Source organism: Camelus bactrianus, chromosome 17 (assembly GCF_048773025.1).
Source record: "Camelus bactrianus isolate YW-2024 breed Bactrian camel chromosome 17, ASM4877302v1, whole genome shotgun sequence".
NCBI classification, from domain to species: domain Eukaryota; kingdom Metazoa; phylum Chordata; class Mammalia; order Artiodactyla; family Camelidae; genus Camelus; species Camelus bactrianus.
In genome coordinates this window covers 16391072-16454278 of record NC_133555.1, presented here as the reverse complement: position 1 = coordinate 16454278, position 63207 = coordinate 16391072, and the positions used below count along the sequence as shown (strand labels likewise).

At 41.6% G+C, this 63207-nt stretch overlaps 2 protein-coding genes across 2 annotated transcripts; one reads left to right on the top strand and one right to left on the bottom strand.

Annotated features, from left to right (window-relative positions):
* Nucleotides 1-13343: 13343 nt before the first annotated feature.
* GPR27 (G protein-coupled receptor 27) lies at nucleotides 13344-17187 on the top strand. The gene has a single exon (XM_010970596.3). The coding sequence runs from the start codon at nucleotides 13470-13472 to the stop codon at nucleotides 14607-14609; it is 1140 nt and encodes a 379-aa protein (XP_010968898.2). The 5' UTR covers nucleotides 13344-13469; the 3' UTR covers nucleotides 14610-17187.
* A 7829-nt stretch (nucleotides 17188-25016) lies between these two features.
* Nucleotides 25017-38594, bottom strand: PROK2 (prokineticin 2). Its single transcript, XM_045507079.2, has 3 exons — nucleotides 38368-38594; nucleotides 34907-35032; nucleotides 25017-26760 (listed from the first exon to the last, which is right to left on the bottom strand). Exons 1-3 carry the CDS (start codon nucleotides 38461-38463, stop codon nucleotides 26656-26658), a joined length of 327 nt encoding a protein of 108 aa, XP_045363035.2. The 5' UTR covers nucleotides 38464-38594; the 3' UTR covers nucleotides 25017-26655.
* Nucleotides 38595-63207: the final 24613 nt, after the last annotated feature.

Here is a 63207-nt window from a genome sequence, read left to right as displayed (position 1 = left end):
GCTTCTACCTTCACCAGGTAGAGTGGATTAAACAAAAAGCAAATAGTGACAAGAGCAAACCCCCCTGATCCCACAACATGCTATCTACAAACAATTCACTTCAAATACAACATGGTTAAACTGAAAGGAAAAGGATGGGGAACGATAAATCATGTAAACATTAATCTAAAAATATAAGAGTGGCTATATTAATATCAGATAAAATAGACTTCAGAGCAAAGTTTACTAGAGACAAAGGACATTACATAATGATGAAAGGATCAACCCACCAGGAAGACATAATGATTCCAAATACGTGTGCACCAAACAACAGAGCCTCAAAATATACAAAGCAAACTCTGAAAGAGTAGAGAAGAGATAGGCAATCCACAATTACAGCTGCAAACTTCAACACTCCACTCTGAGTAATTGATAGAACTATGAGACAGAAAATCAGCAAGGGATGGAAGAAATGAACGGCAAAATCAGTCAGCAATATCTAACTGAGATACATAGCACTTTAGCAGAATACACATTTTTTTTAATGCACTGGAATGTTTACTAATATAGGTTACATCCTGGACATAAAACAAATCTTAATAAATTTAAAAAAATAACAGAAAGGCAACAGGAAAATTTCCAAACACTTGAAAATTGAACAGTACACATATAATAATCTGTGGGCTATTACATGTTAAGAGGGGTCTCAAAGAAAATTTAAATATGCATACAACTGAATGAAAATGAAAATACAACACATTAAAATATGTCAGATGCAACCAATGCACTGCTGAGAGGGAAAATTTATAGCACTAAATGCTTACATTAGGAAGGAAGACAGGTCTCAAATCAGTAATATAAATTCCTACATTAATGAACTAAAAAGAGAAGAGCAAAGTAAACTGAAAGCAAGAGAAGGAAGTGGAAAAAGCAAAGATAAGAGTAGAAGTCAATGAAATAGAAAACAAAAAAAAATACTGAAAATTAATAAAATAAAAAATAGGAGAAATAAAGATGCTTTCAACATGTAAAAGCTAATGTTGTCACTATCAGACTCATGCTACAAGAAATGTCACATAAAGTTCTTCAGTAAGAAGGAAAATTATACCAGAAGGGAATTTAGATCTACAGAAAGGAGTGAAGGGTACTGGAAATGGTAATCACATGGGTCAATATATGAGGATATTATTTTATGTTATAATTTAAGTATGATATATTTAAGTAAAAACAATGTAGTGTGAGGTTAATAACATAAGTAAAAGAAAAATGTGACAAGCATAACACAAAGGTTGGGAGGAAGAAATGAAAAGTATGCTATTATAAGTTTTTATACTATATATGAAGAAGCATAGTATCCCTTGGAGGTAGATGGCAGTAAGTTAAAGATTATGCTATATACCCTGAATAAAGCACTGAAATAATACAGCAAACAATTACAGCAAATAATCAAATCAAAGAGATAAGAAATTCTAAGAAACATTTAATCCAAAAGAAGGCACAAAAACTGGGGGAGGGCACAAAGGGCAGATAGGACAAATAGCGAGATGATAAGACTTAAATCTTATCCTATCAGTATTCACATTAAATGTGGAAGGTATAAATACTCTCATTGAAAGTTAGGGATTGTCAGACTGGATAAAAGAACGATACCCAATAAAAATGCTCCCAACAAGAAATATGCTTTAAATATGAAGACAGAAACAGGTTAAAAGTAAAATGATAGAAAGTCTATTTTTCTTTCTGAAAGTAATGTACAAAACCTTTCAATTTAACAAATATTTACTTAGCACCTCCTATGAACCAGGAATATACGAGAAAACACTCTTACAAGAACAAAAGAATTTTAAGAATTCATTCAAAAACACACACAAGCAGACACCCTGAAACGCCAGGCATAGGCTGTATGCAAAATTACACGTTACTTTGATGTTTAGCTTGATTTTATGAGCATATTTTACTATAAAATAATTTTTTAAGTAAAGAACTAAGAGTAGATAAAAGATAAACTAAGATTCTAATCAAAAGAAAACTGGAGTAGTTACATTATTATCATACCAATTAAACTTCAGAGAAAGGATATTACCAGGAATGACAAAGGTCAATTAATAACATAAAGGAGTAACTTCACCAGGAGGACACAGCAATTCTCAACATGTTACTCCTGATAACAACAGATCGCCAAAATACATGAAGAAAAACTTAGAAGTGCAAGGAGAAATATACAAATCCGTAATTACAGTCTGAGATTTCAACACTCCTCTCTCAGTAATTGACAGAACAAGTAGACAGAAAATCGATAAGAGTATAAAATATTCCGACAACATTATCGACTGACTTGACCTGATTGACATTTATAGAACATTCTATTTAACAAGCACATAATACACATTCTTTTCAAGCAAACATGGAGCGTTTAAGCAAGACAGCCCATATTCTGGGCCATAAAACAACTCTCAATAAATTTAACAGAATTCAAGTCATACAAGTATGTTCTCTGGTACAATGGAATTAAATTAAAAATTAGTAACAGCAATATCTCTGGGAACCTCCATGTATTTATAAGGACACACTTCTATATAACCCATGGGTCAAAAAGCAATCAAAAAGGAAATTAGAAAGTATTTTGAAATGAATAAATATGAAAACACACACATCAAATTTGTGGGAGTCTGCTTAAATAGTACCAAGGGAAAATTTTATACAAGATTGCTCGAATAATGGTCTGAAATCAATGAACTCAGCCTCATGTTAAGAAACTGGAAAGAGCAAATTGGACTCAAGTAGAAGAAAGGAAATAATACATCAGAGCAGAAACTAATGAAGTAGAAAATTTTAAAAAAATACAGAAAATCAACAAAATAAAAATATAATTCTTTGAGATTAAAAAAAAATTATTAATCTCAAGCCAGACTGTCCAGGAAAAAACTAAGAAGAAACAAATTACCCAGAATCAGGGATGAGATGAATGATATCTACACAGATTTTATAGATAGCAAGGAACTTCTAAAGATAACACAGGATTGATTAATAAGTTTATGAGAATGAATTAATAACATTGATGAGATGGAAAAGTTCCTTGAAAGACACAAACCACCAAAGTTTACTCAAGAAGCAGATAATAACCTGAGCAGCCATATATCTATAAAAGAAATGGGTTATATAGTTAAATACCTTCCCACAAAGAAATCTCAAGGCTTAAATGGCTTCACTGGTGAATTCTACCAAACACTTAAGGAAAGAATAATAGCAATTACACAAATTCTTCTACACAACTACACAAAAATACTGAAAAAGAGAGAATATTTTTTAACTCATTCTATTAGGCCAGCCTCACTATAAAACAAAACCAGCACAAGAAAACTAGAGATCAACAACTTCCATGAATATAGATGCAAAAATCCCAAAGAAAATTTTAGCACGTAGAATATAAGAATATATAAAAAAAAGGATGATTCATCATGACCAACTGGGGTTTCTCTCAGGAATGCAGGTTGGTTTAACATCTGAAAGTCAATTAATATAATTTATCATTTAACAAACTAAAATAGCAAATCATCTCAATAGAGACAGAAAAAGCATTTGCCAAAATCCAACATTCATTCCTGATTAAAAAAAAAAAAACTCTCAGCAAAGTAGGGATAGAAGGGAATTTCTTCATCTACAGGCATCTCCAAAAACCTACAGCTAATAATATCCTTAATGAAACATTGAGTGCTTCCCGTTTAACATGAAGGGAGAGACTAACGAGGTCCACTCTCATCACTTTTATTTAACATTCTACTGAGGTTCTAGCCAGTGCTATAAAGCAAGAAAAAGAAACAACAAGCATCCAGATTGGTAGAGAGAAAGTAAAACTGTCCTTAATCACAGACAGTACAATCATCTATGTAAAAAACCTGACAGAACTTACCCCCAAAAGCTACTAGAACTAATAAATGAGTTTGGCAGAATCTCAGGATACAAGATCAATACAAATATCAATTATCTGTTTATACACTGGCATTGAACAATTATAAATGGAAATTTTAAAAAATGTCATTCATAATAATATAAAAATATGAAATACTTATGGGTAAATCTGATGAAATGTACAAGAACTGTACGCTAATAACTACAAAAGACTGATGAAAGAAATTAAAGATCTAAGTAAATGGAGAGATATACCTTGTTCATATGTAGGAAAATGGAGTATTGTTAAGATTTCACTTCTCCCCAAATTGATCTATACACAATTCCAATTAAAAATCATAATAGGCTTTTTTGTAGAATCTGACAAGCTGATTCTAAGATCTATATGTAAATCCTAATGATTGAGAACACTCAAAACATTCTGAAAAAGAAGAACAAATGTGGAGAAGTAACATTCCCGGATTTTAAAAGCTTATTAAAACGCCACAATAATGAATGCAGTGTGGTATGGGTGTCAAGACAGATACAGATAAACTGACCAGAACAGAGTTCAGAAATAGACACACATATATATGAACAACTGATTGTTGACAAAAAATGCAAAGGCAATTAAATGAACAATAACACTTTTTCAACAAAGTGTTGGAACAGCTGGATATTTATATGCAAAAAAAAAAAGAAGTTCAATCTATACCTCCCATACCTCATATCATTTTCAAGAATTAGCTTAATACAGAGCTTAAAACTAAACAGAAAACTTAAAAATATGTAACTTCTACAAGAAAACATAGAAGAAAATCATTGTGACCCTAGTTTAGGAAAGGACTTCTCAGATAATGACACCAAAATCAGATTCATAAAATAATCCAAATTGACAAACTGGACTTGGTGAAAATTAAAATCTTGTGCTTGTCAAAGTACACTATTAAAAGAATAAAAATACAAGCCACAGACCAAGAGAAAATATTTGTGAATCATATATCTGAAAAAAGAACTTGACTCTAGAATATATTTTTATAGATTACAAAATTCAGTAATAAAAAATAAATGATGCAATAAAAAAGGGCAAAAGTTGAACAGATTTATCAGCATTGAAGATATATGGGGGGGCAGATAAGCACATGAGAAGATGCTCAACATCATTAGTCATTATTTGCAACCTAGGGGAATTCTATTCCCAGCCAAACTATCAATCAAGTATGAAAGTAAAGGCAGTGTATTTTTAAATACGTAAAATCTTACTGACACATACACAGCACCTAAAAAGAAATGAAAGAACAAAGAAAGAGAAAGAAATAACATGGAAGAGAAAGATGTGGACTGCAGGAAACAAGACATCTGATTTAGGAAGGGCTGGCACGATGTTGAAGGGAAGTGCCAGGGCAACAGCTATGCAGATTCTTCAACAAACTAAAAAGGATGAAGGTCCTGAAGAGATGTCTCCAAGGACAAAAATGTAACAACCAGGTTGGATGATGATTTTGGCTGTACTGAGTGAAACTGTAGGCACATATCACTTTAAAAGGGGGGAAAGAAATCCCACAATCATTAGCTCTAAGGAAAACAAGAGTTACACAATTTACAAAATGCACGTATAATATAGGATTCAGCTGTGAATTCTCCTGCGCAGTGCAGAACTTTACAATCCCACACCTCACTGATGCCAAGCAGACTCGAAACGACTTTTATTCATTAAACGAGTTCCACTCCTGTTAGAAAGTGGTGGAAGGGTGGCAGCAGGGGGCTTCTGAGAAATGTAGCTACTTAATCAAAATGTCTGCAACACTGGAATCAGACCTTCTTAAAGTCATATGGAAATCTAAGGAGAAATGTGCCAAAGACATGCCTTTTACATGACTTGTTTCACCATCAAAATCTGTCTGCCATGCCTCTAAGGTAAGACCACATTTTATTTTTGCAGATACTGTCCCAAACAAGGGTAATAATTCAGGCCAGCTAAAGATTTTCTATCTAAATCAAAGCCCAGCGCAAAGCTTGGGGGCGGCGAGAAGAGGAAGAAGTCATACCTGTGTGGATGCTTACCTGTATAGAGGGTAGGTATTTAAAAGAGTTAAACTTTCATTTTTCAGTATGAGAAAGTTATTGGAAAACTGGTAAAACAGAAAGTGAAGTAATAGTAGGTACATCCCTAAAGGTGTGTCTTGTAGGCTTCAGCTCCGTAGCTCAGAGCATTTTATAAAGATGTATCTCCAAAATCTGTATCTTAGAAATTACAGCCTCTGTAATTCTCTAGAATGGAAAATAACAATAATCAACACACTGTTTGACTTTTGAGGAAACAGAAGAGGAAGGAGGGGGGGAGAGGCTTACAGAAGCAGCATCTTCCATACGTACTATTTATACCATGATTCCACACACAGGAAAAGAACATTAAAGGAACCGGTTTGATCCTATCATCCTTGGCACTCCGGTAGCACCCTTGTCCTGCTGGTTACATTCAATCCTTCAAAAGCAAAATTTAGGATCACAGCATAACTTAACCACTAGAGGGAGTTTAAACAGCTATTAAATACAGTGGAAAAGAGGGGCCACCAAAAAAAAAAAGGCTTTTTTCTCACTAGAAGACATGGCTGTACCTCTTTGAACAGAACAGATTAGAGAAAAATAAAAAATGAGATTTTTAAGTGGTGACAAGGGTAGAATTTTGTTTCTTCTAAATGTTGGAAGTGCTCATTTTCAAGCGATTAAAATACTACCCACAGCATAACCGTTTTTCTCATTTCTCTACCAGGCAATACAACCTCCTCCTTGGTATTTATCACGGATAGGTTTCCCCTCAATTATATGTTAGTCAACACAGCCCTATATGTGTATCTATACCACACTATTAGGAATTCAGGCTTTCAAGCCAGACAGACCAGATTTTAACCTTGCTTTGCCACCTTGTGATATGTGACCACAGACTATGTAATTAGCTGCTCTAATTAACATGAGGCTCAAAGTGCCTCATCTATAAAATGGGCGTACAGGATTTTGTAGAAGTAAATTAGTTAATGTATGCAAAACACCTTGGTACACTACCAGATCCAAAAAAAAAAAAACCTTTTCCAATGGGTATATAGCTTCTGCATTATAAAGCTGCTGACAATAAGAATTTCTTTATCTCTCCTCCCAAGTTCATCTCAGCATCAAAGCATGTAAATGCTGAAGCAAACCAAAGATGCAACCGTTGTACATGTGACCAGGAGGCAAGACATACTGATTTCTGTGGCCAACCCCAGGGAAGGGCCCAAGAATGCACACCTGAGAGGCCCACATTCACTCAAAAAGCAAGAATGAGGAGTCCATGTCACTTGCCAGGCCCCTAGCCACCTTTCAATAAGGATACTTCCATGGCTACAGAGATGACTTGACTTTACTATGAATTGTTTTCTTTTTGCAGTTATGTATCATCTTAGAACATTCAGAGTTGTGCAACCGTCACTGCTACCTAATTTAGACTATTTTCATCACCACCAAAACAGGCACCCCAATGCCCACTGGCAGCCACTCTCCCACTCTCTCTACCCCAGGTCCCTGGCTACTAATCTCCTTTCTGTCTCCATGGATGTGCCTACTCTGGCCGCATTATATAAATGGACAACTGGATTGCTTCTCCTCCTTGGCTGTTTCGAAAAGTGCTGCTATGAACATGTGTGTACAAATTTTGCATGGATATGGTTCCATTTTTCTTGGGTGTGTATACCTAGGAGTGGAAATGCTGCATTATTAGTAACATAATTGAACTTCTTGAGGATCTGCCAAAATATTTTCCAAAACAGCTACACCATTTTAATATTTATACACCAGCACTGGATGAGGGTTCCAATTTCTCCACGCCATCGTCAAAACTTGTTACCGTCCATCTTTTTGACAACAGACATCCCACTAGGTGTGAAGTGGTTTTACCACTATGGTTTCTGATTTGCGTTTTCGTAACGACTGACGATGTTAAGCATCCTTTCATATATTTACTGGCCATTTGCGTATCTTTTTGGAAAAATGCCTATTCAAATCCTTTGCTCATTTTAAAATTGGGTTGTTTGACTTTTTTTTTGTTGTTGACTTATAGGCACTCTTTATTTATTCTGGGTACAATTCACTCATCAGATATATAATTTAAAAGTATCTTCTCCCATTCTGTAGACTGTCTTTTCACTTTCTTAAAAGTGTTCTTTGAAGCACAAACTTTTAAAATTTAATAAAATGCAATTTATCTATTTTTTCCTTTGTTCCTTATCCTTTTGGTGCCACATCTAAGAAAACTGCCTCATCTAAAGCCATCAAAATTTATTCCTATGTTTTCTCCTAAAAGTTTTATAGTTTTAGTTCTTACATTTATGTCTATGATCCATTTTGAGTTAACTTTTGTACACAGGGGTCCAACTTCACTCTTTTGCATGTGGAGAGACTTAATAGTTAAGGGTTTTCACTAAACCATATTGTGCTCTAAGAAGGCTGACAATACATCATGTATACACACTTAAATGACATAGTCATTCATTCAACAAAAATATGCAGCAAGAACCATATTCTGAGATAGGACCTATAATTTTTCTTCCTCTGTTTTGCCCTTTCCTTTCCAACACTGAAGCAGAGAGCGGGCTCCAGCCTTCCTTGCCAAGGAGAGATTTAGGGAAGGTAGCTTCTGGGCTTTTGTTTTCCCAAATACCTAAATTCTGGGACCACAGATTCCCAGGGGAGCTGACCAATTACATCGTCCAGAAGACCAAGAAAGAACTGGTCCACCCCTAGGCCAGAGCAGACAGGGATTCCACAGAGAAGGCAGAAGGGAGGAGAGAAGAGGGTTCTGAGAGACAGGGGAGCTGCACCCGGCTTCCCAGACATACTGCTGAGAGGCATGGCTGTGGGTGCATGTAAAGGACATGCATTCTCAGCCCGGATGCTCACACCCAAGTCTGGCATGAGGCAGCTAAGAATCCCCATCACAACGGCTTATAAGGACAGAAACAACACGGTAACAACTGGCCCACATCAGACGGGACACCCCCATACCCGTGCACACACTATTCCGAACGACCGTGTGCTGTGCAGTCTGGGCAATGGCCTGGAACTACGGCACATCCTGAGGAAGCAAGAGTCTATGATGAAACCCAAGAGGCACCAAGGTTACACCTTCTTCTCCACCAGTGAGGCAAAATGGCAACTCAGCCAGAAAGGAAGTTTCTAGAAAGCAGTTATATTTCCGGCCCCTTTGATTTTATGGACTGACATTCACACCTGCCACAGAATTACTGAGAACCCATTACATACAGGGTGTCCTCCTAGGCCAGGCTGAAGTGGAGAATATAAAAGTCAGTCGGGCCACGTGAGCCAGGGCATTTACAGTCAGATAAGAGCAAACACGAGTAACTCTAGTTGTTCTTTATGACACACTGCCTGTGTGCACACCTTGTGTTACACTCTTTGCAAATGGATCGAATTTAATGGAATCTTCCTCACAAAAGGACTGTGAGGCTTAGAGGTTCAGAGAAGGCAAAGGCTTGGCTAAGAATACGTGCTAGTAATTGGTAAAAACTCCAGTCCATTTTCATTCCTGAAGCTCAGACCGCCTCCCACGGAGAGGCCAGTGTGAGCGCTCTCCTTTGATGACTCAACATGCATGGGACATAGACTTTGGCTCATGATTTCTAAGAGGTGGGATGAGACTAAGTCAAACCAACCTTCTCTAGCTTGATGTGCAATGCACCCACTGGCAGATGGCTAGCCGGAAGCCTGAGGCTGGCTGCACGGGAGACATCAGCCAAATGGGCTCCCGTGATCATGGGAACCGTGGCCTTGACTGAACCTCTCAAGGTCTGTCAATCAGTCTTCCAAATAGCAGATTTCCATTCTCATTCACATCATCTATGTGTGCAGCAAAGAAGTTACATAGCTAATTTTGGGGAGAAATTTCCAACTTTTCTATTTACGTGCAAAAGGAAGAATTTGGTTATAAACAAAAGGGAAATTTTTCTTGTAGGGGAAAATCCCACAGAGCTGCTTTGCTTTGAGATACTGGCACTCAACTCGGTGCCTCAGAACCTATTTTAAATTCTTGTGTGGAGCTTCCTAGAAACAATAAAAGGAAAATAAAGTTGATTCTGGCAATGAAATGTTCATAGTTTTTCCTTAAATATTAATCTTCTGAACAAAATGGTGACAGTGAGTGAAGCAGGCCTATCAATGCTGTGAGAGGCATGATTTATGTATTTCGTATTGCTGCTTCTGTTGTGTGATTCTGGGCAGATGACTAAACCAAATCTCAAATCCCAAAGAGAAGTATATTGAGCTGTAGAGAGAAGTTTAAAAACAAAAAACAAAAAACACAGAGAAAGCTAAGTTATAAGGAACTAATATCTCTTCTTTGGGGTCTTTATCTGAAGAATCAATCTCTCTTCATTCAAGATTATACAGCCATTTAACTTTCATTTTCTCATATACAAACTGAACTTCAGAGGTGAGGACCCTGGGAAATTATCTGGTCCAATTTCTCATTCTGAAAATGGGAACATTTGAGATTCCAAGAGGTAAAGTGATTTGTGTGAAGTCATCTGTTCATTAGAACAAATAATATTAAGATTTCAACCAAGTGAGAAGGGCACTGACCTAGGGGTGAGATGACCTGGAGTCCACTGCCCACTCAGCCACGTATGAGTTTATAAAATGAAAGTGTTGGATTACATGGTTTTAAAAATCTCTCCCCTCTTTGAAAGGGCTATCCTTCTGTGAACGTGAGCTTTCATTTCTTTTTAGAAACTTAATAGCTTTCTTTGCAGTTACTATGAAGAGGCAACACGTATAAGTGGTTATGTGCGTGGGCTCCAGAATCAGACGTTCTCCCTTGCGAGCCCACCTTTCACACCTACTTATGGCAAAGGCCTGAACAAATTACTTGACCGCACCGTCTCATCTGCAAAATGGAGATGGTAACCGCACCCACCACATGTGGCTCTCAGAGTGATTAAACGAGGTAACATGTCAAGTATTCTGCACAGGGCATGGAACACAGCAAGTGCTCAGTATACGCAGGCTGCCTGCCATTCATGTTATCATAAAGGAACTACAGCTGGTGTCTGTGTGTGCGTTAAAAGATGGCATCCCTTCCTCTGGGCAGATGCAGCCCAAATGCTAAAGTCCACATCAAGGCAGGATCTCATTCTCCATGGCTACGTGCTTGGCTCTAAAAAATTAAGGAAAGAAACCATTTCCCAATATCCTTTGCTGACAGTGGTAGCCAATGACATGTGTTTGTAACAATGTCAGCCTTCTAGAAAACTCTTCAGAGGTGGCCTACTTAGAGGGCAGCAACACTGCTTTTTTGTTTTTCTTCTTTTTGCCTGGAATGCAGAAAGAATGGCTGGGGTGTCAGCAGCCTCCTGATCACGAGAGGAGGGCTAAATGACTTTCAGAGACTCAGTCCTTCAACCAATAATTCAATGCCAAAACCACTGATCCCCAGACTGCTTGTTTCATGGAGAAAATAAGCTGATGTCCATCTTTTTAGCTACTGTTATCAAAACCCAATTCCTAATCCAAAAAACCCTCCAAAATCTACTTCTCTTTTCTGTCAACAAATATATGTAGACCTGCCTGGTCAGTCAATTGTCCCTGGCCACGTAGCAGTCCTAAGTCAGGCCCTCGTTGGCCCTTACTTAGAGTTTAACAAAATGTAAAAACTGCCCCGAAGGTTCTTGCTACTGCAAGTGTGGTCTGCAGACCAGAGGAACTAGTGTCACCGAGGAACTTTTTAGAAAGGCAGCGTCTTCAGCCTCTTCCAAACTACTGAATCAGGACTCCAGTGATTTCTGTGCAGTGTAGACTAAGGCTCTGGACTAGACTTCCGGACTCTGTCATTCTTCTTAAACACTACTGCCAAAATACTTTTCCTGAAACACATTAGTAGTTTTTTTAATCATGTCACTTTCCTCCAAAACCTTCAAGGGCTCCTTACTGCCTACAGACTAAAATCCAGACTCCTTAGCCTGACAAGGCTTTCTGTGATCTTGAGTTCTCCTGGAAATGTCCATCAAAGTGCCTGCGATGCACATATTAGTCAGACAATAAACAATATTCTATATAAGTCTAAGCAAAACAGTGAGTGTACCTGAGAAAGAATATATTCCTTAATTCTGGCTTTTCCATGCCAGGCATTGGGGATATGGTGGGACAAAAAACCAGATATGGTCCCTTGCCTTCATGGAGCTTAGAGATAGTTGAAAGGACAGGATCTTAAACAGAAATAAAGTAAAATAAATACATTCACTGATAGATTTTAACTGCTAAGAAGGAAACGAATGGACAGTGATACAGAGTAAGCTAGACTGATCAGAATAATGGCCCAGAGGGTGTGGAGCCTGCAGAGGGGCTGGTCCAGGCACAGGGAACAGCCCGTTCAAAGCCCAGAGAGAATCTGGTGTGCCTCAGGATCAGAACAGGGGCTGCCCTTTCAGGCTGACTCAGAAAACTGACAGCCTGGGAGGAAGGTGGCATAGGATTCACCTTCCAAAGTACCAAAGAGATAATGCTGAATTTCTTTTCCCTAACAGATGTCTTCACTGGGACCACGAATGAAGCAGAGAGCAGGGTATGCTTCAGAGTCGCTGTGCGTCCAGCCCTGGAAATCCCACCGAGCGAAATTGGAATCTCAGCTCTACCACTTATCGGCTCTCAACTCCCTTGACCTCCAAGCCTCTGGTCCCTCAGATATAAAGTGGGTTTAAGATAGGACCAACTTTGTCGTTACTGTGAACACTGAGAGAGATTATGCTGGTAAAGCTCCCCAGAACACTGCCACCCACATCGGCGCTGACCTGAATACTGGAGGTTACAAGATTGTGATGATGATGACGACTGTTATTATTAGCTTCTGGGCAGAGACTCGTCTCAGATTCTCCTGTCCCCCCCACCCTCCGAGGCCTCCCGACCTGCCATCCCAGGCCACCTCCTCCCGCGCACGGCCACCATGATGACCCCAGGGCGGGCGCCAGGCGCCGCCGCCGGACCCCTGTTACCTGGGGCCAAACGCGACCTGTCGCCACCACGCGTCCTGGGCCCTGCCTCCCTCCCGGCCGCCTGCTGGCCCCGCAGCTGCGGCGGCGGCGCCCCCAGCCCAGCCCGACCCGGGCGGCGCGGGATGCCTCGGCGGGGCTGGCGGCGGCGGCCACGCGGCGCGCTCCGGCGGAGGGGAGGGGGCTCCGCGGCGGCGGCGGCGGCGGCGGCGGCGACGGGGGGCAGAGCCCAGAGGCGCGGCGGCGGCGGCGGCGGCGGCGGCGGCGGCAGCGGAGGAAGAGGAGACGGAGGAGGATGCACCGGGCTGCGGGCGGCCCGGCCCGCAGTGCCTGAGGCGCAGGGAGTGGCCGTCGCCTCCTGCGCGCACCATTCCTGAGATGGCGGCGCGGCGGCTGCTCGGGGAGCCGAGGAGGGGTCAGCCGGGCGCAGGCTGAGCCCCGCCGGGCCGGGGGCTCGCCGGGGACCCGCGCGCTCGGGGGAGCTGTGGCCCGCTGGCCGGCAGGCCTGCGGAGCGGTGAGGCCGGGGCGGCCCCGAAGCGGAGCGTGACGCCGGGCCTGGGGAGGCCGCGATGGCGAACGCCAGCGAGCCGGGCGGCGGCGGCGGCGGCGGCGGCGGCGAGGCGGCAGCCCTGGGACTCAAGCTGGCCACGCTCAGCCTACTACTGTGCGTGAGCCTGGCGGGCAACGTGCTGTTCGCGCTGCTCATCGTGCGGGAGCGCAGCCTGCACCGCGCCCCGTACTACCTGCTGCTCGACCTGTGCCTGGCCGACGGGCTGCGCGCGCTCGCCTGCCTCCCGGCCGTCATGCTGGCGGCGCGGCGGGCCGCGGCCGCCGCGGGGGCGCCGCCGGGCGCGCTGGGCTGCAAGCTGCTCGCCTTCCTGGCCGCGCTCTTCTGCTTCCACGCCGCCTTCCTGCTGCTCGGCGTGGGCGTCACCCGCTACCTGGCCATCGCGCACCACCGCTTCTACGCCGAGCGCCTGGCCGGCTGGCCGTGCGCCGCCATGCTGGTGTGCGCCGCCTGGGCGCTGGCGCTGGCCGCGGCCTTCCCGCCCGTGCTGGACGGCGGCGGCGGCGACGACGAGGACGCGCCGTGCGCCCTGGAGCAGCGGCCCGACGGCGCCCCCGGCGCGCTCGGCTTCCTGCTGCTGCTGGCCGTGGTGGTGGGCGCCACGCACCTCGTCTACCTCCGCCTGCTCTTCTTCATCCACGACCGCCGCAAGATGCGGCCCGCGCGCCTCGTGCCCGCCGTCAGCCACGACTGGACCTTCCACGGCCCCGGCGCCACCGGCCAGGCGGCCGCCAATTGGACGGCTGGCTTCGGCCGCGGGCCCACGCCGCCCGCGCTCGTGGGCATCCGGCCGGCAGGGGCGGGCCGCGGCGCGCGCCGCCTCCTCGTGCTCGAGGAGTTCAAGACGGAGAAGAGGCTGTGCAAGATGTTCTACGCCGTCACCCTGCTCTTCCTGCTCCTCTGGGGGCCCTACGTCGTGGCCAGCTACCTGCGGGTCCTGGTGCGGCCCGGCGCAGTCCCCCAGGCCTACCTGACGGCCTCCGTGTGGCTGACCTTCGCGCAGGCCGGCATCAATCCCGTCGTGTGCTTCCTCTTCAACAGGGAGCTCAGGGACTGCTTCCGGGCCCAGTTCCCCTGCTGCCAGAGCCCCCAGGCCACCCAGTCCACCCTGCCCTGCGACCTGAAAGGCATCGGTTTATAAGGGGCTCTTCCCCCGCCATGCGCACTTCAACCCGGCCTTTTCCTTTGGCTTGGACGGTGACGTCGTTCCTCCCCCTTCTGCCCCTTTTTTCATTTTCTAAGCTGCCTTCAAAACGACTCTCTAAGTGGATAAACACTTGGATTGTACAGACTTCTTCGTGGGGAGAGGGTTTCGAAGTTCCAGCCCCACCCCAGCTCCGCGTGTTCATCCTCTTTAATGTATTTTCATCTTAACAGTAGGCCCTGCAGTCTTTGTGCTGGTACTGATGTCTTACTCCATGTGTTACTCCTATGGGTTTTTTTTTGTTTGTTTGTTTTTTGTTTTTTTTTTTTAAATGAAGGCTAAACTAATTTTCTTCATGCAACCTTTCCTAAAGACCATGGCCAGTTTTCTACAGAAGCTATTTTTGACAACCTCAAGTGGCATTACATTTTGCGGTGAAGTAGAGGAACCCAGGGGGACTTCACAAGTTCGATTTCTTGAGGGTCTTCTGTTGGAAGCAGGAGAAAGAGGGAAAGTTGTCTCACGTTCCCTCTGAAATGCGGGCCGTGCGGTCAGTGGGACTGCTCTCGTTCTTTGAAGGTATTGAGAACTCTGTTCAGTATTGATACTGAGTTTAAAGAGCAGAAATGGGAGTGAGCAGCAAGGCAGCCATTTTTGATCAGGGACAAGTAAGATTTGTTCCCCACCTTGCTTTATGCCACTAGAAAATGCCCTTTGTACTTTACCAATCTTGAGTGGGAACATTTCTGTAAAATTGCAACTTTTCAAAAGAGTAAAGAGTGTTTTGGTTAGTAATGGTGCGGAGAAAATACAGTATTGCATGTTTTCGTGAGTACTGATTGTGGTTCAGGGACTGGGAGGGCTCTGAGACGAGCAAATCAAAAGTGTTTGGGTATTTTTTGCCAATAAAAATTAAAATAATTTTTTGGAAACAGTTTGTGCTTCAAGGAGCCCAGTTTTATTGTCTTACAAAACTCATTTCCACTTTGAAAATTGTTCTTTTGTTCAAGGTATAGATGGACTATAATGATACTTGACTTCTTTGAGACAAAACATTTCCTTAAAATGTTTGTTAGGTCGAGCTGTGCTGTTCTGCTGGTGGTTGTTTTAAATTAATAATGAGAACTGTAATTTAAAATAATTATTTCTTTGTTAGACACATTGTCATTAAATTCAAAGACTAAATTCTGCAAGTACTGTATAAATTTTTTTTTTTGCTTCTAATGCTACATTTTTTATTAACGTAGCTTCCGTTTTGAGGATTTATATCTGTATTTCTCTTTGCATTATATAAATATACCAGTATTTTCATTCTGGAGTGGGTTTTTGTTGCCTTGGTTTGAGGCTATGACAGGTAGTAATATATGTGTAAGCAAGGTAGTCATGTTCTGTTATCCTTTCAGTGCATGCTGTTTAGTTGACCATCAGAATTTCTAAGACATTTGAGGCTTGTTAATCTAAAGTGCAAGATAAAAATCTGCAAATCTTTTTAAAGGGAAAAAGTGGTAGATATATATACTGCTTTAAAACTTTTTTTATGAACATAAAACATGAGTGTGAGCAAAGTAATCATTTTGATAAAATAATCATTAAAAATGGGTGCAATAAATATACTGAAATTTGAGTTGGGCATAATATAAAGTATTTAATGTTCAGTCCAAGATGGGTAAGTCATAATAAGAGGGGGTGGCTAAATTATCTCAGGTGAAATGGCCAGCATCATTTTATTTTGTCTGTAAAAGTCATTCAGTGTATGCAGACAGTCTCAAATTTGGAAAATATGAGTAACTCTTAGCCTGTTTCTCCCCAGGTTGTAAGACCAGGTAGACATCCATTATCCAAGGGCCATTTATCAGAAATCTCAGCTAATCTAAAGACAAAGAGGCCCAGGAAGTAAATCTCTCTTCCTCTAACCTCTCATCCACCCAAGTGATCCAAGTGCAAAAAACAGAAGTCACTGAGCCCGTATGATCTTCAGAATTCTGAGCACCTGCCATGACACAGGAACCAAGGCATCAGGGCTAACTCCTGTGCAACCTCAGCCTTAGGCAGTAGGTCAAGGGCACAGAGATAGCCTCTGGGCTCTATGTGGCCTTGAGTTCACAGATGCTTTTCCATAGGAGAATCCATAAGCCAGGGATTCTCGAATGTTAACATTCATAACAACAATCACCTTAAGTACTTGCAGGGTCCAGAGGTTCTTATTAGAAGGAGTTGGGGCGGGACCCAGGAAAAAGCATCTTCAACAAGATGCCCCAGAAGTTGGAGGCACACTCCAGGCCTTTGCTCAAACCCGATTTACTCAGACACCACGTGTACACACTTGGTGATCTGGGTTTGTCTTGCTTTGTTCTGATTGGATGGGAGGTTTCTAATGAGAATTCAGGCGATGAGTAATGAGAAATGACAGGCAACTGTAAAGGAAAAAGAAAAGAACCAAGAGAGGCAGGGAAACAAGCTGTCCGGGGGAATTCTGTGTAGGAGCAAAATCCCCTCACACCTCAATAGTTTTTTGCCCAATGAATGTATTAACCTGTACTTTGTTAACTATATTAATAAAAAAAATCAAGAAAAAGTTAGCTGTGTTGCAGAGTACTCTAGTTGTTGTACCAGGACAGGTACAATGTATTTGGGGAAGACTTCCATTAAAATTGCTCATTTTGTTTATTTGGGAAACTATTTTAGCACAATTTCTCCTCCTCCTCCCCAAGTGAGATAAATGAATTGTGTCTATACCTGAAGCAACAGAAAATAGATTGCTTGTCTATAAATCTTTGTCTGCATGTCTTAGCATGGGATTACTGGGTCTCAAATGAACATTTTTAAGTCTTTTGATACTGTATGTCAAATTGCTTTGCAGAAAGACTTATATCTGCTTGCTTTTCCACCTGGCCATGCTTTTTTTTTTTTTTTTAAATGAAGTAAGTGGGGAAGCAAATAACAAATCAATAACCACAACGATAAATAATAATCTCCATATCCACTGTTCAGCCTTGCCAAGTCTTGTCAGTCTTGCCATATTGGTCTCTACCTTTCTTTCCTTTTCTCATCTTTTCTTTCCTTCTCCTTTCTTCCCCATTTCCTTTCCTTTCTTTCCATTTTCCCTCTCTTCTTTCTTCCCTTCCTAATTTCCCACCCTCCCTTTCCTTCCCTTTTCCTTCCTTCCTTTCTTTCTCTCTCTTTTTAAAAGAAAGAAAACAGGACACAGTGATTTCTGCCAAGTCTCTGGTTTCACCATCAGCCATCTGTGTTCTCAAATGCCCTGCCCCAAAGGACAGGGTCCTGGGGCTGAGTCAGGATGGATCACGGGGGCGGTGAGACTGGCTCTACCCTTCACTGTCTTTCCAAGGCCCGTAGGCTCAAGTGCAAATTTCTGGTCTGTCACAGAAGCCTTTCGTGGTCCAGCCCCTCCACCAGCCTGGCTTCATCCTCCCCTAGGATTTCCATCTCCCCCTGCTCTGATTACCTTTGTATAAGCTCTCCCAGGAAAGCCCATCCCCCTTCTCTGCCTGGGAATCCCTCACCAATTCCTCTAGAGCAGAGGCAACATTCACAATATTTAATAACTGGGGTGGAATGGGCGTAACTAACCTGTACAGCCCTATGCCTTGGTTTTGGTTGGACTAAGATCCCAGACTTCTGGAACCCTTCTTGGCCCAGTCACCCCCTCCTCTGGTGCATTGTGTTTATCTTCATGAATCCTAGTGCCTGCCTGGGCTCCTGGCTCCCTCACGGGTCTCACCTCCTCCCACTTACTTCTCTGGTCTTGTACTCCAGCCACTCCAAGTCACTGGCAGGGCCCTGAACAGATCATACTGGGTCACACCAACATGCTTTTGCATGTATTGTTCCTTGTGTCCAAAGTCCCTCACTCCCTCTTTCCCCAACTCAACTACGGGTAAGCTTGCAGACATGTGGGGTGAACTCTTAGACATAAAGGGTAAACTAGCCTCTACACAGACGGGGCGACTGTCCTAGTGCAGGTCCTGCAATATTTTCAAGTCTCCAAACACAGTCATTAGAGCTGATTACTATGGTGAGCTGAGTAGCAGGCTTACTGTCTTACTGGCATTTCAGGTTGTCTGTGAATGGAGGTGCCTGGGGTTATAAAACTCAGCAGACCCAAAATACTGTTCTCCATTCACGTGGTAGACTTGTCACTCTGTGGGACCCTCCAAGACCACTGAACTTCAGGATCTGCCTCTGTGGTGGGCAAAAAAACATAATGGGAAACTCTCTCCACCCATCCACATTCTAAACCCGTATCAGTATCCTTGCACTATTTATTAGCTGTTTCTGGAGTAAAGAGAATTAAAAGCAAACTTGACCTGAGTCCAGGGGGTTCTTTATGCTTTTTCTCCAACTTGGACAAGACTTTTGGGGTCTAACCAAGCCCATGAACAGAGCCCACTTACCCTCCCTTTTCCTTCTTTTTGAGATATTTTTGATGAGGATGTGATACTTGGAGCCACAGCAGCCATTTTGCAACCATGAGAAGAGATACTGTCAACACTGTGAAAATAGCAGGTTAGAAAGATAAAAAGAGTAAACATCTATTTTAACACTGTTGAGCAGCTTACCCAATCAACCTCATATCTCTAGACTTTAGATTTCTGGTCTTGAAATAAAAACTGCTATTGCTTCAGGCACTAATATTCAAAAAGCCTGTTATTTGAAGTAACAATTAACTGCAGCAATACTTAAAATGACTCCATCCTCTCCATTCCCTTGATAGCTACGCCCGATACCCTGGAACTGCATATACACAAATTCTTAAAAATTAGACTTACTTAATTCACTTTTCCCAACTATCAGGTCATTTCAGCCTGCTGTTAAGTGTTAGATCAGCCTGGCTCTGGGAAAAATAATAGATTTGACTTGATTTCTTAGATTGAAATAAATCTGAAAGATTAAAAAATACTTATTACAAGGCCTGTTCTATTTAATTGCAGTTTATTAACCCTGTTATCATGATCAGTGCATTTTTAAGCTTTTGAGATAGTAAAATTTAGTTAAAGGAATCTGGAAACCCACCTGAATGAATCCATCTAATTCATAGGTACTGTAATGAGTAAGAGGCCACTTTCTCAGTTTCTTCTGCATAGCACAGGGAACTATGTTCAATAGCTTATAATAACCTTTAACGAAAAAGAATATGAAAATGGATATATGTATGTATATGCATGACTGGGATATTGTGCTGTGCACCAGAAATTAACACATTGCAACTGACTGTACTTCAATTAAAAGAGAAGAAAAAAAAAACAACAGCCAGTTTCTGTGTTGGGCAGTGCAGGGAACACAGGGATAAGGGAGGTCCAGCTCCCTTGCTAATGAGTTAGCAAGCTAATTGGAAAAACCTGGCAAACGTGCTCCAAACCAAAAATTAAGGCAGAATATGATATATGCCTGAAGGGAGATCTAGATAAAGAGCTCAAGATGAGGACAGCACACATTATAGTCCATTTCCTCGAAAGGGATCTAGGCAGCCTATCTCCAGTTGCCCAACAGAGGGAACAGGAAAAACCAGCAGACGGAACAAGATCTGTCCAGGTTCCTATCTTCCCCCTCCTGGATTCTTATTTTCCTTCTGACTACCCATTCTCCTTACTCTGGGCTCAATTTTCAAAACTAAGTTTTCTCAGGGAAATAAAACCACCCGATTCTCTCTTCAAAGTTTTCGGCTCCAGTTCCATGCAAATGCTCAATTGCCAGTAAGGGATGTGGTCATATTAACAGAAAAAGTTCATTATATGAGATCTTTTTGCAGCAAGAGCCAGCAAATTAAATTAGCAATGTCAGAAATGGATAGAAATCAAACAGGTAGCTCTCAAGAAGACTGCTTCCCTCTCCTCCCAAAGGAAGGGGGAGTAGCAGGCTTCCACTCCAGAAAAGGCTGCTTTGTGCTTTTGCTCCAGGGGAAAGGAGAAGTCTTAGTAGGTAATCATCCCACCCTGTATCCCGGTTGCAGGCATTTAAGATAAACGGCTTGAAATTTATATCTGAAAGCCTGAAGACTCGAAGCCGCTCCAAATTACATAGAGAAAACACACGCAAATGTTTTAAGTTGCAGTGTCAAGGCATAAATGCAATTCTCTTATTTCTCAGTAACATTAGAGACAGGTAAATTAAAGCTACTACCACCTGGCTTCTAGGAGGAATAATTTAGTCATTTATAAACTAAGTTGTAAGTGGATGGAGAACATGTAAACTGGTAGGAAAATGTATATCTAAAAATAGCACCTGATACATTTATATTACCTAAATTATGCCAGTCTGTGTAGCTTTCTAGGATGGAAATCTGATTTTCTGCCAGGATGGGATATTTAAGAAGTACACACGTTTTTTTGGTTAGAACCTGTGATGGAACTTGGAAGGTGCAATAAATGGTTTCATTTTCTTGAAGATACACAGATGGGCTGTAATTTTGAAAGGCTTTGAAAAATTATTAAAGTTTCAATGCCGACTTAATACATGCTTTATTAAAATATTCTCCAGAGATCGTGAAATTTAAAATGCATGAGGAGATGAAATTTTTCCTTGTCTTTTTTTAACATATCTTTTCCTCACATAGTTCCTAGTACTGACCAATTTGCATCGCAATATATTTAGTAGAAGAGAAAAAAGGGGGGAATAGGAAAGAAACCCTGTCACAGGTATTCATCTGGGAGAGTGATATACTAAATAGTATAAATGTACAGTGTGTCATTCTTTTAACCCACAGTCACGATCAGTTTAATTTGCATATCCATCTTGAGGAATTATGGGAGACCCAGAGCTATTTCTAGAATTTCATTTGCATAACTGTTCTAATCTTTTATGAGTAGGGTGACATGTGGTCTGACAAAAGATTTTATTTTAATTGGTAAGTTACTTTGTAAGTTTTCTAAAGATATTAGAATTAAACACCTTTAGATATATATTTAATTCCTGCCTCTATTGAAAGGAACACAATTATACAAAAGCATGATTAGCTTTCTGCTAATGGCATGTTACTTTTCTTTTTGCTAGTAGGAAAAACAGCTTTGTTCACTGAAAGTTTGTAATTCAAAGTTTTTTCTTTTGTTTCTCTAGCACCGTGTGGTGCAATTAAAATTCACTTAAACATCATAAGAAAACGTATGGTGGTTATGAGCCTTAGTGACTTCCCGTCTCCAGAATTTCTTAATTCGTGGGTTTGAGTTTGGAATAGTGGCAGCAAGAAATTTACACATTTTCTTAGCCTCTGGATTATTATTGTTCTGGTGACCAAAGTATGTAAGTGAGTCTAACCATTTCTGGTATGAAGACTCTTCTTCCATTTGGCTATCAATTTCTCATTAAGATATTCTTCCAAGATGGTGATAAAGATGAAAACTCCACTTTGGATGTTTTAACACTGACCGCTCTCCAGCCGCACACTCTTCTTTCCTTTCGAACCCAACCCCGGGTGAGCCAGCCCCAGCAGGGAGGAACTCTCACCTGGGCCCTGCCTCCCAGCCACAGCAAAGACTAAAACCAACCAAACTGGCTCGCTGCTGTCACTTTGGCCTGACTTGCACCTGCTGTATTCTCACTAGACAATCCCATGGTGCGAGTCCTGACTCTTGTCACATCCTCCCTGTGTGTGTGGCATCGTCAGTCCCAACATCCAAACCAATTCTGGAAGGGGGGAGTTGACCCCACCACCTTCTGCGGGGCAACCAGTAAACTGGAACACAAAAATAAAGTTTTTAAGATCACAGAATGAAGTATTAAGTATAACAAAATGATGCACTTTTGAAAAGAATGATTCTATTTGTACTGACTGGGGTACAAGTGGAAATGTTTTAACAGAGCCCCGGAATCAGAGTGGCTGTTTCTCTGGGCTTTTGGGTGGTGGCTTCAGTAGGTCATTCAGTGACCCAGCTGGTGGGTCCGCTCTACTACCTTTCCCAAGTGCCTTCTCTCTCTGGATCCAAAGTAGCCGGGTTCGTTGCTGCCCACTATTGGAGAGGAAGGGGAGTGCAACGTACTTTTTTAAGCAAGGGAGGCAGATCACTTCTGCCCACATTCCGTTGCTAAGAACGCAATCAGATGTCACATCTGGCTAAGGGCTGCTGGTGAATGCAGTCTCTAGACGTCTGGATGTGTGGCCATGTGCCCAGTGAAAACCTCTTGAGGGAGGGGCAGGGATAGAGAGAGAAGGAGAAGAGAGAGGAGAGAGGATGGAAGAGGGAGGAAAAAGAGAGAGAGAGAGAATGTGAGAATGAATGAATGAATTGTGGAAGACAACTGGAGGCTACCAATCATGCCTTCCATTCAGGGGTTTTCCTCTTCCCTCAACGAGTCCAGGAAAATTAACAGAGAATATTAACATGAGCTGTCCAAAGGACTAATGATTTCAGACAACATTTAACTCTCTAGAACTCAATCCCATAGTTACCAATATTTTTCCGTAAGCCTCTTACTTTAAGCAGCAAATATTTTCTTTTAAAATTTTATATGAGTAAATATTCATTCCTATGTGCACATCCTGTGCCTGAAAAACCTTGCTCCTCCACTTCAAACTCCAACTTGGGATTTCAAAAATATATCTCAAGGTGCAAATGATGCAACTGGCAAGGGATTAATTTTCAAAATATACAAATAGCTCATACACCTTAATTAAAAAAAAAAGGCAACCCAATTAAGAAATGGGCAGAAGACCTAAATAGACATCTCTCCAAAGACAACATACAAATGGCCAACAAGCACATGAAAAGATGCTCAACATCACTAATTGTCAGAGAAATGCAAATCAAAACTACAGTGAGGTATCACCTCATACCAGTTAGAGCCATCATTAAGAAGTCCATGAATGATAAATGCTGGAGAGGGTGTAGAGAAAAAGGAACTCTCCTACATTGTTGGTGGAAATGTAATTTGCTGCAGTCAATATGGAAAACAGTATGGAGATTCCTCAAAAGACTAAAAAGAGAGTTATCACATGATCCAGCAATCTCACTCCTAAGCATGTATCGAGAGAAACCTCTGATTCGAAAAGACACACACACCCCAATGTTCACAGCAGCACTATTTACCACAGCCAAGGCATGGAAACAACTTAATGTCCATCAACAGATGACTGGAGAAAGAAGTTGTGATACACACACACAGACACACACACACACACTATTGAGCTATACAAAAAAAAAGAACGAAGTAATGCCATTCATAACAACATGGATGGATCTAGAGATTATCATACTAAGTGAAGTAAGTCAGACAGAGAAAGACAAATACCATATGATATCACTTGTATGTGGAATCTCAAAAATATGATACAAATGCACTTATTTACAAAACAGAAAGAGAGTCACAGACATAGAAAACAAACTTATGGTTACCAAAGGGGAAGGGGGAGGGGGATAAATTAGGAGTTTGGGATGAACAGATACAAACTACTATACATAAAACAGATAAACAACAAGGTCCTAAGGTATAGCACAGGGAACTACATTCAATATCTTTTAATAACCTATAATGAAAAGGAATATATCCATGTGTAACTGAATCACTATGCTGTACACCAGAAACTAACCCAACATTGCAAATCAACTAAACTTCAATTTAAAAAAAAAAAAAAAGGTCCATTTGAGTTTGGTCCATAGCTTCTGGCATAAGATCTAATTCTGCCTTAGAAAGGATGTAATCCATTCACATTATTTACATCAAACTAGACTGCTGACTTCGTACTTCTTGTGTAAATTCTCACTTTGCCTTACTTTTAGAAATTCTGGCCTATGAAACCCCAACTTCAGTGAGAGACCATCCTGGGGACTAGAAGAAACAGCACCACCATCCCGACAGGGCAAGACTTTCTGCGCTTTGCTTAGAATTATTTAAAGACTCTCCATGAAGCATGATTACAAGTTTTTTTGAAACACTTATTTGGAAAGGTGCCAATTTTGCTAATGAGTTAAAAAATAATAACCAAAGAGAACTGTGAACTCCTCAGTGAAAATAAGAACCAAGGGGAGATGTAGCAAATGGCAAAGTTCTGTTTTTCTTTGAATGATAGTGGGTTGGTAGGTACAATTCTAAGTTTTCTACGCAGACTCCACAGTGGTTCTTTTGGCTGTGCACAAGTCGTCTATGTTTTTAGGTAGTGCTATACATAAAATCAAAATTTTATAAAAGTTGGTTATATGTCTTTTAACCTGGGGAAAAGTGGATGGTTGACCCAATCAAGTTTTCACCACTTATGAAAAAGGACGTGTTGAACATGATGTGAAAACAACACTGAGCAAAACTGATGTGTGTGTTACTGTCCTTGTAATTTCACTTGAGCTCTGTTTTTGTTTTCAGCAAACTCACTGAGGAATGTTTCTTTAACAGCAAACTAAAACAGAAGCAAAAATTAGCCTTCTATGACCAAGTATGATACTTAGTTCCGCAAAACCCCCTACCTACATCCCTGGGACACGTTACCCAAGGGGGAAAGTCACACGGAATGTACAGCTGTAAGCCCTGGCTGGGTAAATGGCTACAAAGTGGACAGATGTTTCTGCAACGGTTGGCAAGGCCACTGTTAGGCAGTTGAACACATTTCAGAAGTTGTTTTATTTGCAACGATGAATCCATTTACAATACTTGGCGGGTTTCTCCAGGCCGGGCTCCATCAGCATCGCCGTGGGGCCGGCCCCTAGCACCCTGCCTACCCACCTGCCTTCAGCAGCCCCCTCCTATCTGCTGAATCAGCACAGTGAAACCCCACAAGTCCACTCCCGATGACAGTCAGTTTTGTATGTCATCATGTCCCTTCATGCTCCAAAACCCCACCGATTGACACATTATTTATTGTACTACCTTAAAATTCATGCAAACACAACTTTCCTGTGTGTAAAATGAAAACGGACACATCGTTCGTGCTGGGTTACCCATTTTGGAGTCTCGACCCATTTTTGAATGTGGGCTAGACAGAAATCCGCTCGTAATAAAAACTGACAACTGTGACAAAAATAAGGATATAATATTAAAAATAAATCAAATGATATACAATACTGTCCTTATTCTGATACAGAATTTTTACACGGCAATATTGGTAAGGATACAAATGGCAGGATGTCAGGCAATGCATTACAACAGACCTTTGGGTTACAGGTAAAGTTTAAATAACAACTTAATACTGATTTAAAAATAGCAACTAGTGTTATGCCAGATTAAAATCAATACTTCCTCTTCAAGTAACATTTTCTGGAACACCTCTAACTATGAGACTTTTGTAAAAAAAAAAAAAAAAACCTTTATAAAAAGAGAAAGAAACAAATGCAATATTGTATTGGCAAAGTCTTAAAAAAAAAAATCCCTAATCTAGGTATCTGGCCTAAACTACTTTGACTTTCCATTCTTTCTGTGCTCACGAGTCAAACGGCAGACCTGCAGTCCACCTGCACAGACAGATTCAGGGAAAGCTCAGAAGCACCCCAACCTCCACGCCACACAAGACAAGTCTGGGGTGTCTGGTCCAATGACACATTCTTTTCACTGTTTAAGTATCAGGCAAAAAAGCTTGATTCTCATCAGTGATTCTGCAGGCAAAGTAAAGAATACGGACCGCCCCACTTTAAAATGCTGGAAGGTCAGGGAGGGAAATGGTGAAGGATAAAATGAAAGTCTTAAAATTCTTTGAGGAGTGAGGAGAAGAGACCAAGGGGCACGTGTGCATGCGGTGAGGCAGGGCAGGGCAGAGAGTGCTGAAGGAAAAAAAAAGTTTCTAAGACAAAATATCAAATTCCCATTCTCCTCACTTTTACGAAAATGGGTGAGTTACTGGGGTTAGAAAAAGCCAAACCAAACCAAAACACCAATAGGGGAATGAGAACTGCTTCCATAATGCCCTGCATTTTACATTTCTATCCAAATCATAAGTCTTCTTTCAGTTCAAAAAATCATTTACAAATCAAAGAGAGATATGTTACTTGGAAAGTTGAGGAAGCAACTGCATTTCTTTCTGGCATTTAAACAAATGTTTGGCACAATCACAAGAGACTTGACATACATCACGTGGCTGTTCATATTTCAAGTTTCTGCCCCCAAGTGATTACTTCCGGGCTAGACAGATAAATCGGTTAAAGGAAGTCCGTAAACAGGCTAAGCCAGGCATACAGGGACATGTGTGGTGCATTCTCCGCCCCAAAAATGGAACCTAAAACCAAAAAGAAAACTGTGTCAGAGCAGGAAATTTTTCTTTTAAAAAACTATTTTTGAGCAATCTCTGAATAACAATAGCTAGTGTTTACTGAGTGTTAAGTATTCATCAAGCAACAGACTCCGCACTTTTTTATGTTACCCTTTCCCAGCCTTACACCCCCCTGTGAAGATGGCAAATAAGCAAATTATACCCATTTTACAGATGAAAGACTGAGGCACAGAGAGATTAGTCACTTGCCCAAGGTCACATATCCAGAACTTGAAGCTTGGCTGGCAGCCGGACCTGAGAGACCAAGCTCTTAACCAGCCATCTACACCGCCTTTTACTTTTTCTTATTTTAATTATTTTCAGCGCATCCCATTGCTGAAGTTCCTTGAGGAGAGCATAACGTGAGAGGCATGTCCCCACCAATACAATCAGCAGATAAAAGCTCACCGCCAATGAAGAATTGATAAATTCACACATCTGTGCGAAGATGTGAGAAGTCGAAATTCTGGATGGGGCAGGAGGAGGAAGTAACAAGAGGAAAATCAGGGAAGGAGGCCTGCTCGTCTGGCAGAGATGGGACAGAGGAAACCCGGCCTAGGCAGAGCCGGCAGTGAAAGGTCAGCTTCATTCCAAGAGCCCTTCAACTGATGTTTTGGAGGGCCCTGCTCACGCCTCGGGTGAAGCTGGGTGGAGGAGCGTCAACTAGCAGCTGGTGCGATGGTTCTCTTTGCCGGGGACAACGGGAGCACCCTCCAACATGCATGTTTTCTGGAGGCAAAGAGCAAAAACCATTCTCCCTCCCCCACGAATGGTGCCCCCTCGACAATCCGCCTGCTTGGCAAGTTATAGGGAGAAAGTTTAACCCCAGGCCTGGAGGCGGTTGGTCGATATTCAACAAAATGGGATGGCAAGCTACCCGATGCAGGGTGATGTGAGGGAGGCCAGCCATTACAGATTCACGCCTCAGGGATCCCTCTCCAGTTTACACACCACAGGGAGATGCACCCTTCCTGCTTCCCAGCTCAAACGCTTCACTCAGTACCATTCTAGTGTTGGATCTCCTGCTCTACCTAGACCACCAAAACAGGCCTCCCCAAACCACCTTATCTGACTTTAGGAGAAAATCTGAGCTGCACCTCCCAAATGCCTTCGAAATAATTTCTTTATACATCAAACCAAAGGCTGTCTGCAGACAGTGGCAGAACCATTCTAACCTTATTTGCAGGTTGAACTGATAAAATGGACCCAAGGCTATGGTAGCAATAGCGGTCAAGGCTAATTATTCTGGGCCTTATCTTTGGATGCTACCATGTTCGTGTTCTTCTTACCTCCTTTTTCCTTTTTCTTCTCTTCCTCTTTCTTCTTTCCTGCCTCCCATTTCCAAAATGGTTCTGGAAGGGCCAGGGAGACGGTTGAAATCAATAAACACTAAGGGAAGAAAGGGAAATGGCAGGAGGGCGGGGGGGGGGGACGTGGGGAACAGGCAGAGCCATCCCAGCTCCTTTGTCTTTTCCCAAGAGCCCGGCTGTCAAGGCTCTAACGATGTGTCTACACATGGGCACTGTGGCCGCTGGTTCCGTGCAAGACTTGTGCTAGAATGGTTCTGTCACTGTGTGTGTCAAAGGGCCCACGGGTGGCCGGCTCATTTGTTGCTAACGAGACTACATCAGAGGAGGTGGGCGCAGCAGGGACGGCTCGGACAATTACACAGGGATCGTATGAGATGTGATAACCCCCGACCTTTACGAGCCTTTCTGACCTCAAGACTCTGAGCGCTTCGTCTCACCAAGCCCCAAACTACTGCCCGAACCAGCGGTTCTCAATTTGGGCTGATTCTGCCCCAACACCCCCAGGGGACATCTGGCAATGTCCAAAGACACTTCTGTGTGTCTCAAGTCGGCGAAGGAGGCAGTACTACCAGCATCTAGTGGGTAAAGGCCAAGAATTTTGCTAAACATCTTACAACTCACGGGACTGTCTCCACAGCAAAGAACTATCTGCTCTATAACAACGGTGCCAAGGTTGAGAAAAACTAACACAGGCAGCAACATCCAGGGAAAAGGAGTCTGGAATAAGTGAACTCCAACTATGATAAGCATATACACAGAGAACACTGAGCATCTTTCTTTTATCCATTCATTCCACAGACATTTATCTAGACATTTATTGAGTGTCGCCAACACATCAGGCCCTATTTCAGGTGCTGTGGATACAGCGATGAACAAAACAGGAAAGGCCTCTGCTCGTCACGAACTTAAATTCTAATGACATGTGCCCAGTAAGGTAGTTTCAGCTATGAAGCAGCGCCCTCGTGGTTTCACTCCCATGCTTTGTGCATCTCGACACAGCGGTCACTCTTTGGCCTGGCACGTGGGTTGTCAGCAAAAGCAGCAGACAAGAAAAATCAGGCTGGCGGCCCGCCACGGGCCAGGCCTCATAAAGGCATCATGCGTGAATGTCACACCAAAGCCGGGGGCCAGATTTATGCCTCGTTGTGACACAAGCTAAGTGGCTGCCTCTTGAAAAGTGGAGGAACGTGCCTGACTGAGGTCGCCCAGCTAGAAAAGGAACATGTCACCGTCAGACTCGGCTCCAGCTTCTTCCACATATCACCAAGGCCCAGACTCCAGGCTCTTGGAAGAACAGGACGGTTACTTATGAGAGCATAGCATTCAGCCTGGTATGCAGGACACACTCAAAGAAATGTTTGTTAAATGCCTATCTCCCACTCCCACCCCCACCATCAGCTGTGAACTCCCTGGAAGGCAAAAAGGTGATCTTCTCAGGTCTTGGGGCTCCCCCTCAGCCTCAGCCCCCCAGCCACCTCTGATCAATGCCACCAAGTCTGAAAGCCAAAGTTCTTGCTTACGTAGGGTCCCCCTGGGGTCTAGAAGGGGCCCTGGCAATGAGATCACAAGTCTGTGTTTTTGTGAAACCTTCAAAACATCTTTTTATTACTGTTTTTCTTATGCAGGGCACCAAGATACTGTAAGAGTCAACGTAGATGTGTCCGCATTGAATTTAATGGAGTGATTAGATTGACCTGCAGGCCCCCTTATACTTGGATGTACTTTTCTTATTCTTATCCTTTTTCAAGATCCAGCCTGTGTTTCTCCCTCCCTCCCTGGAGCCTCTCTTCACTGGGCCAGTCTGTAGCTGTTTTCGCCTTCCTTTTTGCCTCTGAGCTCTTAACCACACAGACATGATACACTCTGCAGACACCTGTCAGGGTCGTAACTGGCCCAGTCGCTTCCGGCTCTACGTCCACGGTATAACAAAGCTAGAAGGTGCCTGACAGTCACAAGTGCAGGAGAAGTGTTCCCAGAAGATGCATCTTCAGATTTACAAAGAGAGCCAGTTTTGTTACAACTTTTTCAACAGAAGTACACAGTTCAAAAAAATTCAAATGGTATAATAATGGATACAACAAAAATGACAAGTCCCACAGTCCCGCAGTTTCTGGTTTTAATAACTAAGAAGAGGGCCACTGTATCTTAACCTGGTAAAGTTTTAAACTGATCCTTCTAAGTTTTGGGGGGCTAGGTATATATTCACACAACGCTAAATAACACAATTATTTATCTGCTCCCCTCCTGTGAGTCTAGGGTTAACCTGGGGCTTGGGCTGATGGAGGCGGACCTGATGGGAACCTGGGCCTCCCACTGAACTGTGTCCCCAGGAAAAGTAAAGAAAAACAGGGAGCAGTGGGTCAGTCTCACTGGTTGTGTGAGCTGCACTTGGGGTGGGGGAGCTGTTGGCATGCAGGCCTTGAACTCCTGGGATTAGGAGGGCACAAAAGATTTGCAAGAAATGACAGTGGTAATTTCTGTGGGTCAAGGGGACCCCACGCACACCCCAGCAATCATGTGTGGCAGCCACAAGCACCCTGGGCGGATGAGAGGGCAAAAGCAGCTGTGTGCTCGGGTAGCCGGTGGGTTCCCGAGGACGCTGCGTCCTGTGAGGCTAAGTGAAGCATTAGATAGGGGCGCTCAACCGAGGTGACTCCAGCCCCCTCCAACACTCACCTACCCCCGCCCAGGTGACACGGGGCAATGTCTGGAGACGTTTTCGGTTGTCACAGCTGGGACAGAGGTGCTACTGGCATCTAGTTGGGCAGAGGCCAGGAATGCTGCTAAACATCCCACAGTGCTCAGGGCAGCCCCACAACAGAGTTACCCAGCCTAAGATGTCAGAAGAGCCCAGGTTGACAGACTCTGTACTGGACTAAAGCACATTTATGTCTTAGGAGTCTCTCTGCCAACCTGAACCTGTAATCATAGCCATGAAGCTGCCCTGGGAGATCAAACCGAAACAGTGGCTCTTGATATCCGTGATAGGAAAGATGACAAAATTAGCATATTTTGCTTTCTTCTGTCCATCTTTTGCTAAATATTGAAGCTATGTTAGTTATAGTTTAGTTAGTATTTTTTAAATGTGATAATCTATTCTGAAATTATGTTTATAATGTTTCCTCACAGGCTGGTTCTAAAACAGGAACAGCCAATAATTTTTAAAAATCTTCCTTTTATTTTTTTTTCACACAAACAAGACCCAGGTTTTAATTTGAAAATTTTTTCTTCAGAAAAGGAAAATGTATTAGTCAAGTTTTAAGGTATAGCTAAAAAATAAAAATAACTAATGCTAAAAATGTTAACATAAAAATGGGACAAAAGTTTAAAACAAGATTAATTTTTGAAGGAAACATAGTTGTTTAAATTTAAAAATTTTTATAGAATATAAGCAGTAAAAGTATTAGTCACGTAATTACAAATTGCAAAGCCAATGAGTAATCAGAAGAGGATGGGAAAAGTTAATCTTTGTAAACTCCGAAAGTGTGGATATTAATAGAAATTAGTGTTTCTTTGCTGTACAGCACAGTATTCCCAGAAGACATATGATTTAGTAATACATTCTGAACTGTTAAGAAAAAAAATCAACCATTGAAAATTAATACATGTTAAAACTATTATTTGCCTGAAAATGTGTTTAGAAAACACGCACCTATTCTTCTTAGGTACACTCACATTTCATTCTATTTTGAATTATCAAATGTGACGTTTCACACTTTAAAATTACAAAATCATAGCCTAGCAGTGGCTGTGAACTCTGTAAGTTAATTGATACATCTGAAATAAAACAGTAAACTGAACTCAGTGGCCACCAATTCCTATCTACAGGTCTCGATTTCACTCATCAAATACTGCTCACTTTTTCAAAATAAACAAACAACTGTGATTCATGTCTAAGCCAAACTAGAGCAGAAAGTTCAAATCTTGAACAGGTATAGTCCTCACCTATTCAAAGCCTTGTGTTTACAAACACTAATCCTTGTGACCACAATTGAAATTAATCCACTTTTTTTTTCAAACAAAACAAAACAAAGAGAAAACTGGGAGGAAAAAAGTAATGAATGTATCCATACAGTGTCTATCTACATTTTTATCATCTACTAATGAGCCAGAAAGTTTAAAGTGGAGTTTCACCAGGATATATTTACAACAAATTATTTACTTGAGTTGTTTTGAACAGAATATAGTTGAAAGAGACTCTGGAAGAACCAGGTTTTCACCAGGACAGGTTAAGTTCATCCAGAAACAAGTGACAACTCTAGGACTAAAAATAGGTCTTTGAAATGACCTTTGAAAATGTTTTCAAGACAGAAAAATACTCAATGTGAAAAGCTGTAACACTGCATTCTAAAAACATATTTCAAGTGCACATCCAAATAGGGGGTAGGTTCAGATCTGAGATTAAAATCTTATTACTTTTTAGTACTCCAGTTTTTTCATCACTTATTTCTACTATGAAAGCCATAATCTGTTATTACAAACTTCGTTATTAAAACTATGATTAAAAACAAAAAAACAAAAAAACCCAGCACAGAGATATACCTGGGTTTCTGGGAGAATGACTTTACTTTCAGAACTGACCTGGCACTAAACCTGAATGAGAAAAACTATAGGAACTGGGGAAACAGAATCTGGTTCTCTTTCCAAAACGTCTCAGATTTGGAAAACTCATCGAAACTGCAGGATGAGACAAATTCCAGCTCTGAACTGTTAATCCCTCATCTCAGCGAATGCCTTCCCTACACAAACCAGCTTTGGTTAATTGCACTAAAAAATATTCAAATAAAGCACAAAGACAGCTTTCACAGAAGGAGGAGAGAATACATGTGTGGTTAGGACCACACAGAAGACAGAGTCAGAAAGAAGCGAAAGCCAGAGCCTGCCCTCTGACCTACGCCCAGTGACCTCGGCCAGTTACGGAGCCTGTAATGCTGTCGTACAGAGATGTGACCAAAACAAACGCGCTTTGCAGGCTTGTTGTATTAAACGACAACCACATACACAACATTCGGTTTCGAGTGTCTGCTACATCACGGCATTCAACAAGTGGCAACCGTTATTGCTATTTACACAAAAATAGCTCCCCAGACACTGTCACCCTTCACGCATTTCAGCAAAGTGGCTTCGTGATCCTAGGACCTAAAGCATGTAAGATTATACTAAAGCTGGACGAAGACAACACGATTCTTAAAGGAGAAGGCTGAGTTAACAGTAAACTTCTCAGCGACAGCGACTCAAATCACAAAAGATGACTCATGCTTGATAAGGTTGATGAAAAAAACTGAGATCAATGCCAAAGGGCCAGCCTTACCTCCCCTGGGCGGCAGTCAGGCACTGAGACAGACAACCAACGGTTTAAAACCCTTTCCTGTCTCAAAATGGCCAGGAATAAAAGGTGCATATCATGCTGAAAGACACCACGTCTCCAACAGTAAAACCCTGGGGGAGGGGCAGTGGTCTAAATGTAACAGGAAGCATTTCTCAAGGAAACCACAGGACAGCCAAATTCCGTCTTCACATGGGTCCCAACCACCAGTGTCCCCATTACAGCGCACAGGGTAAAACCCAAGCCAATTTATTTCCTTATGTCCTTTTGAGAGAGTCAAAATATGAACTGTCATCTGTGACTGGAGTGCAGGAAAGATGTTTGGCTCTACTACAGTTTTGAACCCTAAGCCACATGCGCAGAGGAAAAAAAAAAGGTAGAAGACGGAATTCAGTTTGCTTTGAAAACATTCAACCTATTTTGGGGATGAGAGTAGACGATGTGACAAGAGAACACTGCAGAGGACTGAACTCGCCTCCATCAAGCCACCAGGCCTGGGATGTGGCCCTCAGCAGCCGTGGACCTCCCGTAACCACTTGGTAAACAAGGATGTGGGGCGAAGAGACCAAGGCACCCTCGACCTGGCATCCCTGGGGGATGTGGCTGGGACCACACTGCGCTTCAGACGTTTTTAACCCAAAGGGCAAGGGCTCTCCAGGCTCCACACGCTTCTCTGCTCCCTCCTGTCTGCCACCCACCCATTCCAGAAATAACACAGACCTGCCTGGCCCTGCACACAGGGGCACATGCAACCCCCCGGGGGACACAGCCTCTAAAGCCCCGCGCAGTCCTGCCATCAAACCGGCGGTCCTGCCGCTTCCTGTCTATGCCTTTTCAAAAGTGCTGTTTTAGGTCACTGTGACACTGAGCTGTTACATAATAAAATAAATTGGAAAGCGAAACATCATCAACCTCTAGGACTGTGAACATGTGTCCTGTAGACAGAGCCAAAACATAGGACTTTCAAATTAAGATACAATAGTAAATGTATCATGAATGATTTTCTGCAAAAAGACCAAAACACAAACTTCTTGATTTCTGCCTTTTCAGTGGGTCTGACATTAACCCTCTTTTCATGAACTTTTATACTCTGATTTCTGCAAAGACACATACATGGTATTTTATTTATATAATACATATAAATTAAATTTTATTTTTATGTATAAAAAATTTTAGGATATCTGTATATCCTAAAAAATTTTAAGCAAATATGCATGTTTCAAATTATTTTTATGAAATGTGTCTAACACTACGAGAGCCATGATATGCAAATGTTCAGTAGAAGAAGGATGGTAAAGGATACAATTCTTTACAATGAAAAGGGAGAGGAGAGAGGAGGCGGCTTTCCACCGTCATCTTCTCTGACTTCCAATTTCAAGCATTTTTACCTTGCGTTTCATGTCATATAGGCCTTACTCAGAGGGGACAGACATTGCAATGTAAGAGAACCACCATGAATACAAATATATACACTAACTTTACGAGTCAGCGGATGGCAGGTGTCTCCCACTTTGCCCATTGGTGTGCAAATCCGTATGCTCTTAACCCAGATACTAACAGCACAGCACATGCCTCCACCACACTGGGGGTCCTTGTCGCAGGCCTGAAATGCAACAGACAGACAGATAAATACAGATAATGGGGACGACTCAGGCTCCAGGGATCTAAAATTAGCAGTAAAAGAAAATGTTCTCTTAATATCCAACCACTATGATTTTAATAATCACACATATAAAAAAGAACTGTAATCTTCATTCACTTGAACATATTTACAATAAAACCTGATCGGAAGAGATTTTCCTACTTGTTGAAAAATAGCCTAAAAATGGTCCACACATTGTGAAAATTCTAAATACAAGACTTAAAGAAAAAACAAAAGCAGCTCTTTTTCTAGTGTTTTATGGCTGAATTGGCTTTGAACTTGAAGAATGAGTCTCTATTAGTCTTTTACCATAAATAGCTGTTAGGAACTACATAAATCAAATCACAAGATTTTATGTCTATTAACTGCAGAATATATTGGGCCCAATTTTAAGAAGGGATTTAAATGGTCTCTAAATCTGGCATGAAATGCTCCAGACCCATAAAGGCACTGATGTAAATTTTAAAAGTACAATTCATTTTCCCTTTAAATATTTGCATTTTGGTCACAAGACTCAATGTTTCTCACACCACTGACTTGATTTTCACCATTTCCTTCTGAAAGAAAGAAATTTCCTAGGTTAGAATGGACAGTCCAAGACTTTCACCTTATATTACTTTTTTTTTTTTCAGATGAGTAACTTGCAAAAAGGAAATTACTGTACATATGTGTACATTACAAAATTAGCTGAATTATTCTATAAGATTCATCAGATTTAGAAATATACATGACAGATGCAATTATCAACAGTGATTACTCAAGGCATTTGTTCTAATATAAAAATTGTAAATACGTATAATCAAAGAATCAACTTCGGAGTGATTTCCATACTTGACTAAGTAAATAATGAAGTCTAAACTTATTTGCATGAAAATACATCTGAAGAACTATTGTTCTCTCCTAGAACCAACCATAAATAGGATGCTTTGTTTGAGTACTGTGCAGTAATCTGTTTTGCTAGCAATAAGGTAAAGACATCCTGTGTTACGTATGAAAGAACTAAAAAGTCTGTAATTTAGACACAAATTTAAATGTAGATTTAATAGAAACAACTAAAACACGTCTTCAAAGTTCTTAGTTTTGGGGACAGCTATAACTTCTTGAAACATAAATATGTGGGCACACCTTCATTTATTATTTTTCATTAAATGTGATCAACAATCTTTCTTGCTTTAGAGTTTTTTTTCCCCCTCCATTAGAATTTTTTCCTCAGGCTATTTAAAACAGTATCTGGATGAAAACTACAATTTTCATCTTGAGGTGTTTGGACATTTATAAGAAAATACCTAAACATTTCCACTTTCCAATTTTTATCTGTATGCCAGAAATCACGTGTATGTAGCCATTACATTCCATAAGTGAGTTGTTCAGTATACAATCTTTTCCAATATGGTTTTAACAAATCTATGTGGACATATAAATCAACTTTTAAATAACTACATATATTACCAAAAAAAGTAAATATTTAAGGTGAAGGTTTCGGGCAATATTTTATTTCAACAGATGCTCAAGACCAGGAATTTCGAAGTCCCACTAGCTCTTTTAATAAGACAATCAAAATCCAGCCAGTATCTCTTAAAACTCAGTCAATCACTTGGATGTTTAACATCCCAGAGATGATAAATTTAGATAAGTTTCTGAGTTTTTCATTTGACTCCAGATGGTTCCTGTCATGGAAACATTACATTTCTTTATTGCCATGTTGTTTTAGAGAAATTTTTTTTCATTCTTTTTTTTTTGTTGTTGTAACACTGATTTAAAACAACAACAAAAACAACACAGAGAATTATATAGTAAGCCCAGTCTAAACTTTTAACAGAAAAACAGTGTGATAAAATTTCATTTTGTAACAAAAACACTTTGGTTCTTGAAAATATTTACAAAGAATTGCATAGGTTTATATATTTTTAATTAGACAGCTGTTTCCTAATGCCCTTCATCTTGAACCCACTGCAGATCTATTCAGATAGTGCTGTCTTGTGAATGGAACAAAAAGATACTTCTATCACAAAGGAATTTTGGGCTCAGAGGATTAGGAGAAATTTAAAATGAGCCAGCAGGGGAAGAAGGAGGGCAAAAAACCTAACTAATCATGTTTCAATTCTCATGTATTAGAAAGACCTGTAAAAACTTTTTTCAACCACACAGACTGACAAAGATATTCAAATACATTTTAAAAAATCTATTCTAGTAAATATCTCAATGCTTATAATTAAATATCTATTGGCTGTAACCCAAATGTCTATTGGCTGTCACAAAAGACTGTTACAGTACAAGGACTTTAAAAAAGCTGTAAGCCTATTAACATAGAGACAACGGAGCTTAATTTTCTCAAGACAGTGCCATTTCCCTTAAATTTAAATTTTATTTCATTATGTTATGTATCATCATTTCAAACAGAAATTTTATTTCAGCCATCTTCTGTGCACTGAGATATTTGAAATGGTTTAATGGAAGTGTAAAATAATTTCAGACTTAAAAGAAGAGTAAAGCACTTGAACAACCAGGAAATAGTAGCGGTTTTTCCATTGTTGGTGTAAAGTAGACAAGACTTTTTTTAATCCTGTGCTGTAAACTCATCCTTCAGATCCACACAAAGAAAATTGCTGGTGGAAGCAGGAGAGAACTGAACGAGTTCCTACTTCCAAAAATGAGGAAGACATCTATCTAAACTGAAACATCTACATGGCAACCTACTCCGTTATTATGCCGAAGTGGAAAACTTTTACAGGGAGAACTTCAGGACGCTTGGAAACAAACAACCAACCTGGACCCCAGAAGGAACTGTTCATATTGCTTTCCAAAGTGCACATAACTTGGCCTCAGATCAAGTTATTTGCAAGGGTTTCTGCGGAGGCTGCATTTGGGGAGCAAACTCCTTGATTACAGAATTAAGACCCGCTGGATTTGGGGGTATTCGTCTTGCCCCTTTACATTTCAGGAAGAGACCCTCAAATTTTAAGGAGACTTGAAGGTCTGAGAAAAGTGCTTGAGAAGATCCCGAAAGGAAACTTCTTTCAGCTTAAGAGAAAAACAGACCAAACGGGGAGAGAGGGGAAAGCAAGCGGGAGAAGGTGGTGATGAAGGTGGTGGGGTGAGACAGCGGTCACTTCTCCTCCTGGGCGCGCCCGAAGTCCCCGCTGCCCGCTGCTTTGCGAGCAGGGCATTCTCCAAGTGCGCCAGGGGGCGACCGGGGCAGGTGTCCCCCGCCTCCCCGTCGCGGTCCCCCTCCGGAGCCCTCACAGCGCGTGGCAGGCGCGCATCCCCGGCGTACAGGTGCGCCCGGGGCCGCTTACCCCGGTGATGACGGCGGCGTCCCCGGCGGGGGGCGTGAGTAGCAGCGGCGGCAGCAGAAGCAGGAGCAGCAACCGGGCGCAGCGCGGGCTCCTCATGGTGCCCTCGGGCCTGGGTGGCGGTTCGGGGGCCGTTAGGGGCGCGCGGGCTGGAGCGCGGAGCGCCGAGCGGCGGGCGGACGGCTGGCGCGAGCCTGCCGGCGGTTATAAAGGCGAGCCCCGCCGTGACTCACGCCGCCGCCCGGCCGGCCGCACGCGCGGGGGCCACGGCGCGGACACACCCCCCCCCCGCGCCCAGGCAGCCCGGCCGGCGTCCCAGCCGCGCACGTGCCGCCGCGGCCCTCCGCGCCCCCGCCCCGGGCGCCACGCAGGCAGCGCCCCCTGCGCAGCGCTCCGCTCCCCGCGGGCCCCTCGCCTCCCGCCCGCCGCCGCCGCCGCCTTCCGCACGCGCCCGCATCGCTTTTGTGATCCGAGACACCCTCCTTTGCTGTCCTGGTTTCCCGAGCTCCACGTGCTCAGCGCCCCAAACTTGCAGCTCATTTGCTCTCCAGATGTTTCAGGAGCGCCTACTACGTGCTAGGCGCGCGGGGTGGGGGTGGGGGGCTGGCTCACCGGGGCGGGGGAGTAAGGGAGGGGACAAGAGCCACTGAGTTGGTTCATTTGTTTGGCGGGTCTTTTCGGAGCGCCCGCTGTATACTATCTACTTCCACTGGGTCTGTCCTCAGGGTCCAGTAACCCAACAGAAAAGACAGACATCAAACACACACCCTGGAAACGTGGAAGAGGGGGAAAAGGAACAAAGGGAGGGCAGAATGACTCCTCATCCCATATCCCTGACGACACTGAGGGGTTTGTCCCTCCAGCTGTGGGAGTCCAATTTCTTTCTTTCATTCTAAATGCTGTCCCTTTCTGCTTACATCTGTTCCCGACCCTCTCTCCTCTGTGATTTTCCTCGCATGCATTTCCTCCCTTTAACAATGCGCCAGCTTTAGGATGGTGCCAAAGCAAAATGAGATTCCCCTGGCTTCCGGTGCCAGCCTAAGGCCTCGTAAGCTCTAGGTAGGCAGCTCTCCTTTGACTTTCCAGCCCAAGATGATCACCTTTCAGTGTACGTAAGATGCAGCGTTACTGGGATGCATTGCACTCGTGTAAACGTGACTTGAGTGCCTACGGGTTCTAGGTCACCTACAGATTTGTCCTCCACCTCTGACCCCGAGCCTAGCTCCGAGAATCCCAGCCTGTTTTTCCAAAACGAAAATGATTTCAAGAATACCTGTGCGGGACCACGCCAAACTTGCTTCCACTGAAGTTTCGGGAAGCCCAACTTTCTTCCTGAAACCTCAGAAACTCTGGCTTTCCCTCATCCCGTAAGGACCACAAACTGTTGAAAAGCAGATGCCTCTTTCAGCCTTTCTAATAAATGCAGTGAGGAGAGTCGGGACAAAGTTACTTTCAGACTGTGGGGCTCCCCCATGCCAAAGCATTCAGACTAAATGTGGGGGAGAAGAGAAAAAAAAAAAAAAAAACCCAGCCGGCAATTATCCGAATGTTAAACAGCTGAATATTTGGAAAACCAAATCTTTGACTGATTTCAAAAACCTTTTTCTCATGCATGTTTTCATGTTTCAGAAATGTCTCAAAAAAGAAAATAAAAAGGAATCAAACTCTCTTAAGTTTTTTTTAAAAAAATTGTTAAAATTGGATTCACAGTAAAATAAGTGGAAACAGTAGCAAGTGACAGATTGGTGGAAAGTTTCCTTTTCCAGTCTCCATGCCAACGCTAGCATGGGAATGCTGCCGGGTAAATGTAAAAACCAGTCAACATGGATTTTAAAATTCCTACAACTTTTTTTTTAATAGTCTATTTCATACTTGTTACTACTGAATGCCAGCTTGGGTATTCCCTGCTTCTCCGAGCATAGAAAACAGGATGCGTCCACAGAGGAAAATCAGTTTTCAGAAGTAGATGGCTTCATACATTGCTGTTTGGGAAACAGTCCTCAGAAGGCTGTTTTGAAACAAGGTTGGAAACACTTAAAAATAGGGTTGGTTTGGTTTCATGTTGTTTCTTTTGATCCTGCTGTTGCTTGTAATTGTTTTAATACTTTAAAGGAGAAATGAAGGCCTCTGATACGACAGATCTTTGCATCTGCAGCCAAGTTAGAAAATTGAAGTCTGAAAGTTAGTTCCTTCTTATAAAGGGAAAGATGAAAGGTTGAGTTTAATTAGTCGGTAAAAATCAGCTAGGAAGGCCATTACTGAAATACAAATTGAAGAGTAGATTAGCTATTCTGTTCTCTTACTGTTAATACTGCCACATGAGCAATGCAACCCTGGGACTACTGTAGAAGGAGAAGCAGACCATGTAGTTCAGAGTGTAGACTACCAATCATATTCTAGTGGACCATCAAGGCTCAGGTGAACTGGAGAGGGAGCACAGGGAAGTCCACAGACCCCACGTGTGTGCATGAGACCGGCCTGGATTGGGATTCTCAGTGAACACTGGGCAAACTGCTTCAACTTTTCTAAGCCCGTTTTCTCACTAACAAAATAGATATAAAATACCAGCCCCATGGTGTACAACATCCATGGGGTCTGAAGAGAGTCAAGTGCTCAGCCAAGTCCCTGGAACATACTGGGAGCCCTGTTAGCATTATCGCTTATTGAGCCTTAATCTTTGCTACCCTCTGATAATTTCAGCCAACACTGATAGCGTTTTCTTCTGTCTTCCATCAGATTAGATTATACACTCCTTGCGATTAGGATCCTTGTGTTAATTTCCCACACACTTCTCTTGGCACGCAGCACAGTGACAGGCATATAGCAGGCACCCAGTAATCGAGGATCAGTTAGAGGATCAATAATCTGGAGACAGGGCACAAGGAAGAGATGTACAATGTAGACACATTTACTGTACATGAATCAATTCAATATACTCATCAAAAAACTAGAGGGATCAATATTTTACCTGGGGACCTGCCACTCTACTCAGGGGACACGTGACTGAAGTGAGCTGAACTGGGAGATAGAAACCTGTCATTACAATCACTCTGGGACCCAGGCTGATGAAGGCTGCATCTCAACATATGTTTCATGATTACCACTGTCGGGTGGTTAAATGGGTTAAATTCTGTCCCCCCACCCATCTCATGTCCAGTCTATCTGGAATCTGACCACTTTGCTCTCCGTCATGGCCACTCTTCTTGTTCTGAGCCATCATCATCTCCAGCCTGGATTCCTGGCATTGCCTCCTGACTGGCCTCCAGGGGTCTCACTCTTGTCCCCTACATCCTGTCATCCCCCCAGCTGCCTCCGCTCTTCTTTGAAATTGTAAGTCAGACCCTTTGCTCCAAGCCCTGCAGTGCTTTGTTTTTTCCTCCCAGAGTTCAGGTCTTCCACTTCACCGACTACGACTACAGCTTGTCTTCCTGCCAGCCCTGCTCCAGCCACGTGGCCGCCTGGAGGTTCCCAGAACTCACAGGCACGCTCCCACAGTGAAACATCTGTCCTGAAAGTTCTCTTTGTCAGGACTACTTTTCCCCCAAATCAGCAGGAACGCGACTGCCTCCCTCCCTCCTTCAAGTGTTCACTCAGCTCTCACCTCAGTGAGGCTTCTCCCCACCACCCTGATAAATGTGCGACTGCCCCAGCGCTCCAGATGTCCCTCACTCTACTCCTTTTCATATTTTGTTTTTTCCTCCAGCACTTGGCACCTTCTAGCCCCCCATTATTTACTTATATATTTTGCCCCGCCCCCACAACCTCCTTACACATAGACCAGAATATAAGCTCCAGGGATTTTTTTCAAGACATCTTTTTTTCACCAATTTAAGTCCAGTGCCTCCCAGGCACTTGATAAATATTCGGTGAACAAATTATTCAAAATGTGGAGAAGAAATTGAATGGATGGATAGGTGGATGAGAAAGGATTGGATAGGAGGCTACTGCCGTGGCCCAGGGGGCTTCTGCTACTGTTGTTGGCAGTAAAGAGAGAGGAAAGTGAACTGATTCACTGAAGCAGTGAAACAGGTAGAGCCTATTACTGAGTGAGATAAAGGGTGGAAAAGGAAATGCCCAAATTCCTCACCAGGATTTACCTTTCATAACAGATCGACACCAGGCATGCTGGGGTACAGAAAAGAACTGAAATTCTGGCCAGATAGAGTCTCATTAAATTGTTTAAATTTGTCCATTTCATATAATACAGCCACAGTGGTAAAATTTTTGATCAGGAGTTGGCAAACTGTGATGTGCTACCTGTTTTTATGAATAAACTTTTATTAGAACACAGCCACGCTTGTTTACGTGTTGTCTGCGACCGCTTTCCCACTGCGAGGAATGTTTTTGAGAGAGAGACTGTATGGCCCATAACGCTTAAAACATTTATTATTTGACCTTTCGTAGAAAAGTTTGCCGACTCCTGCTTTGGATAATATAGAAGAGGATCTGGAGTTTCTTGACAGCTCCTCAGGGCAAATTTATTACCACCAGATTTTCCTGGGCCTATTATGGACTGTATTTTTGATGTTCCCTCTGGTTTATCATTTTAATTCATCCGCTTCCTGAGGTTGGGAATTTGCCCCAAATGCTAGCTTCCTGATGGACCCCTGATCACGTCCACCTTGTTATATGTACTTTTCATTTCTATTGTCTGTTACACCGCAGGCGCTCAAGAAATGATTGTCGGTAGAATTTGAGGTGGAAGGACAATGTGTGTCTCTGGTCTGCCACCTTGAACTGGGAGCCTGAAACCTCTTCTCCCGTATGTAAACAAAGAGCACTTTCATGACTCTTGTATATGAAGTTCTAGTTTTAAAAGTGATTCTAGCTTGCTTGAGGACATACTTTTTTGGTGTGTCTCATCTTTGCATGACTTCTAATTAATTATTACAGCATAATAGGTGGGCCTGGTAATTTCATAGCTGGGTCCCATTTGCCTTTGTGTAAATGATTTTCACTTAGATGGATTCAAAACAAGTAAAATAGATATTCTGCTTGCTTTTTCACCCTTCATCCTTTTTATCACTGTACTATTTCACGGTGGCTTTTCTTGTTAAGAAACCCATAATATCAGTCTGAAATATCTTTTTAAAATAATAACCATGCTTTAAATGTGACATGAAAAATGGAATTGCTTTTATAATTCTAAATAAGACATCTATTTTAATCCACTTCAATGCTGATGATTCCTCTTTATTTTTAAAAATAAATCACCATGCTTCAATTTGAAAGCCAATTGTCTATGGAGGCACTAAAATTATTTGGTCTATTCAAGTGATAATGTACAATAAAGTTTACCTATTTTTAAATAGTTGAAATATTAATCCAGGAGAAAGAGTTTTCTTAAAACAATTAGTATAAAATACATTTGAAATAATATGAGGGGTCAGGGTGAACATTTGGTTCTCAAAGATTTAGGTTTTATTCATTATAATGCTGAATGTATTTAATATTCATTTTTAGCATTGAAGAGGGGCCTTAAGGCTAAAACTTATATATCATGTTTTTCATTAATAGGAAGGGATTGTTATGCAAATCTGTGGCATATTTGATAACTTTCCAGAGAGAAAGAGAAAGTCTCATATAGCAAAGAGCTTTTTTAAAAAATAAAAAACAGGGCTAGGTACTTACTTTTTATTATTTTAGATCAACATTTATTTGCTATCCCACACTAGTAAATTTCATTTAGCAATTTGTTTTTCTCCTCAAAATTTGGATCATATTTATTTTTATACTGAGGGAAAGGATGTGAAATGATAAGGTATCCAGACATAGGAATTTTAGGCACAGACCAGTTAACAGAGTCTTCATTTCTAAATGTAAAGCTGGCTCTCTCTCTGCTTTGCACATGATTGGTGCTCAATAAATCTCAATACCTCTTCTATAAGAGCCCCAGTTACCCATGGGACAGGTACTGTCATAATCCCCATTTTACGGATAAAGAAAGCGAGATTTGGAGAGCCTAACACAGAATCACAACGACTTCTAAGTAGTAGAGCTGGGTCTCAACCTAAGTTGGTCTGATGCCAAAAACTTCATTATTATAGCTTCTCTACCTATTTCCATGCTTTATTTAAATATTGCCATAAAAAATGTAGAAAGCCAATAACCGGAAGAAACAATCATTATGTTGTGTATTTTCCTCAAACTCATCTTAAAACCTCTTCTCTCTCTTCAACTCAGAGATTAAGACTTAAAAACAAAATGGCAGAAAACAGATACAAATCCAGATTTTTTGTTTAGGGGTACTTTTTTCAGAGGGATTCCCTAAAGAATAGATTCAGAAGAGCTGTTACTTTTGGTAAAGGAAAGAGGCGATCAAAATTCTACTCTGCAGGTTCACTTGTCAGAGTTCTAACATAAGACTAGTACTTCTGTTCTCACAAGCAGCTGACCAAAGGCACCTTGCTTGCATTTTTAGGCAGAAAGGTCAGTAGGGTGAGCCTAACGTTAGAGGCTGAGGGCTCTGGCACAGCATTTACCCATGAGGGTTTCTTCGTAGAAAAAGACTGAGTTTTATGATCATGTGATTCTTTGGAGCCCTCTTAAGGAGTCACAATTCGTATCAACACATTAAAGGCCCTGAGAAGTCCTGCAAGAAGACACGAGTGCAACTTGGTGCAATCCAGCGTTTCTGAAACCTGTGGGGATAGAGCACTTTTTGCATGTGCCAGAGATAAAATCTTAGGCAAATCTGAATCCCCTCTCTCAAGCACATGCAAGTCTTAACAAAAAAATGCACTAACTTTTGGATAAGTGCTTTGAATATCTAGCCAGTCTGAGATGAGCTCATGGATCAAACAAAAGGAGTGTTCAGATACTCTAATTTACCTAACTTGCTTTACAGATGACGAACCTGAGAATCTGAAAGATTTCATGTCGTGGGAAAAAGGAGACAGGGCTGGGAGTGGGTCATGTCTCTCCTGCTTCCTAGTTCATGTTTCTTTCTTTATTTTTTTGACCATACATGCACCTCTTTGAGTAATCGGTGCCCATTGACAAAACAGTTACAAACACATTTTCCAAAAACAGGAGACTATGTTATAAATATTCCTGCCCTGTATGTTGAGTCATGGCAGTGGCTGGTTCCATTTTTCGCACCATAAGAGAAATGGCCATCAAATTGAGCATTCACGTTACAGCAGCTGGGTCTCTACCCGCTGGTGTCATTTGCCCTTTGCACAGTTCGGCAGAGCTTGGGTTTGCTAAGTGTAAACACAATTATCATCAACATTTGGTCCATGAATTAACAAAAAAGGACAGCATAGGCTTGGGGGTGGGGGAGTTGTTGGAAAATTACTTCGGGTGGGATAAACTCTCACTTGAAGAATCCTAGGCGGTAAACTGGTAACTCATTTGTTTACTTCTAAAATGTTTCTGAGCTGATAGATGCAATTCACCGTAATGAAAGTACTTCCAAGCCCTAGCCAATGATCCATGGTAATGGTGCTTTTATGATCTTATTATGGCAACCTCCCCTCCGTTTTCCCTTGGGTTGGTCTGTTTAATAGACTCCCATCAAGGTAGTTGGAGAGGGAGAGGGAGTCAGGTCAGATGAGTTCCGAGGGAGCTTCAAAGTGTTTTCTTCACAGACCGAGGTTTCAGAACCCCACCTTTCCTGACTCAGGGGTTCATGGTCTCCCTTAAAGCTGATGAAAACCCCAAAATCTTATCCCAGCACTAAGTGCTTCCAGCTGTTAAGTCATTTTTAAATTAATTAACTGCCGGCCTGATTTGTACATTGATCTCTCATCAATCAGTTTGTGTGAAATAGTAGATTTCAAACTTCTTTTTCCCTAGTGGAGCAGCCTAGTTTGGATAAGCATTCTGTCAGATAAAATTCGTCTTAATTTCCTTTCTTTTACATGCAGATAGGGCAGTGGGAGCTGTGAAGGGAAAACACAGGGCAGTTTTAGTTACCAGAGACCCGCCCAGGGTCCCTGCTAGGAGCCTGGAGGCTTTGAGAGAGAAAAGTGCTGTGAGGACCAGCCTACAACAGGGCATGTTGCTACCAGATGTTTCTCTGTAGAGCCACAGTTTCCCCATCATCGTGTTCAAGGCCCTAAACTGATTTCCTACACGAACAGCTAGTCTCATTAAGTCCATATCCCTCTGAAAAGCATGGAAGGTTCTCTGTGATTTGAACCCAGTCTCCCTGTTCAGCGCTCTCACCTTTGAATTCTAACCAGGCAGGTTTCTTTCCTGACGTCACACAAACCAGGAACATCCACCAGCGTCCCAGCTTCTGCCTTCCCTCCTGCAGGACTGTCTCTGCCCTGTCTCACTACCTATTCACTCAAGGCCAAAGTTACAATCTCCCCTCCAAAGCGGGGACCACTGTGGTCCACATTTCACTTTCTCTTCTAAAATCTGAGAGCGTGTGGAGCGTAGCCCTTGACAACCCGAGAGACACATCTGGATCTGAATCAGGGCTCCTTCACTGGCTCTCTGTTACTTTGCAGCTCTGAGCCTCAGGGTTCCTCATCTGTAAAATGGGGATAATGATGGCTTCCTCCTCAGAGGGTTGCTAAGAAAACTAAATGAAACAACGTGTGTGAAAACGAAATGAAATAAGGGATAAATGTGATCCATCAACTGCATCATTATAAGAGCTCAATAAATGTAAGTGATCAGTATCAGTATCCTTATACTTTCCTAATAGGTAGGAAGTGACAGGTAGGTGATAACAACAAGAACTGAACATACTGAGACCACGTAACGTGCTTAGCAGATGGCATGGCATACAGTGTGCCCTAGTCTTTGTTTATTAGCTATTATATGATGATGATGGTGGTATCACAGGGTAAGGGAAAAAGGAAGTGACACACTTTAGTATTTATGTGCCTAGCACAGTGCCTGGCATATGAGAGGGTTTGAAAATGTTAGCTATTCCCATTGCATATTCTTTTGTATTATCACATACCTATTTCTTAAATGTAAGTCTGTTTGTAATTTTTCTGTTCCCCCAATATTAGGCCTCTGGTGGGTTTCCTTTTTTTTTTTTTTTTTAAGTTTTGAATGTTTGCCTCAATTATAATGAGTCATGTTATATCAACCGATGAGTTCTTGAAGTCAAAGAGTATGAAATGTCCATATACCCTGCAGTACACTTTGTATTTTGAATGCTATTATTTACTTTTCTTAAATATTATGATACACCTATTAAAAGGTTGAGCAAATTTGGGGCTTAGTAACGTGTTGTCAGAAGTTGGGGGCTCAGGTCAACAGCTCCGCTTTTCCCTTACTGGGGCAGTGCAGATTTAGCAGGCACTGAATCAACGCAGAGGTGTAGGCTGTGAAAGTAGAAAGGCTTTCTGGTCTGGCCTTCGAGGTCTGCTTGTTAAGGTCTTTTTACATCAATTTGTATCTAAAGAGTGTTGCTCTGGAGTCAGACTTGATGGAGCCCAGTCCCAGCTCTGCCATTTACCATCTGACTAGCCTTGGGAAAGAGATTTTATGTTTTCAGAGCTTCAGTCCTCTTATCAATAAAATGAAGCATAATAATAAGACCCACCGTAGAGGGTGGTTATGAGAAATAGATGACAATACGCCTGACGCACTGCAAGGACCCAACAAAACATTTGCTTTTATAAAAGGAAAGGGCATTGTGCCAGCGCCAGCGTCCTGGTCTTGACAATGGACCCTGGTTATATAAGACGGTATTGTTGGGGGAAGTGGGTGAAGGGTATTCGGGAACTCTCTGTACTATTTTTGCAATGTCTCATGAGTCTAAAATTATTTCCAAAAAAGTGTTGGAAAGAAGGAAAGAAGGAAGGAGGGAAGGAGGGAGGGAAGGAAGGAAGGAAGGAAGGAAGGGAAGGAGAGAAGGAAAGAAAAGACAGTCCCCGAGCTCAGGTCAGCAATGCTGACCTTCATTAGGTCTGAGGGCATCCAACCTGAAAATGTGCCTGTGTGGCTTCAGTGACAGGCAGGTCTCCCTTGAACTTGGGGAGTAGCACAGTCAGACCACACAAGGAGCTCCCCTTGCACTGACTCTGAAGCGCTGCAGCCCTCTGCTTAAACGCGCAAGGAGAGGCTACAGGAGCCAGGGGGTCGGAGCGCTGGCCCTTGGGCAGTGAGGGATTTCATACTAAATTGACAGATTGGCATTCTGATTTCATGATCCACACCGAGGAGGTTATCCTAAGTCCCCTTCTCTGCAGGTGCAGGGAAGTCAGGCTCTGAGTCTGCAAGACTCAGGAAGACCTTGGATGATCACCACTGGATCAAGGTGATGGAAGCCTTCCCTGGAAAGTGTATCCCCTCTCGGTTCTGCAAATGGAGATTTTTAGGCTTTTCTAGTTCTGGTTAATCACTCCCCATAAAGCACAGGGCAGTCCAATAAAACTTTTCGGAAGGATGGAAATATTCCATACCTGTGCAGTCCAGGACAGTCCAGCTAGTCACATATGCCTACAGAGCTCTTGAAATGTGGCCAGTGCAACTGAGGAATGAAATTTTCAATTTAACTTAAATTTAAATTGCCATACGTGGCTAGTGACGACTGTCATTATATGAAACGGACACAAATTAAACATTTTCTACACTGCTGTGAAGATTTTTTTGCAACATAAGGCTGGAAAAGAATTCAAAAGATGTACCAATATCCCTATCCATCTTTTTTGAGTGAAATGTCTTCTCTTCTGACAGCCTGAATGGTAGGAGAAAAATGCTCAGCCCGCAAATACCATGGATGACCTGCTCCTATGGAAGATACATCAGTCAGGGAAACATATTAACCAGTTCTAATAAAAATGATAATAGCAAACATTAAAATAAGTGCTTACTAGATGCCAGGAATTGTGCTAAGTGTTTAAAACACATGACCTTCTATAATTCTCCCAACATCCCCAAGTGGTTACTGTTAGAGCAACATCTAACATCTCGAGGGCTCCCACCTGTCAGGCGTGATGCTGAAGCCTTCCCCACTTTGTCTCACTTAATCCTTCCAACCCTGTAAACTATGCACTAATATTACCCCACCTATAAGCCCTGTGGTTTTGTGCAAGTTTCTTAACCCCAGAAAAATTGAAACACATAATCTAAACATAAACGTATACAATTATATATGTGCATTGAAAAAAATACTAACATGAGTGCCTGTGTGGCCAACACCCAGCTTCAGCATTTGAACACTGCCCGTCCTTCTGAAGCTCTTATGTGTCCTTACCCAAGAATACACCCTAATTTTTCTGTGGGTTAACCATTTCCTAACTTGTGTTTTGCCAGTGATGTACAGATTCCCTCAAGAGACAGACTTTTCTTCTACTTCATTCCACCAGTGTCTCTGAGCCCCTTACTCTTTTTCCAGGTTCTATAGAACTTGACTTCTGAATTCCTCGGGAATCTCTGAATTCCAACTACGAATGAAACTCAATTCAAGCTGGCTTAAGCAAAGAAGGAATTTATGTGCTCTAGAAACTGGAAGGACCAGGGGTGGGTACAGGCTGGTCTTCTGTCTTGTGTTGGGTTGAGCTGGTCTCCTCTGTCGGGCTCTCTTGAATGAGTTAGCCCCAGCAGCTCCAGGCCGACACCCTCTCTGTTTCTCGTTTACCGAAAGTGGGAGCTAAAGCTCCCTCTCCAATAATTCCAGCGGAGACCCCAGGACTGAGTCTCAGTGGACCATTATGGGTTAGGTGCTCATCTCTGAACCCATCCCTATGGCCACGGAGATGGACTGTGCCGTTGGACAGACTTGTGACATGGGGGTGTGATGATGATATGCGTGTGAGGGTGGTCCCAACGGACCACTTGAACTTAAGGTGAGAAAGAGGTGGTTCTTCTAAGGAAAATAAAGGTGACGGTAACAAAGGAAGAGAGGACAGATATGCATAGGCAAAGCAAGAGATGTGTGCCCCACTTTTGAACCAAGAATGTTGTTTCACTTCTGAGCCAAGAGGGTTACTCTGCATACATCTCAGCTACTGAAGAGTTAGGCACACCTCCCCAAGACACAGGAAGCAACAAAACTGTTCCTCTGAGAACCTTCTCAACCTCTTGGGAAAACAGAGGCTCTCTCAAACATTCTATTTCTAAAGGAAAACATTAGCAAAGTCTTTATCTTTGGCTTTTCGCTTTTATACACCATAGTCTTTGACTCTAAAAATGTACTTTTTACGTTTAAATTGGATAGTACGTCTCTAACTTCCTACTTGATGACTACATACAGTCTCTCCACACCAGAATGAGGTAAATGAAAAAGAAATTAGTGGGTGTTATTTCTGAGACGTGTGGTTCAGAGATCATCAGAAAAAGCTCGACACAAACATAATGCAACCTATGATTACTCATAATAAAGATAACCACCAGACAATGAGACTTTATGGGGCTAAAATTATGAAATATTTATAGACTAGCTCATTTTGTTTGCCACCGCAAACTAGTTTTCATTTTCCACATTTCTCTCTTTGCTTCTCTTCGAAGTCATGGAAACAGCCCCCTCCTTTTTTTTTTCCCTATGCAAATAGATTCACCTCAGCAATTACTGACCTTTCCTTGGCATATTCTTTGACTGTGACCATGTCAGTTGTGTAAGAACGCAAGGAAACTGGTCATAAATGCTTTCAGAAGACAACGATGTCAAACCTGACTTTGAATCCATAACGGCACAATTACTTTGTAGATTTTTAAAATTTCTCTATCAACCATGATTTTTTCCACCTTAAAATAATCATATTCTTCCACAAGACTTCTGGAAGGAAAAAGAGGATGTTTCATTCTATAGACCTATATTCCCCAAATTTCCACGCAAAGCCTACTTCTGTAAACTGAATCATCATTTAAGATCCAGGGTAACTCAAAACTTTTTTCCCGTGAGTCACGGAATAGTTTTAATTTATAAGGAGAAAAATACTTTTGAGCTATCTTACACAACCTTACATAAGGAATCTCATGTTCCGTTTATAGCTGTATCGTGCAACTGAGATGCTAGTGAGAAGTGACCTACCTAATATACTCTCATAGTGAGCTTCTCCTGTCATTTGTGTGTGTGTTTATTGTAATTGCAGATTTTGTTTTCAACGTTTACCTAAAAGAAGGCAGCTCTACAGGACCACAAGAAGATTATTTTCTTCACATCTCTCCTGTAGTTTGTTAACTTTTTTATTATTTATTTTATTTTAATTAATTAATTAATCTCCCTTTAATGGGGGCACTGGGGATTGAACCCAGGACCCTGTGCATGCCAAGCATGCTCTCTACCACTGAGCTATACCCTCCACCCTCTCTCCTGTAGTTTGAATATAATTTATCATTAATTATACGTTTGTAGATAATTAAGACAAAACGTATAGATTTTTAAATGGCTCTTTGAATGAAAAAGGTCACCGGTTAAACCTTTGCGACTGAGGGCGATTTTGCCGCTAAGGGGGTATCTGGCAACGTCTGGAGATATATTTGTTTTTACAACTTGGAAGAGGGGGTTGAGTGCAGGCCAGTGATGCTGGTAGACATCCTATGATGCACAGGACAGCCCCCACAGCAAAGACCAATCTAGCCACTTATGTCAATATTGAGATTGAAAAACCCTGGGTTAAATTAACCTGTTACTGCAGGTAGAGACTCCCACAAAGTCGATAAACCCTGTTCTTTTATTTGTTCTGCTGGCGCTGTGTTAAAGTGTCACACTAACCCTGTATCTGTCAAGAAGCTAGACTGAGAAGCCTTCCGACCTACTTGATCTACTTCTATACTCATCCTCTGCTTCTCCCTTCCTTTGAAACTAAACTTCTAACATCAACCTTCCTCCAAGGCTTGAGAGCCGCTTAGGACTAAATTCAGCTGCAACTAACAGAACAAGCCAACTTCTTCTGGCTCTGCCAACCGAGGTGTTGTTTTCCTCACATAAAAGCAGAGTTGGGGTGGCTGTCCAGGGACAGTGTGCTGAACCCAGGATGCCATTGAAGACGGGGGCTTCCTTCACCCTTCCACCCAGCCATACTTATCCCCTGTCCCTGCGTGGTGGCACGATGGCTGCTCCACCGACAGCCTAAGTGAGTAGGGGGAGGGCAAAGGATAAAGAGAGCCTACAGACTGAGAATGTCTGCTCTGATGAGCGTCCCAACTAGGTACTCACCGGTCACCCTCCAACACTGCACTCTGGTCGCTTTCCATGCAGCACTTCCCATATTTGATAAAGACATTTTAATTTGTTTTCTTGCTCTGGGCCCCTCTCCCCTATACTAGTTGATACATTTTTTTAAAGTGAAGTCAGCCGCCCTGCCAAGGCTCTGCCCACCCACCCTGGCATCCTTTTTACCATTTCTGGGCTCTCCTCCTTTTGCCACCTTGGACCTTGAATGCTAACAGCAGAACCTGTGGCGGGGATGCTCTCAGGCTCCTGGAGGGGATCTCCTCTACCTGTGCAGGGAGCCAGGAGTTATGGAGTGTTTTCACCCCCATGGGGAGGTCTGGGGCTATGAAAGCACAGATCCCTTACCTTGAGTCAGGAAAAAGCTCCAAGGTGTAGCTTACACTCCAGAGCACCCTGCAGGAGCAGGCTGAGGCTGGGGCTTTGCTTGAGAGCACCACAAGGCTGTCTCCTTCCTTTGCTTGTCCTGGTCCCCAACTTCCTTATCCCGCTCTCCTAGGAATGCCACCTTAAGAAATCATTTCTACAAGAGTCTCTTCTCTGTCTCAGAGTCCCATCCTGGGGAACAAATCATGTTGTTTCTATTTACCCAGTGCTGAGAACAGTGCCTGACATATAGTGGGTCCTTGCAAACCTCCCTAAGACTGGTTAAAAATACATTACACTTGATCAAGCCACCAGTTCTGGAGAAAGACATATTTGAATTCAGTCAAGTTCATATGATTCAGTAACAATTAGTAACTAATCTCTACATAGGTTTGATTCTATTTAGTGAAACTCAAATTTAAAATAATCATCAGGAACTGGAAATTGACACAACATTGTAAACTGACTACAACTCAATAAAATAAAATTAAAAAAAAATAAAATAGTGATGAGGAACCCTCCCAAACTGTTGGTGGGAATGGAATTTGATGTAGCCATTATGGAAGACAGTACAGAGATTCCTTAAAAAAACAAAAATAGACTTTCCATATGATCCAGTAGTCCTACATCTGGGTACATATCCATAGGGAGCTCTAATTCAAAAAGATACATGTGCCCCAATGTTCATAGAAGCACTATTTACAATAGCCAAGACATAGAAACAACCTCAGCGTTCATCGACAGATGACCGGATAAAGAAGCTGTGGTGTATTTATATAATGGAATACTACTCAGCCCTAAAAAGAACAAAATAATGCCACTTGCAGCAACATGGACGGATCTGGAGATTGTCATTCTAAGTGAAGTAAGCCAGAAAGAGAAAGAAAAATACCATATGATATCACTATATGTGGAACCTTTAAAAAAAAAGACAAGTGAAATTATTTACAAAACAGAAAGAGACTCACATAAAAAAAACCTTATGGTTACGAGGGGGAGAAGAGGGTGGGAAAGGACAAATTGGGATTTCAAGATTTGCAGATACTAACTACTATATATAAAATAGATAAACAACAAGTTTCTTCTGTATAGCACAGAATGATATTCAATATCTTGTAGTAACCTATAATGAAAAAGAATATGAAAATGAATATATGTATGTATATGTATGTCTGGGACATGATGCTGTACACCAGAAATTGACACAACATTGTAAACTGACTATACTTTAATAAAAAAAAAAGAAAAAAGTATGTGTGTTTGTGTGTATGTATGTGTGTATATATTTTTTTCATGATTTTAATCAAGTGAGAAAAAAATACGTCTAATTTAGAGGTCTGCATATTTAGAATCTTGCATTTTTATTGAAGGCCATATCATATATAAAATGCCACATCTATGTCAAAGACCTGTTTGGCTGCATTGTAGGAAGAAAGACCTACTTTCCACTGAATCTATTTCTTAGGGGAAATAAACACTGAAACGGGAATCTCAAGAAAAACATTTTGCCTGATTTGCTTTTATCTCTACTCTCTACAGCTTTTTTATGTCACCATGTTTTAGCAGAAATCAATTAATTATAGATTTCTAAGTGAAATATTTCATAATTTTATCAAGCCCAATTCTGTCACTGACTTGGTATGGTAGATAAACATTCAATTTAGATGTTGAATCCTGGCCTCCAAGCCCTGTGATTATAGTGATAAGGATGGAATGAGGCGACATGGAATAAAGCATTTCTTTCAAATGTCAGGTACATTATTCTTCACGATTGCAGTGGGAATTAAGAAGAAAAGAGTTCTACTTAAAATATATTAACAGTTTAAGTAGAAAAGTTAAACTCATAAAATCAGAAGGATTTGGGGAAATTTATTTGTCCTTGAATAGATTTTACAAGGAGAGATATGAAATGGTTAGTCATGTTCCAGACTTTCTGAGCTGGCTAATCAGTCTGTTCAGGGCTGAGATGCAGGTATCTGGCCCTTATAAAGGAAAAACCCAACAGCAGAGAGAAGCTCTGTGCTCTTGATATAACCTTACCCACACTTGCTCATTTCTATGGCTTAATCTAGTTTGAGGGGATTTACGTCACTCCAAGGACATCATTCACGTGGTAGTCTGTAGAAACAATGCTAGAGATTCACTTAGACTAAAATGTGAATGGTTCCCCTGGATTTTTACACTGCTACAGACCTGGCTAATTTTTGTCCTAATGGCAAGAGTCTTTTCTTTTCATGGAAGAGAAACAGAGACATCGTTCTTGGGGTGGCAGGCAGTGGCAGCAGGAATTCTGCTGGGCTTACTGTTACAGAATAAATCTCCAATTTGGTGACACCACCCAATTTGGGATAAGAATAGCTACAATTATGGAAGTACTGTGAATGGAGACCAAAGTGTGAGCTTTGACTAATTATAGACAAACAGAATTTTTTGCAATTTTGGTATAAAAATTCGTGCTATGGGAAGTGATTCTGATGTGGCCACCTATCATTTATACTTATTTGATAGTACTTTTCACTTTTCAAACATGAAAGAATATACTCTAGGATATATTTTATGTATATAAGTACCTGTCTTTGACTAATTTATCTTCGTGTCTTATTCCTGGTAGGAAGTTCCATATCACATTAGTTCTTTGACTTACCTTCAAAATTTACATAAGCGTATCTCTATAAATTTCATTTTGCAAACTTTTTTTATAGAGTGAAATATCTAAATGTAAGTTTGGAGCCTCATATATTTTAAGGGTTTTTGCCTTCTTTTGTCACGTGATGTAAAAATACACCATATAATCTTATCTCATACAATTCAAAATAGTAATACATGATGTTTAGACAAAGGCTCTCCTCCTGTTTTAAACACCATTTAGCAAGTTTTATAGCTGAAGGGTTTGCTGACATCTCTTATTATGGTGATTATATGAATATTTTTTATAAACCAAACAAAGATGCTTCCATAGCCAGGCACAGCGTGAACCTTTCAAAAGCCCCTTGCTTTCTAATCCTGTGCTAGTATTTTGGGGAAGCATCAGGGTACAGTAAATTCTCAATTACTCAGACTCACAGAGAAAAATGTACAGCAAAGAAGGTTCCCCAATCATTCCCAGTTGGCTTTGGTTTTCATTTTTATACTTAGAACGTGCCATGAAGTAAAAAAAAAAAATTGTTGGTTGTAGATAAGTTATCTCAGACACCAAAATCTTCTTTAGGTCATGTCATAAGCACCTAAATTCTGCTTAGGAAAAAAAGAGACATCGACAACACTTCTTAGCATGTCCTTTTTTGTAATGTGCTAGCCTGCTATCTTGGACTGTCAGTTAACAATTATAACACAGTACAACAAAGTAGATCAGTTGATAAATGAACCTGACCACCTTTTGCAAAGTTAAGAGCACCATATCAATTTAAAGAGTTGTTACTGCTGATAATTAAGGAGACAAAAATCACAGGCTGAGGCTAAATTCAATCTGTTACCCAGTGGAACAGATTGTAAAAATATTGCCTCACAGCTCTTTTGAACTCTGAAGTTTCTTTTTAGGAACAGCTTTGCACATAAAAGGAAATTGTTTGTGAATGCTAGCTCATTTGGTTTTGCCTGATGGTTCCGGAACTGGTTTAAATGCCCTTGGTGAACCGTCTGATAAACTTAATTCAATAATCAGAGATATTTACTGGAGAGGCCTGATTGGATTTGCTAAATCCATAATGTGCTCCACTGACATGGAGAGGTGTTGACAGTCCATTATCAACACCCAATCCTCCAGACTAACTCAAAAAAGGTATTATGTTCCCCTCAAAAATCACAGCTGGTCTTCTTAAAACTTTGTCTACTTTCACTTACGAGGCTAACGTTCCTCCCCTCTGCCAGGCAGCCCTCCTAATAAGGCAACTTGATGGCCTCCATGTCTTTGAGGTCTGGCTGGCTTCTATCTACAATATTGTGAATGCCTTCACAAAGTAGCCCGACCGTTCAACTCAGGCAAGAATTACAATTAGTGACGGGCAAAACTCATCTTGCATTTATTATCTGGCATTTAGTTTCTCTTAATAGCTTAAAAGGGATCTCACAACAGCCATATAATTACTATGTCACCCAGCGTCATGGGTATGCTGGAGACAGAACACTCCACCCAGAACCAGCCATCCTAACCTTTCTAGCCCTAAATTAAACAGTGGTGTCACTTACTTCAGGAGAGGGAGTTGGGGAAGGCCTTAGATTCTGCCCCTGTCACAGACTAGATGGATAACCTTGGGCAAGACACTTCCCTCTCCGAGGCTGTTTTCTTGTTTGTAAACTGGGGGTGATAGAGCTTTTATGAAGAAGCTGTATGTGTAAATGTGTAGCTGTCAGTATAAAATTTTTGCTCAGGCATTCCCAATATATGCCTGTTTATTTATGAATGACATCACAGGCTATCCCATTGATTCATAAGCACATTATGAATCTGTCCCAAGGAAGGAACTTTTAAAAGATGATATAAACATTAATAAAAGTCTATCTTCTTTTTCCTTCTCACATCTCAGTGGCTCTTCTGGTGTCCTCCCTACTTGGGTTTCCACTGGTTTAGAATCTCAGGTCATTGGAAGTTTACCCATCTATACAACTTAGTGAGAAATGAAAGCATCTATTCAGTGAGTAATGGGGCTCAGCAGAAGAGAACGGTGAGTATTAAATGAGGTAAGACGTGAAAGCCCTTGACACACTGCGTGGCACCTGTTTTTACCACGAGAGACGCAGCACGGCCTAGATGTTAAGAGGCCGGCACTCGGATGCAAATCTCAGCTCCACTATGTACTAGTTGTGGCTGAACTGATGGAATTGTTTTGTGGAAAAAATGAATTTTTTTTAAAAAAAACCACTACAAATAACACGGTGGCACGTAGCCAGCACTACATAAATGTTACTGGGCATTATCACAGGGGCCCAATCGACATTAAGTGTTAATTGTAAAAACCAATGCAATGACATATGCTGAGGTCATTATGCCTCTACCCTTACTTTGTCCACTCAGAATGGTATCCAATAAACGTTCAGAATGATGACTTTGAAATACTGCCCCAGGGCTGCATTCACCTCTGTATCCGTCACCACTTCTGCCACATCTGAGTACCACCTGTACTATCATTTACTTAATATTTGTCATGAAATCTAGTTGGGCCTAACACCTAGAACTATTTCATTATTTCCGAGAGCAGTGTTATTAGTGACATCGTGCATTTGATGAGCTAGTAATATTTGTTTTCCTAAAAACACTTGACAATAAGTGCATAATTGTTAAACCATTCCTCTCACCATAAGACTGCAATTACACAATCCTTAAATTATGAATGCTTCAATTATATTCACTCTACTTACTGAGATCAAAGAATAAACCAACATATGTTATTTAAGCAGGTTTCCTTCGGAACACCCTAGTTTTCAAAAAGTTTAGCAAATTGGGATTCTAATCTTTTCATTTTTTGATACCGATTGTTACTATCTTTTGGATGAAGAGAAATTCAGTTTCTTTCATTCTTCACTGGGCTACTTCACAATGATTAGATTTTTCCTTTAAATAAATAAGGCCCGTAACATTTTTGATCATTGTTATCATAGGGATACTAAACGTACCAAGTTAAATTAAATTAATCAGATTCCCCAAGCATGCATATGAGAGACAGATTAAGACAAGAGCTAAGTCTAGAATACTAAAAAAGAAATTCAGGGGGTCGGGGGTATAGCTCAGTGGTAGAGCACATGCTTGGTGTACACGGGGTCCTGGGTTCAATCCCCACCAGTGCCTTTGTTATGGGGAAGGAAGGAAGGAAGGGTGGATGGAAGGAAAGAAGGAATTCAGCAATATGGAAATCAAACCTGTCTCTATCAAAAGTGTAGAACTTCCACCCTGAAGCTGACCATAAATAACGTTCTAGGCACACACATATTACAGAGAATCAAGCCCTTTGAACTTCCTGCTGTTTGCCATTATTTTTCACTCTGGGAGTAGACTCCTCTTATCTAAATCAGAATCACAAGCAGATTTTAAAAAAACCACTTTGAACCAAACTGCTAACATCTTGAAACCTATGAGATAATCAGATGCTTTTGGTTTAAAACGGAAAAGATAACTCCTTGAAAATGATATAAATGCTTGCACAAATTAAAGTCTTTTTCTAATCTACATTTATGAGTTCCAGTGTAGTCCTCAACTCTATCATCTTTATCACAGATGCTAAAGTCATTATTACTATAAGTATTAGGGGAAAAAAGTCATTTAAGCCAGATTCATGCTTTTAGTTGGTGTGGCTCTCAATCTACATGACAAGATGAGACGTGATCTCATTTAAGAAAATGTTGACACAAGGAACTATATTCAATAACTTGTAATAACCTATAATGAAAAAGAATATGAAAAGGAATATATATGTATGTATAACTGAATCACTATGCTGTACACTAGAAATTAACACAACATTGTAAACCGACTATACTTCAATTAAAAACAAAAAGAAAAGAAAATGTTGAATTAAATGGTGCATCATTTGAATGAAACACATTGACATAGGTCAGGATTTCTCAGTCTTGGCACTGTTGACATTTGGGACATTTGGAGCTGGGTCATTCTTTGTTGTGCGGGCTGCCTGTGCATTATGGGATGTTTAGCAGCATCCATCTTTTATCCACTAGATGCAAATAGTACCTTCCCCCAGTTGTAACAACTAAAAATGTCTCCAGACATTGCCAAGTGTACTCTAGGGTCAACCCTCCCCCACCAAAAAAAAAATAAATAAATAAAATAAAAACCACTGACAGGTCAAGAAGAAGACTTTGCCACTGCTTTCCTGAATGTCATTGCTGTGTTTGGGGGAAAAAGTTGATTTCTCTACATGAGAGTTTTCTTTTTTGTGTGGCTGCATTATAAAATCCAAACTATAAATAACAGAAGTAAGTGAGAAAAGATTGAACATTTATTACCCAAAGCCATATAAATTCAATAATAAATAATGGCTCTCTAAAAATACGAGAAGTCTTTTCTCAAAGTCATTAGTTCTAATCATAAATGAATTTAGCGGCATTTCTTTAAATTTTGCACCTTTGTAATGAACTCTGATAAATTCATGGAACTGGATGTTAAATAAAGAGATAGAAGGGTCTAATTTGCTGGTTCATTAAGCTAGCTTATTTCGAGACACTGTGCATATTGCTTGGAATTTCATATTTCTGAGCAGTGGAGACAATGGTAGTATCCATCTTTAATGTAGTGTGGCAGACAATTAGGGGCGCAAATGGATTAAATCTCATTTCATCAGAGATACACACAGTGATTATTATTTTATTGCCAAACGCTGCCAGCATTACATCTCTTCAACAGCAACTGCAATACCTGACTCGCATGCTTAAATTTGCACTAAACGCTGCATGGGAACAACAATAATTTGGGCTGTGTTTCCTGACATGGCGTTATTCTGTTCTTTACTCTGTGTATTCACACAACACTAATGTTAAGGGGATAAAGTTTTACCCACCCTCGAATTATGAGAGAGAGCTGTAGCATTGAGGAGAGGGCACAGGACTGGGTTTAAAAACATGCATTCTAATCCTAAGGCTGCCCCTTTCAACCTGGGTGACCTTGGAAGGTCACTTTACCTAGAACAGAACTAAAAGAACGACCATTTTCTTCTATGGTTTTAAATATTTTTGTCAGATTTGTTAAATACTAAACATACTGCTGTTTTGAAAAAAAAATTAAATTATACAACATAACAATTATTTACTCCTCCATCTCCTTGACCACCTCCATAGGCCATTTCTCTTCAAATAACTCATATCAATCATCTCATATATATCTGCCTATACTTTTCAACAGCCTCTTATGGACATCTACAAGTAATTTTAACCAAATACAGCGTATTCCTTTCTTTTTAAATAAAAAAGGGATTATATTATACATATTCTTCAATTTTCTTTTCTAACTTTAGACCACTGTTTAGATTTAAAATAGTTGCATATATTTCATTGAGTGTTTACATATATATATATATGTATATATTTATATGTGTGTGTTTATTGAAGTATATAGGTGAACTTTCACTGCTGTGTTAGTTTCTGGTGTACAGCATGGTGATTCAGTTATACGTACGTATTCTTTTTCGTGGTAGGTTATGACAAGGCATTGAATATACAGTGTTACAGTTGGACCCTGTTTATCTATTTTGTATATGGTAGTTTGTATCTGCTAATCCTAAACTCCTCATTTATCCCTCCCGTATCCGCCTTTGGTAACCATAATTTGTTTTCTATATCTGTGTGTGTCTGTTTGTTTATTTATTCAACCATTTCCCTCCAGATTTACCTCACCTTGTTTCCAGCCCAAACCATGATGCAATCAATGTCACTGAACACACAGCACTGAGGCTAGACTCTTTCCTGCAACTGGAAATAGGAAACAGGATGTTTCACCCAGATTGACTAACTCTTTTGCGGCCCGGTGTCCACAACTGCACACTGAGAATCACACCATCAGCCCTCCCCCCCACCATGCATCCTCAGGGCAGTGGGCAGAGCCGGCCTGTGCAAATGACATGGTGGTTCTAGAATCAGGAGGGCCTTTGATAACAATCTTCCCAAAGGCACCTGCTTTTATTGGCACAAGCTGATATAAAATTGGTACACTTGTCAGTCTCCCCACCTCCTGAGCATTATTTTCAGTCGGTATTACCACTTTTTCAGTAAGATAATTCACTTTTTCAGTGGGTGGTATTTAGTTTACAAAGCACCATAGGAAGTACCATGTCAATGTAGTGCCTGAGTTCTGAGAACTGAGGTAGGTCAGGTGTGTGCATGTGAGAGAGAGTGTGTGTGTGTGTGTGTGTGTGAGAGTGTGAGCAATAGACAGAGAAAGGGAGAGAAAGCATGCACTCTAAATTCACTTAGGATGAAGTGAAAGTTATGCAGGAACATATTTACAAGAGCACAGGCTTTGGAAACTGCTCATATAGGGAAAGAATATTCCACACCTTTGACATTTTCCCTGGGGGCATAATCATTTTTAGTTATTCCACTAAAATAGCTCATAATGAGTGGTGTAACATCTCTCTTCTGGAAAGAAAAGGTCTTAAAAGCACATCCATATTTATGTCACATTCTTTACTCAAACCACACTTGTGTTTGTGAAGAAAGAAAGTGTCGATGTGCAGTGACTACTTCACATGTAGCTGACAGGCTGCAAAAGTGCACATGACATTCTAGCTCAAGAACTTGGGTCTAGACCAGAGGATTTTACACTGTGGTCTGTGATCCACTGGGTTATGAAATGAAGTTAGAGATCAATATTGACATTTTAAAAATAAAATAGAATAGAATGGAAAACATCACACCTATAATATGATGGTAGTTATTGTTTCATAAACACAAGTGCGTGTGCATGTGTCTGTGTGCGTGCGTGCGTGTGTACTGGATCTCAGCATCGAATGCTTTTCTTACTGTGGGTAGCTAGCAAAGACATTTGAAAACCCCTGCTCTAGTGACTCCTTGCTCAGGAGAGCCATAGGCAGTCGCCACTCTGCTGCTGGGTCCAGCTGCCTTTGTGCAGATGTGATGAGCTGTGCTTTTTAAAGATATGATGAGCTGGAGCTTTCTTCCCTTTTCTCCTTCTTCTCTTCTCCTAAATATCTTTTCTTAGAAAGTGGCCTTTCATTGGACAGACTAAATAGATAAGAATTTGATGCTAAACTTCAAAAGGCAGTCAATGTTAGTGAGATAAAAGTTTGTTTGCTTGGAGGAGGCTTTGCTCTGAAGAATTGGGTAGGACTTGAAAGACCTCATCCTGGTCCTGGTTCTCCAAGATGGAACAGGAGCTCTGGGAGGGAGGGAGGCAGGGTGTAGAGAAAGACAGGTGGATGCCAGATGGCGTGAGGAAGAAAAAAGAGGTACCCCAAGGAGAGGAGGAACTCCCAGGGTCCATTAGAAGGTGACATAATGGAAAAACAGACAGTTTGCTTCATTCCCTGAGTTCACTGAAAACCTTTCTTTCTGGTACTTTGTGGATTCAATAAATATTTATTGGGCACTTTCTACGTGCTGTGTTCATCTCTCTGGGAATACAGCAATGACCAAGACAGCTACAAGCCTCTGAACTTAAGACATGAACAGTCTAAGGGGGTGGGGACGGAGAGACAGATAAGAAACAAATGACTAACGCATACAGAATGTCAGATGGTGGCACAGACCATAGAGAAAAAAGAAGTAAGGAAGGGGACAGGTGTGCGCGGTCTGAGGGCTGGGGCTGACAAGTGTGATTTTACAGAGAGTGATCGGGTAGATGATTGGGTAAAGAAGAAGAGTAGTAGGATACCACTCAGCCATAAAAAAGAATGAAATAATGCCATTTGCAGCAACATGGATGGACC

Excerpts from the sequence above, each read along its gene's own strand:
- GPR27 (XM_010970596.3), top strand. The coding sequence starts at position 13,470 with ATGGCGAACGCCAGCGAGCCGGGCGGCGGCGGCGGCGGCGGCGGCGGC.
- PROK2 (XM_045507079.2), bottom strand. The coding sequence starts at position 38,463 with ATGAGGAGCCCGCGCTGCGCCCGGTTGCTGCTCCTGCTTCTGCTGCCG. Across the intron at positions 35,033-38,367 it reads ACGCCGCCGTCATCACCGGG|GCCTGCGACAAGGACCCCCA; the intron begins GTAAGCGGCCCC and ends GTTGCATTTCAG. Across the intron at positions 26,761-34,906 it reads GCCATCCGCTGACTCGTAAA|GTTCCATTTTTGGGGCGGAG; the intron begins GTTAGTGTATAT and ends TTTTGGTTTTAG.